This window comes from Nicotiana tabacum, chromosome 6 (assembly GCF_000715075.1).
Source record: "Nicotiana tabacum cultivar K326 chromosome 6, ASM71507v2, whole genome shotgun sequence".
Classification (NCBI taxonomy): Eukaryota; Viridiplantae; Streptophyta; class Magnoliopsida; order Solanales; family Solanaceae; genus Nicotiana; species Nicotiana tabacum.
In genome coordinates, this window is record NC_134085.1 from 10,756,526 (window position 1) to 10,828,614 (window position 72,089).

Sequence of the window (72,089 nt, forward strand, 5' to 3'; positions counted from 1 at the left end):
ATGGGTATTATGAGTTCTTGGTAATGTCATTCGGGTTGACAAATGCCCCAGCAGTTTTTATGGATTCGTTTGTGATAGTCTTCTTTGATGATATTTTGATTTATTCCCGCAGTCGGGAGGAGCATGAGCAGCATCTAAGAGTGGTTCTTCAGACTTTGAGAGATAGTCAGTTGTATGCTAAGTTTTCGAAGTATGAGTTCTGGTTGAGTTCAGTTTCTTTCTTGGGTCATGTTGTTTCAGCAGAGGGTATTCAGGTAGATCCGAAGAAGATAGAGGTAGTCAAGAACTTGCCTAGACCAGCATCAGCTATAGAGATCCGGAGCTTCTTGGGTTTAGTAGGCTATTATCATCGCTTTGTGGAGGGGTTTTCGTCTATTGCAACCCCGATGACCAGGTTGACCCAAAAGGGTGCCCAGTTCAGGTGGTCGGATGAGTGTGAGGCGAGCTTTCAGAAGCTCAAGATAGCTTTGACTACGGTGCTAGTGTTAGTTTTGCCCACAGGTTCAGGGCTATATACAGTTTATTGTAATGCATCTCGTATTGACTTGGTGCGGTGTTGATGCAGGATGGCAAGGTTATTGCATATTATTTGCTCAGTTGAAGATTCATGAGAAGAACTATCCGGTTCACGATTTGGAGTTGGCAGCCATTGTTCACGCATTAAAGATTTGGAGGCATTATCTGTATGGCGTGGCGTGTGAGGTGTTCGCGGATCACAAGAGTCTGTAGTATTTGTTCGAGCGGAAGGAGCTAAATTTGAGGCAGAGAAGGTGGTTGGAGCTAATAAAAGACTATGATATCACCATCTTATATCATCCGGGAAAGGCCAATGTGGTGACTGATGCTTTGATTAGGAAGTTAACCAGTATGGGCAGTCTTGCTTATATTCCGGTCGGTGAGAGACCGCTTGTTTTGGATATTCAGGCTTTGGCCAATCAGTTCGTAAGGTTGGATGTTTCTGAGCCCAGCAGTGTGTTAGCTTGCATAGTCGCTCGTTCTTCTTTATTGGAGCATATCCAAGATCGGCAGTATGATGATCCTCATTTGTATGTCCTTAGATACACGATGCAGTACGAAGGTGCCAAGCAGGTTACCTTAGGAGATGATGGAGTTCTGAGATTGCAGGGTCGAGTTTGTGTGCCTAATGTGGATGTACTCTGAGAGTTAATTCTAGATGAGGCCCATAGTTCCCGGTAATCTATTCATCTGGGCGCCGCTAAGATGTATCAGGATTTACGGCAGCATTATTGGTGGCAGAGGATGAAGAAAGACATTGTTGCTTATGTGGCTCGGTGTTTGAACTATCAGCAGGTTAAGTACGAGCATCAGAGGTCCGGTGGTTTATTCTAGAAGATTGAGATTCTTGAGTGGAAGTGGGAGTGCATCACTATAGACTCCGTTTTTGCACTCCCACGGACTCATAGGAAGTTCGATTTAGTGTGGGTTATTGTTAATAGGCTGAACAAGTCAGCACATTTCATTCATGTGGTAGTCTCCTATTCGTTCGAGAGGTTAGCTGAGATCTATATCCGGGAGATAGTTCGTCTTCATGGTGTGCCCGTGTCTATCATTTCAGACCGAGGTACGTAGTTTAGCTCACATTTCTGGAGAGCAGTTTAGCGAGAGTTGGGCACACGGGTTGAGTTGAGCATAGCGTTTCATCCTCAGATGGACGGGCAGTCTGAGCGGACCATTTAGATTTTGGAGGATATGCTCCGAGCTTGTGTCATTGACTTTGGAGGCTCGTGGGATCAGTTTTTGCCTTTAGCAGAGTTTGCCTACAACAACAGCTACCAGTCGAGTATCCAAATAGCTCCTTATGAGACTTTATATGGTAGGCAGTTCCGGTCGCCAGTTGGATGGTTTGAGCCGAGAGAGGCTCAAATTTTGGGTACGGATCTAGTACAGGATGTCTTGGACAAGGTCATGATTATTTAGGATAGGCTTCATACAGCTTAGTCCAGGAAAAAGAGTTATGCCGACCGTAAGGTTCGTGATTTGGCATTCATGGTTGGTGAGCGGGTGTTGCTTTGGTTTTCACCTATGAAGGGCGTGATGAGATTTGGGAAGACGGGCAAGCTTAGCCCTAGATTCATTGGCCCATTTGAGGTTCTTGATCGAGTGGGAGATGTGGCTTACAGACTTACATTGTCGTCGAGCTTATCAGCTGTGCATCCAGTGTTTCATGTGTCAACGCTTCAGAAGTATCACGGCATCCATCCCACGTGTTAGATTTCAGCACTGTCCAGTTGGACAAAGACTTGTCCTATGAGGAGGAGCCGGTAGCCTTTCTAGACCGGCAGGTTCGTCAGTTGAGATCTAAGAGTTTCCTTTTTGTTCGTGTTCAGTGGAGAGGTCAGACCGCTGAGGCATCGACCTGGGAGTCCGAGTCCGATATGCGGAGCCGTTATCCCCATCTTTTCCCCGACTCAGGTACCTCCTTCTTCTTATGAGGCATAGACTTGTCTTACCTCGATTTGCATGCACAATCCGGGCGTGTAGCCGGAAAGCCAATATGTGAAAGTCTGTTAAAAATGATGAATTTTGACTTTAAAATAAATTTAAGTTGACTTCGGTTAACATTTTGGGTAAACGGACCTGGACCCATGATTTAACGATGCCGGAGGGTCCGTAGGAAAATATGGGACTTGGGCATATACCCGGAATCGAATTCCGAGGTCCAAGCCCGAGAAATGAATTTTTGAAAGAAATTATTTTGCTGAATTAATTATGAAGTAAAGAATTTAAGTTTGAAACCACCGGTATCGTGCCCGTATTTTGGTTTTGGAGCCCGGTGCAGGTTTTATATATGATTTGAGTCGAGCCTATGAAATTTAGTAAGAAACGGACTTGAAATGATGTGAATTGGACCTTATTTGAGAAAAATTGGAAAATTTGATGCTCTTAAGTAATTTCATGATTTTGATGCTAAATTCATAGTTGTTGGTGTTATTTTGGTGATTTGAATGCACTGGCAAGTCCATATGATGTTTTTGGGCAGGTGTGCGTGTTTGGTTTGAAGCCCCGAGGGCTCGGGTGAGTTTTGGATAGACCACGGGGTGGAATTTGGCCTTGGAAAACTTGCAGGTTTTCAGCTGGTATGATCAAGTCTGCAGGCTTCGCAAATGCGAACAAAGGCCTGGGCAGGCCTGATCGCAAATGCGACCATTTGGCTCGCAAATGCATTTGCGGAAGGCCCCAGTCGTAAATATGATGCCTACTTCACAAATGCGGAAGGCCCCAGTCGCAAATTCGATGCCTGCTTCGCAAATGTGAAAGTTGCAGTCCTATGAAGGGTTCGCAATTGCGACATCAGAGACCACTTAATTAACACTTAGACGCATTTTCAGGTATTTTTCACATCTTCTCAAAACATAAACTCTCTTGGGCGCTTTTTCAAGGAAAATTTCTTCTCCAAATCAATTGTAAGTCTTTCCTAACTAGTTTTCTTTAATCTTCAACATCTTTTCACATGATTTCAACTCAAAATCAATGATTTTCATGGGGGAAATTGGGTGTTTTCGGTAGAACCTAGGTTTTTCAAATTTTGGGGATTTGGACGTCCATTTGAGGTCCAATTTCAAAACAAATTATATATTTGGGTTCGTGGGGGAATGGATAATCGGGTTTTGGTTCAAACCTCGGGTTTTGATCATGTGCGCCCGGGCCCATTTTTGACTTTTTGGGTAAAATTTTGGAAAACTTATTTTCATGCATTAGAATTGATTCAATTAGCATTTATTGATGTAATTAAGTAACTTGTGGCTAGATACGAGCGAATTGGTGGTGGAATCAAGAGGTAAAGGGTGATAGTTGAGACTTAAATTGTGTTCGTGGCATCGAGGTAAGTGTTTGGTCTAACCTTAGCTTGAGGGATTAGGACTCGAGTCCTATTTGCTATGTGGTATTTGTTGAGTACGACGTATAGGCATGGTGATGAGTATCTATACGTTGGTGTCAAGCATGCCCGTGAGTCTTATATTATGATTATTATGACTTCGTTGTATTATTCATGCCTTGGTGATGATTTCTATTGTTGGGAAAAGTTTGTGGAAGTAATAGTGATACTTGAACATTGAGGAGCGTTGGCTCAAGTTGTATAATAATATGTAAAAGTATAAGTGGTAATTGAACCTTTTAGAGCATTGGCTCAAGTTGTGAAGTGAGTTGTGAAGTAAAAGTAAAAAATAGAAGAGAATCATTATATTTGTCTCCCTTGCCGGGATATTGTTGCTTTTAATGCTATCTCCCTTGACGGGATGTTGATGTTTTTGATGTTGTTCCCTTGCCGGGACTTGATTGTTGATCTATTGTTCCCTTGCCGGGATCTTTATTGTAATTTCATTTATTTTCTTGCCTTATTGCTTGTGATTGTTGTTTGAGTAAGGAAGAGTGTTAAGGCACAAAGGGTGATGTTGTGTATTATTTTGGTGAGAGAGTGTTAAAGCACGAAGGGTGATGTCGTGCAATTATATTGATTCTTTGGTAAGGACAAGAGTAAAAGCACGAAGGGTGATACCATGCACTTATTGATTCTTGATTCTTGTTGATAACTGAGATATGGCATTCCTCGTATTTACCCGTTGTCTTTCTATTCTTAATTGATGTTTCCCCGCAGCATGTTTCCCCTTCCCATACTTGACTGTACATTACTGTTCTTCTTTTCCGTTGTATATGGTTAAACTGCACAAATATTTGGTATTTGGTCCTAGCCTCGTCACTACTTCGCCGAGGTTAGGTTAGGAACTTACCAGCACATGGGGTCGGATGAATTGTGGAAGTATAATTGGCAATTGAACCTTATAGAGTATTGGATCAAGTTATGAAGTGAGTTGTGAAGTAAATGTGAAAAGGAGAAGAGAATTATTATATTATCTCCCTTGTCGGGATGTTGTTGCTTTTAATGCTATCTCCCTTGCCGGGATGTTAATGTTTTGATATTGTTCCCTTGCCAGGATTTGATTGTTGTACCATTATTCCCTTATCGGGATTTTATTGTGATTTCATTTATTTTCTTGCCCTTATTTCTTTGTTGTTTGGGTGAGGAAGAGTGTTAAAGCACGAAGGGTGATGTCGTGCATTGTTTTTGTGAGAGAGTGTTAAAGCACGAAGGGTGACGCGGTGTATGATTTTGCGAGGAAGAGTATAAAAGCACGAAGGGTGATACTGTGCCACACGATGTACAATTCCGTGCCGATTATATTGATTTTATGGTGAGGACGAGAGTAAAAGCATGAAGGGTAATGCCGTGCAGATTATACTAATTCTTATGGTGAGGACGAGAGTAAAAGCACGAAGGGTGATGCCGTGCACTTGTTTGATTTATGATTCTTGTTGATAATTGAGTTATGGTATTCCTTGTATTTACCTGCTGTCCTTCTATTCTCATTTGATGTTTCCCTGCAGCATGTTTCCCCCTCTCATCCTTAACTGTACACTCCTGCTTTTATTTTCCGTTGTATATGATTTAACTGCAAAGGTTTGTTTGGTAGTCTGGTCCTAGCCTCATCACTACCTCGCCGAGGTTAGGCTAGGCACTTACCAGCACATGGGGTCAGTTGTGCTGATACTATACTCTGCACTGTGTGCAGATCCTGGTACTGGAGCATACGGGCCGTAGCTTTGGGTTGTTGCCTTCAGTCCATTCGGAGATCCAAGGTTATCTTGCAGGCGTCCGCAGGCCCTGGCGTCTCCCTTTATCCTTTCATCCTGTTTCATTTATGTATTTCAGAAAGAGCGTCGTATTTATTTTTCGGACCTTGTTTGTAGTATTCATAGACTGTCTGTGAAGTTGTGACACCAGTTCTGGGTAGTCTTTGTTTAAGAAATTGTATTAGAAATATTTAAATGGTTCTATTTGTTTCTTTCGCTTGTTTAAATTCCGTTGTTTATAAACTATTGGTTCATAATTGTTAAAGGATTAAAAATGGGAAAAAAGGTAAATTGTTCAAATGCCTAGCTTTCACTAGTAGGCGTCATCACGACTCCCGAGGGTGGGGAATCCGGGTTGTGACAGCTAACTCCTCACATTCCTTCATTTTATCACATTTTAAAAGTCCTCCAGTAGTTGGGTTTAGAGTTTCTTGATTTTCAGCTAAAAAGTACCTCATTCTATAGGGTGTTTCTCTTATGTACTAAGTACCCCTAGTCCCCCTTATATTCTCTCAAGTCTTATGTTTGAAATCAACTTTACAAATTTTGCATCTAACTCTATTATAATTCACTATTTCCTCATAAAATGTCTAAACTCTACTTCTCCTTCTCCGATGACTAATAGTCGGGGCACATGTGGTCTAATAGTGCCACAACCACCATCCCTACTAGATTGGGTCTGACCAACTCCAACACTGCTACGTGCAAATGGTGTCTCATATTCAGTTTCTGCTAATTCGTTATCTTCTATACCATAATCTTCTTGTAATTGTTCATAAACTATATTATTATCAGGTGATGCTTCAAAGACGTGTAAAGTCGTTTATATTACTATCAGAAGTTGAACCAGCACCTCTTTTTCTATTTTCCTATTACACCGGCAAACTCGTTTTGCAGTATCAAACATATTGTGGAAATTTAACTACTATAATTTAAAACTAAAAAAAATTAAATATGCAAAAAAATATTAAATAAGAGAAAGAGTTGGAAGGAGTGCATCGAATTCCAAAATAAATTAACACTTGATGAATTTTGAAGTCTTGAAAATGAATTCGCAACTCCGATGTTACCACAAATGAACTTGCTCGTTACTACTCCGACTCTCTTAAACTTCAATTCTTCAAAATTCAAATAACAGCATAAATTTCATGAAAGCCAAATAGTTTATAGCAATTTAGTAGAGAAATGAGAGAATGACAATTGAGACTTGAGAGATGAGTGAAAAAATGAAGAAGATGGAGTCTATTTATGATTTTTCAAAAGGTTAAATTAGTAAATAATAAATGTGCTATTATTTTGAAAAAGCCTCCAAAAGGGCTATTTTGCAATTTCAGTTGTTGGGCAGTGGTCAAAATGAGAGCTGACCGTTGCCAACAGTCAAATGCCTTTAAAAATATTGAAATTATAGTCGTTGAACCAATCCGGGCTGGTCTAGGTAACTGGTTACTCTTTGATGTGACATTACTAATCTATAGTGGTCCGATCCACCGATAATAAAATTCAACCGGCACCGACCGATTCCCTGATCAGCTCGCCCATGTCCGACCCCTTATACGCCAGTCCGATCCGGTCGGAAACCAATCCGGTCCGGTCCGGAACTGGGCCAACTCGGCCCGATAGCCACCTTTAGGACTAGAATAAAAAATGACAAATCAAGAGCTTGATGCCAGTGCCTTATCCTCGATCCCCCGTAGATTTTAGCATCAACACAAACTACTAGTAATACAGCTAATTAATCAGAGAAGCACTTAGAATAAAATTAGAAATAATCTTTTTCAGGAGTAATACATATAGCTAACATAGAGAACATAAATTATTTCCAATCATAAATTTTGGTTATAGAAGAGGGATTAGAATCTGGATCTACATTAGTAAAATAGAAGCCATCTGATTTCACTATCCAAAAGCAATCAGATGTATCAAGTCCTCCATGATCTGCACATGCCCCTGAGTCTCTAAACACCTCAAATGCTTTGTCTTCTGAACCCCACCAAAAATGACAGAAGAAAACTGTCTCTACAAAAAAATGCAGTCCGAATGTGAACATAAAGTCTTGGTTAAACTTGGGGTAATGATATCCAAGATCGTCGTCTCCAGATGCACAATGAAATATTAATTGAGGAGACGTCGCGTTAATACGGTCCATTATATGAACAGAAATAGGAGGAATACCAAACTGTATAAGTCTGGATTTGGTTTTCATATCAGTGACAACTTCCCTACCAGTAGCATTGATTTCTTGTGTAAAATAAAATGTTAAAATGAACAAGCAAAAAATCTGCTTGAACAAAATGCAGCCCATGTTTTTTGTATACAAGTTGATAAAATCTCTTTCTCTGAGTTTTATCTTCCCTTTTAAGGGGAAACACGTTGTGTATAATAATATATATGCAGGCTAATTATTCTTCTCAGTAAATGGTCAAACAAGAAGTTATAAATTATTTTTGCTTTTGTCATAATTTGAGATAAGACAGCGGGTTTTTAGATAGTTACTTAATAATATTCAAATTGCAACAGATTACACTCTATAGATTTCGCAACAGGGTTCAATAAATGTTAAGTTTTTCATTCTTTCTTTTTCTGCCATAATTGTGTGATTATGACGTAACATAGTGAGAATTGGTCTTATTTAGAGAGTTATTTATGCAAAATCCAAATTTAAAATGATTATTGCTGATGACAATGGAGTACATGGTAGTAAGCCAAAATAAACTTAATTAAACCAATTATATGATAATTCGATGTCTTTATCATATTCAGTTTGAGTTTGCATGTTTTTCTAATTTTGAGATTAGTGTTTTATCGACAATTTCAGTTTGTAAGCCTTTTTTCTGGGTTAGGTTCAATTTCCTACTCATGTTATTTTGGTTTTCAGAAACAAATCGCCTAGAACTCTAACCTTTGGATTAAGGTGTTCAGTCAAAAAAACACCTAAACAGCATAAGGTTCATTTTGTACAACAAACTTTTCAAGTAGATTAGTCTTGAAATTGCAAGACTAACTTTCATCTTGTTACAAAGTTGTTTAAGAAATACGTGCTCCAATCATTTTACCTTCGATGTGTATTTCAGTTTAGCGTGACATTTGCCAGGACACTATCAATATCAAGTCCAGAGTTACTGGTAACTTTTCACAGGTAATTTAATAGGTTTTTCATACACACGGAATACCATTTTCAACAATATTCAATTTCGATACCCAACTAATGTTTGAAAAGCATGTGTCCAGATTCAGTGCTCATTGAAATAATATACAGCTGCATCCAGTATGAGGCGAGATCAACAAGCGGGAACTTTGGGACTAATAAAACTTCTAGGAATAAATTTAGGTATTGGCAAGGGCAGAAGATGTTACGTTAGTCAGATGGCACAAAAAGAAAGCAATATACTTTCTTCATTACTATATGGGAAAATTACATATAGTAGCGACCAATACATTTGAAATACAGAAGAAAATGTCCGAGGAAAAGAAATTTTCAATAAAATCATTGTTTGTATTAATTCAAACTCCAGCAACCAGGACAAAAAAAAGGGGAGGATGACATTTAATTGCAACATCTATCTACAAAGATGTGTATACCAATTCTACTAGTATAACATGCTCGAAATCGAAAGGAGCTCACCGTGAAGAACAAGAACAAGCAACCACCCCCAACAAGAATATATATGAATCAATCTTCTCAAAATTACCTAATTTATGATCTATAACCAGATCCAGACTGTGGTGGGCCAGGCGGCAACCTGTTAGGGGTGCGACGGCCAGCAGAACTCGAGCGTGTATTTGCATTACCATTTTCAGCAGCCTCACTGTAGCGGCGACTGCTACCACCTGACCCATACCTAGAGAGACTAGAAGGGCCATTTGCAGCAGCATCAAATGCAGATCTCCAATCATCACCAGATGACGGGCCTGATGCTGTTGGGCTACTTTCTGCAGAAATAAAGCGCACAATATGAATTTGAGAAGTGCAAAATCTAAAATACCTCAACAAGACAAGAATATGGTCTTTCACAAACCAAAACCTGCAGAAATGAAAGAATAAGTCAACACCCGATATGGCATCCACGGGTTTCAGGGAGAGGAGATAAAAAAGAGGTGGTGCTATTAACCACTGGCATCAATTTACCCCAAATTGCAGTTTGAGTGTAACAGAATCCAGACAAGGGAGACACAAAGCTAGCCAGGAACTAACTGGAAATTAGCTGAACATGAAGTATTAGCTACTAAGACCTATCAGCAATCATAGAAATACTTTAAGAAGCATAATGCTTTCAAAAGTACATGGGAAGTTTGTTTCAACTAATTTAACAGATAATAAACATTTTCACTCAAACCCAAATAAAGTAATAAAACAAATAAAACTTGTGGGACTTCAATTGTCCTCAGACAAGGAAAACAAATGAGCAACCTATAAGGGATGATTACCTGCTTCACCATTTGCGTAACTGGCAGCAGCAGCTGCTCTATTGTCATGGATACTGAGCTGTCTAGTAAGCTTAGAAAGAAGAGAAGATTGTTTCTGGATGCGCTCTCTCCTTCGTTTTACATTCTGGTCCTCCTGGAGCAGCTCTTCAATCTTTGCAGTGCTTTGGGCACTAAAATCCAATAAGTCAAAACAATATCAATACACTTACCCAGGCAAATACCGACAAAATGAACTTCTCAATATAATAAACCCAGAAGAAACAAACAAAAACAGTCTCTAAGGATGATGGTTTAATACACAGGTTCTTGCAGCAACTGCAGGTTTCCATGTTACAACTCCTCCTGTTGGCCAAATTGAAAGTTTATATTTCCTTCTACCAATTTATTGAAAAAAGAATAGAAACTTTGCTGTGTGGTGCAACAGATTAAAAGGAAAAATTCGTATTGAAATAGGAAATAAGTTCTATGTGGCTTTTGATAATTTTTTAGAAAGATGGCTGTTCAAATTGCTGAAGAAAAGCACAGTTGCAAGTGGTCCTTTAGATGATGGCCATTATCTTACGACCATTTGCAACAGCATCCTTACTGTCAGACAAGCAAATACAACATGACACAGCAGATGAAAGATGTTGAGAAACAAAATCCGCACGGAAAATTTGGACTGTTTACCTGATAGAACTATACAATTTAGTAAGCATGTCTTCTTTGGCCTTCTCTACTTGGCAGAGAACAACTGCCTGAAACCAAATAAACAATGCACCATGTGAGATGGCTTTACACGAATGAACAAGGAGAAGTGTACAGGACATGCAAGATTAAGACCGACTTTTGGCACATTGGCTGCAAGACTGTTTAGAACAGCTTCAACATAACCACGCACTTCTTGAGCCATCCATCGAAGTTCTTCTTCAGGATCCACCGGTCTTCTAGTCATTGTTTCCTAAAACACAGCAAAATTAATAAACTAAAAACAAGTGGTTGGGGAAATTAGTTCACAGCTTAAGAAAACCACAACAGGAGACTTGAAATACAACTATCAGAAAGAGTACAAAAACAAACATGAAGATCACAAGGAAAAAGTTTTATAAGCAAAGGATAATTATTTGCTGAACAAGGGCCCTTTTCGGGAAGCACAAGTGAAATCAATGTCTAGTTTCTTACAAGAGATCCATCTGAAAGACTATGTCGGATAGGCGGCCCAGATTCACCCTTAACTTGACCGCCTTTAGAGCTGATGACAGTTCTCAATTTACTTAACCACTCCATTTTATCTGCCACACTCTCGGCCTTCAAGATAACAGCGCTGTGTGCTGCAACCAATTATATTTTTTCTTCTGAGTTATTCAAAATAACAAAACAAACAGGGAGATAGCAAAGGCTTCCAGAGATAGCATACCCTTTAAAACTGTTTTATATGGAACCCGGCTCGTAATTTTAAATACAAGATTGGGTGCTTTTGCAACATCAGGCCCATTTGCCTTTTTGTCTTTGGAACTTTTGGCAGGTGCTGGAGCTTCTTCTTCGTCAGGAACTTCTTCAAGATTACATTCCTGTGTATCACACGACCATGTTATTGTAGTAAACTAGTAGGGGTTCGATATACTAGCCTTTTTATACAGAAGCAGCATAAGCATTAGCGGCACAGGACTATGTAACCCAAAACAGAGGTAAAAATGATGATACAGCTGCTAGGGGTTTATGCCAAATTACTAAGGGGTTGTTTGGTAGGGTGCATAAGAATAATGCTTAATAGGATGTATTAGTAATGCTGGTATTAGTTATGCTTGCATTAGTTATGTTGGTATTAGTTATGCAGACATATTTCTTATTCATTGTTTGGTTTGATGTATTAAAGCATTGCACAGTTTCTAAAAGAATTGTTTGTTTACAAAAATGCCCTCAAAACTAGTCCACACTCTAACTTTTTAAAAGAAACATATATTGAGAAATGTTTTTATATGAAAGTTAAAAAAAATTATTTTATTTGTCTACCTATATTGTAAAATAAAATTAAATATTTATTTATAAAAAAGGAAATATGTTAAGTATTTATTTATTTACTAGGGATATAATTTTAATTTTCACTATTTGGATTATTTTGAACTTGCATTAATATACTAACTAGCATATTTTAATCAAGCATAAATTTTGAAGGACAATTTTGTCTTTAACTAAGCTAATGCATGCATTAAAACCCATTGCATTGCTAATACCATTGTTTTCTATGCATTAGTTATGCATAGGATAATACCAAATAGGATGTATAACTAATGCTTGCATAACTAATGCATAGGTTCAAAATGTCTACCAAACAATGTATTATTAATACACAAAGCTAATGTATGCATTAGCTTATCCAATACATCCTACCAAACGACCCCTAAGTGTGATGCCAAATCATAGTGTGTGGTCCATCAAATTACAGTGAACAAAGACTGCAGTAAGCAAACCAACTTCAATCACTGACAATCAGGTCATGAAAATGGAGACAGTCTAGAAAGAGTCAATGGTGCAGACCTTAAAGAGTGCCTATTTGGGACGCTGAATGTGGCACTGTAAGAAAATTTGATGAGCTTAAATAAGGAAGCAAATTATGAGAGGCTTTTTGTTTAATGAATTCAAACAAAAAGGAAAGCAATTAGAAGGAACAGAGAAGAGCTTTAAAAAGAATCTTAAGGCAAAGGGAGTTCGAGAATATGCTGTTTCATTAACCCCACTGGGTGGGATTCTACTGGGTTGTTGTTGTTGTGTATTAACCCCACTGGAAAGAAAATCAACAAACTTTTGAATGTGAACCATAGCCAAGGGAAAGGAGTGAAGAATCATGATATAACTCAAAAATGGTCTTGTTTATCACTACTTTGCTCAAGTATCCATAATGGCCTTGCCTATTCATAATTTTGTGCGTGAATTTCTGGCAGATTCTCTATGGTTATGCCCATTCTGACGTTCAAATTAATATAATTTGCATTTAAGAAAAAGCCGAAGGATATATTTAAGTTTAAGCCATAACCCATATTGCAAATCAAAGACATAACATACCTCCAACGTTATGACACCACGAAAATGACGTTCTTCTTGTTTCTTCGTGTATCCAAGCTGAAAAGAGATTTCACATTAGAGGTATCACCAAAACTTTAAGCATAGTTCGCACAGAAATTAACTCCGGGTTCAAATTTTCTTTAAGAGAATAACCAATATGACTGAAACGCTCTAAAAGGAAACACTATAGCAACAAAGTTAATGCCTCATGTAAATGTTCCTGCTTTTTAGGTTAAGTTCCTTATGGTGAATGAGAAAAATCCAAAATTATTGATGAAGTTTTTTAATATGTTTTTGATAAAAGAGAGAAATCCCAAAATTCACCACACTTGTCTTTGCAGTTAAAGGATGTAGATTTTATCAAGCCTTTAGGTATAACATTATGTTACAATGTCGATAGTTTATATCAAGTTGGTAGTAGAAGGCCAAGTTATCTCTATTCGTGTAAAAAATTGCTGAGCATCACCTACTGACCTTTCCAGTTTTCTCATTCAAAACAAACCATCGCTTACTCCACCCATTTGTTTTGGCACTTCTCTTCAATAAGAAACCTGGCAGTTACAAAAGCTATTGATAAATAACAGTTTTAAACTAAAGGTAATTAGAAGACGAGTAAGGATCAATTACCACCAATTTTTTCAAGATTACTACATATTACTGCTTCTAATGGTATCAAAACCATTTTTAACCTATTAAAGAAACAAATGTTACACGTTCCGAGAAAATCGACCGGGAGAATATAGAATTGATCCACCTTTGACCTTGGCAGCTGGTCAAACAACAATTTCAAAAAGAACAGAATGCACAAACATCCCCATTCATTTGCTGAATATACTTGTGAGCTCCCCACACACAGACATGGTGAACTCACACCAAAAGAAATGTGACACTACGACATGTATTGTATTTAGGCTTTGCCTCCAGTTATGCAAATTCATACTAATGATAACTCTCATCTAAAAGGGAACACAGGAAACAAAATTCCTAAAACAGGAAATATATTTAAAGAAATGGATACCAGCGGTAATTTCTCCCTCAGGCCCTGCTGTTTTCAAAGCCGAGCCTTCTGATGCATCCTTGTCCTGCTGGCTGGGTTTTTCTTTCATAGATTTCAAGCTTCCTCCACCTTGCTGGGCTCCAGTTTGAGGACTAGTTGCCTAAATCAATAATTAAAGACACTTAGAAGACAGTACAGAGAAGACAACTAATAAGCTTAAGTGAAAAATTGCAGAACATAGAAATGCATACGGAGAAAACAAACTAATTTAAAGAATAAAAAGGTAAAGTTCCTAAGGCAATGATTTGCAAGACATCATAATGAGTTGAATGAGATAATAGTCTTAAGCATTTGGGAAAAAGAATCTTGATTACCCTATTCAATATTGATTGCTCTGATTCATGTGCCTTCTTCGAACCCCGATTCTTTAGCTCATCTTCTCGTCTCTGTCTGTCCATTCTGGAAAAGAGCCGCGTAGACGTTATGAGAATGCTTTAATTTTGCTAAACATGAGTATGTTTTTACCTGCTATACTAATCACTAGCCATACCAACAAATACAGCAATTTCAAGAAAAGAAGACGATATTTTTAGGAAAGAACATTGGAAGCAACCATCTTTATTTCCCCAATGTTATAACACTCTACACTGAATAAAAGAACCCAAGAAAAACAAAGCAAATGATCCCTGGGAAGAAAAGCAATGCCATGAAAAGATTGACCTCAAATAATCCGTAAAGATGCAAAAAAAAAAAAAAAAGATTAATTGTATGTCCTTCAATTTTTCCGCTCACATTTAGACATGCGATATAATTTGTGCATCAGGATTTGGCCATATAAAAACTGTTAGTAGCTACAAAGAACTAACACCAACATGTTTTGCACATCTTCAGATTGGCCCATGTGCCTCATTGAGCTAGCATATACAGAAAGCAAAAGGGAGTAGAAGCAGAGAGAAAGATTTTTTTTCCCAGAAGAAAAGGATACATTGCTGCTAGTGATTGAAGGAGGTTCACAGATGGCTATTATAAATGGAGGATAAGCATTCTTATGTCTCCGCTTAGCATTTGTCATTGTGAGATTTAAAGCTTTGCTTTGCATGAAACAAGAACCTCTAAGCAAGTGAAGTGCAGTATCAACCACATCCAATAATTGAGCACCAAAAAGATGATGAAAGCGAACAAAAAAAGAACACAAACATGTGTCCAACCATTGAAGCCAAAACATTCAAAGTTATTTCAGAATTCCAACTCTATTAGCTACACCAAAAGTGCATTATATTTCCTGCTTATTGCAATCAATTTTCCCGATATTACAATATCTATGTCAACAGTACAATCTCATAGATCATCATGAACTCTGGTATCACAAAACAATAAGCTTAAGATACAGGGACCAACATGATGAAATATTGAAACAAATTACATGTAGACATGATATAAAAGTATTTGATAGGGATACTTTAAGAAATGAAAACAAGTATTAAATTCTTAGACAATCATCAAACATACCTCCTCTGCACCAAGCGGATAAAGTGTTGAGGGGGGACAAAAGCTCGCTCCATGTCGACAAGGGCAACTACCATTTTCTTGGCATCAGTTTTAAACCCATCCAATGCAGCGGAAGCAATTGCTACAACCTAGTATAACCAAGTAAATATTTTCACTGAAAGTCGTCATAGCTGCCACAAAAATTTGTATGTGTTCATAATAACTAGAAAAGAGAATCTGGAGTTGCTAGACATCACTACCTCTCTCTTGAAAGGAGGATATCGTCCAAGTCCAGGAGTGGCATTTGCAGCAGAGGAGACAAGATCAACAAGTACACGGTGCACCTATGTAAAGGTTCACATAGAGAGCTCGAATTAGAACAAAACTGCATAGCTTGAAAAACTAGAAACACATCCTGATAGCCAAGGAAAATATCCAACAATATAAGAACCTAGCAGTTAGACTTGCTGCTTCATTTTTTTCATTTTTCTTTCTCCTTTTTGGATAGCAAAATAGAGAAATATATTAGAGATGGAACTCAAGAGTGCAACCATTTAGAAGAGCCCAAATATTTTTTTGACAGTAATAATTTTATAGATTTGGGAAATGTTCCCATATACTAGCAGTGTGCCGAAAAATAGAGAAACCACAAAGATTGTAGTTATCTACGAAAGACATCCAATCAACTATACAAACAGGGTCCTTGTGGGTGTACCAAAATCATGAGGCTATTCCTCAAATGTACAGAGTGCTTTTTAACACCTTCAAGGCTCTCCTATACGTTTCCTTCCAAAGAACACAACGCCATGCGTCTTCATAGAGCTACAAGCCCAAATACAAAGAGAACCACTTTCTTTTTTTGGATAGTCACAAAGAAGTCACACTCGTAAAAGAACATCTTCTTTCATCGGCCCCTTGGCATCCTATTCCCACCATGTACCAAAAGGCAGATAAAAACTTTTGAGAATTCCGAGTTTTCGACGACTTGGCTCTCACTAGTCATCATCCCTTAAAAGAAGGGATGGGTTGCACAACCACCTCTCATTGACTATTCACAATACAGAAAGGTGCCCAATGCTTTGGAAAATTCAGTTACTATCTTCCTTTAACACTTCCAAGTTCGCCCATCAACTACATGAACCACTATGTTCATTGTCGATACGAAGCCTAAAGCTATCCTTCCATATTTGTCTTCTCTTTCCCCTCTATGATCAAAGCCACTACCACACAAGGAAAAAGCAAAAAAAAAACAATCAAAAAGTACCACTTTTAATCCCATCCACGTCAAATTACGCCAGAAACCCAAACTATGCACAATAAAGATCAACTAGGCACCATTTCTCCCATCTCATAGCCCCGTCGAACAAGAATCCAACAAATTGCTTAATTAAACTTCCATGCTCAACTTTCCTGGAGAAAAAACTCTCAACTTCTTCCATAACTCTTGAAACCACAACACATTCTAGATTTCCATACTCCACACAATCAACTCTCATAGAAGCCAAGGATGAAACCTACAAGGCCAACCGCAAAACACCATATGCAAGCCTCCATTTCAATCATCCCGCTCCAATACGATGTGTGACATCATCATCAATCTCCTCATTACCTTGGATTACATACCCAAGGTACTTGAAAATCCTTCTTATCAAACCTCACTTATTGTTATTTTCATTTAATTTAATAATAATAAATTACAATTTACAATGTTAATATCCCAAGCTCACAGGCACCCAATGGTGCGGCCTAATGGCTAATGAAGTGGGTTGAAAACTATACGGTTTCAGGTTAAAATTCTAGTGTAGGCAAAAACACTATGCGATCGCATCCGTCTGTCCAAGCCTTGGTGGACAGAATTACCTCATATCTATTACTGGTGGGAGATAGAATGTATCTCGTGTAATTATTCGTAAGGTGCCAGCAAACTGGTCTTGAAACCACGGGTATAAAAAAACCAAGCTCACAAAGTAAAAGCATAAAACATCAGGACAACTCCAAAAGGCAAAGAAAAAAAAGACGTTGCCATTTCTTCTAGGCGAATATACGCTTTGAGACTTTGTCATACTGCATAATGATAAAAGTTAAGAGACTCTTTAATGTTGTGCGTGGTACTTTTGTAATTTTTGGTGATTAAGTATTTAAATTAATGAGTTAATTTATTAATAGAATTTACCTCATCAACACAAAGACGTGAAGGTTCTTTTGCAAGCTCCAAGACACCTTTTATCAAAGACCTCAACCCTTTCTCGGGAGAAATCAGGTAAGGCTGATAACCATCGGCTTCTAACACAATCTGGTGGCAAGCAAAAACAATTACCAAATAAACAAAGAGCAAACTTGCAGTCGGCGGTATAGGAGAAAATGCACATTATTGAAAACTAGTGGTGGAAAATAAATACCCGCTTGACATTGTTTATGTCAAAGTGTCTATCTAAGGGGAGCTGCTTTATCCTATTAGGGAAGTTCCCCTCGAAACTTGCAACCACTTTCCATCCATCACCCTGAAAGAAACGAAAGAGCTCTAAAATCTGAATGCATGGTGAAGAATTTAAGAACCCTAACTATATAACAGATGTATTGTAACATATATATCAAAGGGACAACTCTTTTCTTTCCTTCTTCTTTATTTGGAGGAGGGAAGGGGTAGGGGTATTAGTCAAAAAAGACACCCTACAGCGCAAATCATGCGGTGTATGGGTAACGTAGGACAACATAGTAGATTAAACAAAGTCCATATATGATAGATAATGCAGCACATAGAAAACATAGGATGAGCAACAGATTGATTTAGGTATTTAAGAGATTAAGAAAATAATTACACAAAGAGACAAACAGAAAAAAAGAGAACTCAAAAATTACATGTAAAAAATTATAATTGAAGCATGAACATCGCTATCATATCTACCAAAGAGGATTTTCTTAATCCAAACAGTAAATCTATATGGATAATCCGACATTCCTCGGCGTGTTCATATATTTTTGAACTGCACACATTAGGTACACAATTTTCAACAGTCTTTATAAGCACAATATATTGAATAATACAAGCACTGTACTTTTCACAGTAAGGGTATCACCAAATTTCTTTGCAGGTAAACCTTAATAAATAAAAGCTAGTTGCCAAACAACGATAATATACTGCCAAAAAGTAGTATCAAAATATTGGGTATTTGCAATTGCAAAGACTGAATAAGAAAATTAAGAGTTCTCTTATATTTTACCCACCTCGCCGCCAGTGATATGCAGCAGAAACTTATCCTCAAATTCACGGCAAAGCTCAAGTGCCAAGGCTTTGGTACCTTCAGCACTATTAACCATTTGCTCCCCAAGCCTCACCAACTCATCCTGTACAACTTGAGACTTCCCCTGAAGCCTGCAGGAGCGAACTCGCAAGTATGAATAAATTGATGGCACACAAATTTTTTTCTTTTTGAGACGGCAACATATTTTACAAATAAGTTAAAGTAGCACTTATCACAAAGATTGTGGTAAAAGAAAATAAAGTTACAAGAGCCCCAAAAAAAGAACAAAAATGTGTGGTTGTTACAAGGCCCCAATGATGTCAGCTATAGACTTTGCATCTTCTACAAGGGCTTCTATACACCGAAAGTGAAAAAAAATATACAGTTCACCTTGATCTTCTGTCCAGAACTAAATCGATCTTTAAAGCATCTAGAGTCATTAGTTGACAACTTGACATCAATTAAGGAAAAAGAAAGGGTCAATAGATGACATAAGTAAGCATAACGATCAGAACACACCAATATTCATCCATATTCGAGAGAGAAAGTTTGATTAATAATGGCATTATACGGATGGAGGAATTGGGACAAATCCAATCACTTTGATAGTTTTCCTAAAAAATTATAAAAATAAAAATCTTGTAAAGGGCATCGCGTCACCAATCATATCAAATATTAGTAGGAAGGTAAGTAAAAAAAACCTAGATTCTCTATTTTATTTGACAATGTAAATAATCCGGATCTTTCTTAAAAGAGCTATCTTATTCTTCTCTGAAAATCAAAATTTCACACTACCATCAGATACTCGCTATCACCTTATTTCCTGATTGCTCAAAAATTAAGTGGCTCGCCTTACTTTTCAAGCACTTCTCTATTAGCATAACAGTTTTTTCCAGCTTTAGAAATAACAATAAAAGTATGATTTGCTGTACCTCGAAAATGATAAAGGTAATTTTACTTCCAAATTAGACAAAATTCTAATTGAAAATAGAATTGGTTTGATTCGAAACTATGGTGTAGCTAAAACAAAGAGATTAACACCATTTTTTCACAATCAATAGCTTCTGCTGATAAAGAAAAAGTTAAATGGATAGTTAGATCTTTGTATGAAAAAACAATAGAGGCATTCAAGCAGGTGAGATTACCCGGAAAGCAGATTTGGAAGTCTGACTTTCATTCTATTGCGTATCTGGTGAGCAAGGGTCTCGACCAATGCTAACCTACCAAGCTTACTTTGAGGAGCTCCTGTCAAAATAGATTTTAAACTTTCACTCTCAGCTCGCCATGCAGTCTCCAATGAGTTATCAGATCCAACACTTCCAGACTGGGCAGAAGCTATGGAAACAGATTGACCAATCAAGGCAACCCAGGGGATATCAGCTGTACTTCGTGGTCCTTGACCCGACAAAAGAGCTTGAACAGCCGCAAGCACTTTTGGCTCTGAAGCTGCTTGATCTATCTTGCTAATAACACCGACTGTTCTGGTACCTAATGGAACAGAAATAAAGCAAACATGTGTAGAGTTTCATATATATAACAGACAGTGTGATTATGGATGAGCAGCTAGAAATAGAAAATGCCCATTTCACTCTTTCTTATCTCTGGAAGACACAAAACATTCTGGGAAATATAGACCTACATTCACTATCATACTCCTTCGCAATTCTGATAGCTTTACATGAAGCAACTTCAGGTGCCTGAGCAGCAGATATTACGACCAGCAATATGGCATCATTGTGCTCAACATATTCAGTCTGTTTCAAAAGATATCTCGGTAAGTATGAAGTCTAAGCTATCTGACAAATTTGACCATCATATTTGTATAAATACTCACCAATGAATCATCAAGGTTTCCCTTGTCAACCCCAGGCAAATCAATCAGCTTCAATGGTGGGGCTGTATGCAGTAAAAAGAAAAGGTAAATCAAAGGAAAGCCAGGAACCAGTATAGGTAGGTTTACAAGTGTCTCCAATTAAGTCTCTTACCCGTGCTTGTTCGTAGCTTCAAATATATTTCATCACGACTTTTGCTTGAAATTTTGCTAAGTCTATCCTGTAAAGAATGTCGAAGAGCACCTGCACAGATGAAACAAGAAATGTTAATCTATTTATTAGACACAAGAACTGGTTGATTATCCATTCTCTTGCTTCAGAGATCAGCTTCTCATTCATGTAAAAGACTAGCATTCCTCATAAACCCACAAGATCTCTAAGAAACTTACTTGCAGACACTGGCTGTGATTTACTGTCGATCTGCAAAACGATTGACTTACTGCTCAACGAACTATCTCGTTTTAGATCGATGCATATGGGGGCACGAGTAGCACCACCTTCACCTGTTGGCTGTGAATATAAGGATCGTATTAGGCATCAAAAGCACTACGATTTTGAAACTTGGGATTAAGAGTTCACCAGGCAAAATAAGATATGAAAAATAGCATTCCAATTGCACAGCAAGAAAACCATACCAAAGCAGGATGTCCAACTAGACTGTTAAGTACAGCTGATTTACCTGCACCCTGTAAAAAGTTTGCACAACTTAATGCATCAATATCTTCACAACAATTGACAGAGCAATTTGTGTATTAACACCTCATGCACAAAAGTTCATGGTGGAATAAACAAGACCATGCAGCTAAACAGACAGTCATATCCCTGTCACAAAAAAGACTTTCTTTTAATGGACAGACATTCAATAGTATCGTCCACATCGTCAATCTCACAACTCAATCAAATTACTAATGCTCTAGACAAGCAGTTCAAAAGAGTATGCATTGCCAAGTCAAGAATAATTTATACCAATCAACATTCTCTAGAAATTATCCAAAATATCTTCTAAATTGATTGAATGAAATAAGCCATGAAACAATGTAAAGTTCCATTCTGCACTAATTAAATTTTTTCTTCTGCTTTTATATTTGAGGTATAAGTGAACATATATTATGATGAAAGACACTGAAACAATAGTACTCCAAGAGGTTCTACCAAATTTTATGAAGTCTCACCATTTTTTCCATCTCTTAGAAATGGGATCAATGATGTTCATATAAATGGGATCAAATGATGTTCATATAAATCTTCATGGCTCATAATTACCTATGCTATGACATTTTTACATTGTTTTAATCCCATATTAAAAATTCCCGGCTCTGCAACTACTGAACTTGCATCACATCATCGCTTTATGTGATAGAATAATTGCTTTTAGTAGCAACTCTATATAAAACACTAGAAAGGTAGACATTACTCTAAATGTATGCTCAAGCTAATTGTACACCCTTTCACAGGCTGAACCTAAGTTGCTCGGACTCGGGTGAGGGTGTCCGATACAGGTGTGTGAATCTAGAGGTCGGATCCTTCGTGATATAAACTTTAAGATTCGGGGTATGGATACGGGGGCAAGGATTCGCCTAAACATAATTCAAATATCTAAAAATAAAGTTTGAAACTATGTCTAAACTATGCGACATTATGCGGAAAATTTACAAGGTATTCCGAGAAAGAGAAAATATTGATCAAGAGGAAAATCCAAGAACGAGATAAAAAGAAAATGCCTGACATAGAAATTTCTATATAAAAGGTATTACATTTTCTTCAATTTAACCCTAGCTTTTACTTTGATTTCAAAAATCATTGTATATGTCCCAAATTTCTCCGCACCAAAATCACTTGACCAGATCCGGTATGAATTCCACGCCCGCGTCGTGTCGGGTGCAGCACCCAAAATGAAGAATCCGAGCAACTTAGGGCTGAACCAATTCTCCATTTTTGCTTCACACACAGGATAGTAAGAAACTATCTGGACACATGCGTACATCTTTGATGATACAATAACTATGGAAGGATTTTTTTAAGAGAAATAGTCAGTCACCTTAATATTGAATAATTTCAGCTTATTCAATGCAACATTCGCTGACAATAAACTGAAGCAAGCATCTACAAAACCAAATTGAAACAAAACACGAAAAAGGCCAACAAAATACAGAGAATATCAACTTCATACATTAGATCCTCCACTAGTCAACTAATAGTAAAATTCCCCTCGAAAAGATTGCAATCTCAACTACCACTAGTACTTCTTTTCGAGTTTATTATCAACTACTCTTAGCTGAAATCCAATGGTTTTAATTCAACCCTAGATCGTCGGAGAATAATACGAATCACAAAACAGCAAGTTTCACAGATCGAATCAGCACGCACCAACTAGCAAACCTAATCACTTAAATAACTTACAGTGCCACCGATAGCAACGACATTGAGAAAAGTGGACGACCGTTTGGAAGAAGTTTCATCCACGTCTTCGTCGGCAAGCAAAGCCGCAGCTTGCTTCATCGAATCTGATAGTTGTGCCAATTCCTCGATCGCCTCCATTTTTACTGTCTTCAAAAATCAAAACAGAAAACACGCAACGCGATCGTCACAGATCGGAGTTGAAAAGTGAAAAAACCTAGATTCGCGCAAAGAATGAGTGAGGATCTGAGTCAAAGGGAAGTAAAAACGGTGAGAATATGTGTAGAAATTGCTAGGGTTTTTACTCCGATGTACGCGTGACGACCGGATAGAGAGAGAGAGATTTGAAAAGTTTTGAAGTTTTTGAAAGAAATAATAATGATAATATTATGGAGAGAAGTTTTCAAAAATAGCGGAGGAAGGTTTCCTGAAATAGCTGTGTTGTGTAATACTAGTAGTAGATGGATAACTATTTACGATTTACCCGCACCCAATATTTACCCCAAGTAAAATAATTCAAATTAAAGTATAAATTCATATTGCTTAATCGTGATTGAGTGATAAATAACTTATATATAAAATAAATATATCATAAATATAAAAGAAAAGTTATAAAGTACCAAAAAATACAAAAAGTTTAGAAGAACTCAGTTTTGGATATACCAAGGTTAATTCTTTTTTACTGTTGGATTCGGTTAAAACCCCAACTAGAACCAGAAGTCGAAGCAGTTGGCTGCTGGCCGTCGCTCTCGACTCTAGTTGCCTACCAAGGGACACTTTAGAAAAGGAAAAAGATCAAATTAGTCCAAGAATTTTGCAAAAATAGTCTAAATATGCCCTTTATTAATAGTCGGGGTTCATTATGCTTTCGTCCTTACAAAAATGGCATATATTTGCCCTTATTAATTAACAAACATATTTTTAAAGATTAATTAGTCTATGATTAGCTTACTTTTGAACTATTCATCCATCTCAAATTATCTGTAGTGTTTTTTAAAATAGTTGGCCGGTCAAGAACTCTCATATTCAGAAGCTAAAAGTAACTGAAATGAGGATGTTGAGGTAGATGTGTGGGCATACCTGGTTGGATAATATTAGGGCTGAAGTTATTCAGAAAAAAGTAGGAGTGAGCCATGTGGAGGATAAGATGCGGGAGGCGAGGTTGAGATGGTTCGGACATGTTAAGAGGAGAAGTATAGAAGCCCCAGTTAGAAGGTGTGAGTGGTTAGTCTCGGTGGGTAGCAAGAGGGGTAGATGTACGCCTAAGAAGTCTTGGGAGTGGTTATTAGGCGGGACATGGCACAGGTAGAGCTGACTGAGGACATGGCCATAGATAGGAGGGTGTGGAGGTCAAATATTAGGGTAGAAGGTTAGTAGGTAGTCGAGCGTTTCTCTTTGTCTTACTCAGTTCGCTAGCATTAGTGTTAGTATGTTATCTTTTATTCATAAATGGCTTATTACTACCTAGAGTTTGACTGCATTCTTGGATTCAATCTTATTTTATTTTGTTGTTATTCCTACTTGTTGCAATTACCTTTTCTTTTTCAGTCGTTCTCTAGCCGAGGGTCTATCGGAAACAAACTCTCTGCCCTTCCAGGGATAGGGATAAGGTTGCGTACATCTTACCCTCCCCAGACCCCACTTATGAAAAAATACTGGGTTTGTTGTTGTTATTTTCTAAAAATAACTATCTCAAATTATTTACCATTTTAGAAGTTCAAAAAAATTCTTTTCTTTTACCTTTAATAGTAGTAATTATTCTTGAAGAATACTTCTCAATTATGGAGTAAATATTTAATGAACAAAGATTATATCCTAAGATATAAATAAGAATAAAATAATCAAAAAACTCTGCTAAATAATATTTTTTTAAGGGACGTATAAAAGAAAAATATGAAAGATTATTTGAGATGAGGGAGGGGGAGTGTTGAACTAGAAGTGTGTCAATTATTAGGTAACGGAAGTACTGCTTTAGACAGCAAATAAAATTATAGTCATACATCCCTATAACAACATTCTTATATAATAGCAATTTACTATAAAAGTCAAGCCGTCAACGGAATCAAATTTTTAAGTTATATTTTACCTCTCTATAATAGTTTTTTACATATAATAGTAACAACTATATTAGTAGTAGATCGCTCTTTGTAAAATTACTTCTATATAATAGCCCATATAAAATTTCTAAGATTACTAATAATAATTCAAAAAAATTATGCACAATCTTTTTCCTTAAACAAAGTTTCCATCTTCATAATACATAAGAAGTGAAGATCTGCATGTGATATCCTTTTTCATTTGACAAATACCAAAAAATATTTAAATAAAAGATTCAACTATCAAGCTCTTAGATTGTCTTCAAGGGGAAGTTATCGAATATCCTTTGCAGACATATCAAATTTATTGGGTCTAATTCATACAAAATTTGAATTAAATTCAATTGGATTAAATAATTAATTTGAACTTTACAAATTAAATTAGCTCGTTTTATCAATTTCAAGCCCAAGGTCCATTCCATCTTAAGGCTCAGGCTCATGCCATGTGTCAAGTGGCATGGCATGGCATGGCATGTCAACTCAAAGCCAACAAGATGACGCCACATATGAAATGATGTGGCAATCCCAGTCTAAAACAGTGACCAATCAAGAGTTGTCAAGTGTCTAAAATGACATGTCTTGGCCAATCACAAGCAAGCTTATCACATAGCTTATATGATAAGTTTGATGACTCACATGAACCAATTAGAATCAAGCAAGAGAGTTCATATGTAGCTGGACTGTCCATCATCTACCATTATAAATAGAGGGGTTACATAACTCTCTAGAGGACATTTAGAGTTGGAGGAGAGCATTCCGCAATTGGTGAAGGCATCCGCAAACAGAGATCAATCATCAAGTGCAAAGTTCTTCTACAAAGGAGTGGTCAACGGAGTTCTTCCCGGAGATCAAACCGAAACAACAAAGTACCGCTCGACGTTCTTGGCGATTAAATACATCACAAGGAGGTCTGTATCGTCCTACATTCGAGAAAGACGCTTCTCAAGACCTCAAATCACGGAGAATTTCATAGAGGAGAATCAAGGGAATAAATAGAATTGTACCCGCATTATTTTATCAATAAAATCTCTTTTTCTTCATATTATTTTTGTTGTAGTTTATTTTCCATACTACGAAAATTTGTTACAAACAAATCTTGGCACGCCGAGGGGGACCAATTTTGCTCTTTATCTCTCCTTCTTGCAAGTTGAAAACTACAAACTTCAGATCTACTGCTACAATGGCCGTCCACAAGTGTGATGTTTCATGCAAAGATGCTACTGCTGTCGCGTCTGCTGAGCTCAGTCATATTGGCCCAATCACTCGAAGCAAGTTCAAGGCTAGTAACTTGGATGGAACCGAATACTTCGCCTTTTTGGAGATGGCAAAGAATAGCAGATCTCACACGACGTCTGCAACCATAATCTTTAGGGGCAACACCTTATTCTCCCTATTTGACGAATTTTCTCAAACAGCCTCTAACCTTGGGGAATTTGAGGATTTGGTGGATTCTTCAGTTCCAACAAAAGTCAACGCCTTAATGACTGACGCAATTAACGTGGATGAGAAGTTTGCCATGATGGAATAGAGTATAGAAGTCTTGAAGAAATCTGTTGAAGACAAAGACCTTCAAATCGCTCAACTCATGAACAAATTGGAGGCCTATGCACTTGGAGAGTCGAACCACGTCCCTCCTCGTTCACCTGGCTCCACCTCGCAAAAAATGGCTATTGAGGAATCACTTTCCAAGTTCAACATTCAAAAGGAAAAGCAATCCACTTCTGTTGCGGCTTTATCTGTCCAACAATTGCAAGACATGATAACAAATACCATCAGAGCTCAATATGGCGGACCATCACAAAGTTCGTTGTACTACTCTAAGCCTTATACTAAGAGGATTGATTGTCTAATCATGCCAACCAATTATCAACCACCAAAGCTGCATCAATTTGATGGCAAAGGGAACCCAAGGCAACATATTGCCCACTTTGTCGAAACTTGTAGCAATGTTGGAACGCGTGATGATCTTTTGGTAAAACAATTTGTTCGTTCTCTAAAAGGGAACACATTTGACTGGTATATTGACTTGGAGCTCGAGTCCATTAATAGTTGGGAACAACTTGAGAAGGAATTCCTCAATCATTTTTACAGTACCCGAAGAACTGTAAGCATGATAGAGTTGACAGGCACTAAGCAAAGGAAGGACGAGCCCATGGTGGATTACATTAATCGTTGGAAGGCGTTAAGTTTGGACGGCAAGGATCGTCTTTCAGAAATATCTACTATGGATATGTGCATTCAAGGAATGCACTGGGGCCTTTTGTACATCCTACAAGGAATCAAACCATTTTTAATGAACTTGCAACGCGGGCGCACAACATGGAGTCGCAAGTCATGGAAAGGCATCTCCATTTGCTGATCGAAAGGAGTTCAAGAAAAATGTTGCATCAAAGCACCAAACCAAAGAATCTATGGCAGTGAAAGTAACTTCCGTGAAAGTCACAACCAAGCAAAAGGTGAAGGAGGATAAGACCCCAAGTCAATATCCCAAAGAGGAGAAACGTCGTCCCACTTTGAAGGAATTATAGGCGAAGGTTTCTCCATTTCCAGATTCAGATGTACCCACAATCATTGATGAATTGCTCACCAAGAAAGTCATCGATCTCCATGAATCAAAAAGGCTAGAGGAAATTGGTAAAGTTGGCGATCGGAAATACTGTAGTTTCATCACGTTATTAGCCACTCTACAGAGATATGCTTCGTCTTAAAGGAGAAAATCATAACTCTTGTAAGTGAAGGAAAAATCATCATAGACATGGATGAGACTGCAGAAGCAAATCATGCAAGTATCGCGCTCAAGGAAAATAAGTGTTCAAAGTTGCATAACGTATCAGGCACTGCCTTCTTACAATTTGGAAGTTTTGAGCCCGTTGAAGTTGATCTTCCAAGGAAAACTCTTGAAAGTTCACTAGAGTTGGACACTCAGTCCAAAGACAAAGACGATGAGGGTTAGACTCTAGTCATTCACAAGAAACGAAGACATCAAGAAGTTCTAAGGCTACCACTTCCTAAGCCAAGAGTAAAAATAAACGACATGGATAGGATACAACCACCAAGAATTATCAAATCTTCCATTAGCAAGCAGATTAATGGTGCCTTATCGCCGAAGTTCTGAAAGCCCATCACATTACATGAATTCTTTCCTGGAAAATTCCTTTATGGAGGTCACGTTAGTGAAACTCATGTAGTTTCTAGTACTGACGAAACAAAGGAAAGCAACGATGAGCATGCTCCAATGAAAATACAAGAACATCATGATAATAGAGAAGTTATTACATGTTGTGCAATAATTTCCTTCATGGATGATGACTTGCTGTTGGGGTCTAAGCCACATAACAGACCTTTGTTCGTTGTAGGGGCCATTCGGGAACAACATCTCAATCGCATACTTGTTGATGATGGTTCGGCTGTCAACATCATGCCAAATATAGTGCTAAAAAAGCTTGGGATCTCTATCGATGAGCTATCCAAAAGTAACCTAACAATCCAAGGTTTCAACCAAGGAGGACAACAAGCCATAGGTATGATCCGCGTGGGATTATCCATTGGTGAGATGAAGTCGAACACCCTGATTCACATCATAGATGCTAAAACATCATACAACTTGTTGCTTGGACGTCCTTGGATTCATGAGAATGGGGTGGTATCATCTACTTTGCATCAATGTCTGAAGTACAGAAGGGATGAAGAGATAGTCAAAATTGATGCAGATATCAAGCCTTTCGCTGAGATGGAGTCATACTTTGCAGACCCAAAATTCTACTTAGATTCTTGTGAACCGAAAGTGGAGAGACCATCATCAGTCGACGAAGCTGATGTCAATTTAGAAGAAAAAAACGAGGCTCAATAGACTGCCGCCAAGCTGTCTAAGAAAAGAACTGAAGAAGTCTCCATTAAGCTATCATTATTTGAAGGTGACATACAAATAAAGATTGATAAGGAGCATCTAGTTTTTCGCTATGTTCCACGTGAGCGTCAAAAGAAAGGACAACCCATGTTAGAAGAATGTATTGCAAAGAAGAAAATGAGTCACATAGCGATACAATATTTGAAGGAGCATATGACTGTCCTAATTGCACAAATCCCATCTGTGAATTGTGAGTCTGCTAAAGGCAATCTCCAAGCTGATAAGATAAAAGGGCACTTTGATCCTAAGGCCTTCATACTGCTTGAAAAGTCTGGTTACGACTTCTCCAATCCATTAAGACTAGGAGAACTCAAAGGCGAAGTCATTGGTGAAAAGATACATGGGCTCAATGAGTCTCAAATAAAGTTGAGAAAGCAAGGGCACTACGTCACCACTCCAAAGTATGGGTTGGGATTCAGTTTGGCAGAGCCTCTTCGAATTTCATCTAAGAGAAGCAAAGATATAGCTTCATAATAATACACCTCGGTAGAGAATATGAAGGAAGTTAAGGGCAAGAAAATAAAACAACGGACTTTAGTGTTCGATCGCATTGGAGGCTCAACCCCTCAGGTTTCGGTGTTTGAAAGGCTAACTCACAAAGGTGAACGTGTATCTTCCAAAAATCTAAAGGAAGTTTTCACTACCTCAAATACCTCTGTCTTTTGTTGCTTGGGAACCATAAAGAAATCATCATCTAGAAAGATACTAGCAAAACATAAGGATTAAGTCCATGAGGAGCGGGATCATTTTGAAGTTGTTGCTGACAAAGAAATTTGTAGTGCTTTCCCATCACGTATGAAGAGGAAGCCTATTTTATCAATATCCACAGATGGTCCACTAAAGGTGCAAAGGAGGACCATTGTTTACACTTTCCAGGCTCGTAAAGAAGTAGGAAAGAGAAAGAAGCCATGCCGACTATCCAAGGAAGTCAAACAGAAAAGTCAGACTTTGTGGAAACCTATCACATAACTGTGGAAGATAGCCCATGCCTTGACGTAGATGATAAAGTACACGAGGCTCCCCCTCAACTAGAAGATGGCGGACAATCAACGGTGGATGAGCTCAAGGAACTCAATTTAGGCACTCCGGAAGATCCACACCCCACCTTCATTAGTGCACTTCTTACGCCTCAAGAAGAGGAGGAATACTCCAAGTTATTGACTGAGTACAAATATGTCTTCGCTTGGTCGTATAAAGAAATGTCTGGTCTTAGTCCTAAGGTAGCCGTTCATAATTTGGGGATCAAAAGTGGAACACGCCCTGTGAAGCAGTCACAATGCATGTTCCGACCTGAGCTAGTACCACAAATTGAAGTCGAAGTCAACAAGCTTATCAAGGCGGGATTTATTCGAGAGGTGAAGTACCCATCATGGATATCGAATATTGTACCTGTCAAGAAAAAGAATGGTCAAATACGTGTTTGTGTTGACTTTCGAGACCTAAATAAGGCATGTCCGAAAAATGACTTTCTGCTACCAGTTATTGAGCTCATGGTCGATGCTACAACAGGGCATGAAGCTATGTCATTCATAGATGGGTCCTCCGGATACAATCAAATCAGAATGTCCCCAAAAGATGAAAAGTGTACTATTTTTCGAACTCCAAAAGTGATATATTGCTACAAGGTGATGCCTTTCGGTCTAAAGAATGCTGGTGCTACCTACCAACGTGCGATGCAAAACATCTTTGATGACATGCTTCATAAGAGGGTTGAATGTTACTTCGATGACTTGGTGGTAAAGACGAAGAGTAGGCGTTACCACCTTGAAGACCTTAGAATTGTTTTCGAAAGGTTAAGAAAATTCGACCTGAAGATGAATCCACGCAAGTGTGCATTTAGAGTTACCTCAGGAAAGTTTCTTGGCTTCATTGTGCGTCATCGTGGAATTGAAATTGATCCTGCAAAGATTGACGCCATCCAGAAAATGCCCAAGCCAAAGAACTTGAGCGAGCTTCGAAGTCTCCAAGGAAACTTAACATTCATCCAGAGGTTCATCTCTAATCTGGTTGGACTGTGTCAACCCTTCAATCACCTATTAAGGAAGGTATCCCTTTTCATTGGGATCAGTCATGTCAAAATGCTTTTGAAAGCATAAAAAAGTACTTGCTGAATCCACCTGTGTTAGGGGCGCCAATGCTTGGGAAGCCATTGATACTCTAAATGGCGGCACAAGAAAGTTCACTTGGAGCACTACTTGCTCAAGAGAATGAGGAAGGAAAGGAATAATCTTTGTACTACCTTAGTCAAACTATGATAGGGGCTGAGTTGAACTATACGCCTGTTGAAAAAATATGCTTAGCATTACTTTATGCGATAAAGAAGCTAAGGCATTATTTTGAAGCATACACCATCAAATTCATCTCTCGAGCAGATCCCGTGAAGTTCGTGATGACTCGACCTGTTCTTTCTGGACGCCTAGCAAGATGGTCCATATTGTTTAACCAATACGAGATCACATACACACCTCAAAAGGCTGTGAAAGGACAAACACTAGCTAATTTTTTGGCTGATCACCTTCTTCCGGCGGAATGGGAACTTTCGGATGAGTTTCCAGATGAAGACGTTTTGTTCATTGAAGAACTACCACCATGGACAATGTTCTTTGATGGATTCGCATGTCGTAACGGTGTAGGGGCAGGTATTGTGTTGATCTCTCCAGAAAGACAAGTCTTGCCATTCTCCATTGTTTTAGGTGAAACATGCTCCAACAATGCCTCTGAGTACCAAGCTTTGATCGTCGGTCTCGAAATGGCGTTAGACATGAAGATTCTACCGTTGGAGATCTACGGCGACTCTAAGCTAATCATCAACCAACTTTTGGGGAGTTACGAGGTAAAGAAGGAATATCTCTTGCCATACCATCAATATGCTTCTGGTTTACTTGAAAGATTCGACAAGTGTTCTTAAACCATATCCTAAAAGAAGCGAATCGCAGGGCCGATGCTTTGGCTAACTTAGCCACGACCATGGCACTTGGAGAGAATGAGTCAACAAAGGTATATGTGTGTCATCGATGGGTTATTCTTAGACTTCTTAATCTTCAAATCAATTAAAGCCATCATACGTCTGTTCGAGTGATTGAAGAGAAAGATTAGAGGAAACCACTGATAGAGTACCTTGAACATGGAAAGTTACATGAGGATCTGTGACAAAGAACAGACATCAAACGAAGAGCACCACGACTTATCTTCTATAAGGGGACATTGTTCCGCCGCTCTTTTGAAGGACTATTCTTGCGATGCCTTGACAAAGAAGAAGCCCACCAAGTGATGGAGGAAGCACATTCTGGTTCATGTGGAGCACATCAATCTGGTCCCAAGCTCCATTTTCGCATCAAGATGATGGGCTACTACTGGACGACGATGGTGAAGGATTGCATGGAGCATGCCAAAAGATGTCAGCGTGTCAATTTCATGCCAACTACATCCATCAACCTCTAGAGCCTCTTCATCCAACTATAACTTCATGGCCTTTTGATGCATGGGGCCTTGACATTGCTGGACCGCTTCCAAAGTCATCAAAGGGACAAATGCACATATGGGCCGCTACAGACTACTTCTCTAGATAGGCTGAAGCTGTTCCACTCAAGGAGGTGAAAAAGGAAACTATTGTCGATTTTATCAAGTCATATATAATTTTTAGGTATGGCATACCAAGATACATAATCACTGATAATGGAATGCCATTTGACAACAAGCTTGTGAAGACTCTATGCGAGAACTTCGATTTCAAGCAACATAAGTCTTCAATGCATAATGCACCTGCCAACGACCTTGTTAAAGATTTTAACAAGACGCTTGGTAACCTTTTGAAGAAAGTTGTTGCAAAGAACAAGAGAGACTGGCATGAGAAAATTGGTGAAGCTTTGTGGGCATACCGGACAACCTTCAGAACTACTACACAAGCAACTCCTTACTCTTTAGTATATGGCGTAGAAGCAGTCCTGCCGTTGGAGCAACAAATTCCATCATTGCGGATATCAATACAAGAAGGTTTCACGTCCGAAGAGAATGCTCAATTTCGCCTAGCAGAGTTAGAGGCACCAGATGAGAAAAGATTGGAAGCACAACAAAAATTGGAGTGCTATCAAGCTCGACTAGCTAGAGCCTTCAACAAGAAAGTGCGGTCACAATCATTCCAAGTGGGAGACTTAGTCCTAGCTGTTCGACAACCCATAATCCTCAACAAACGCATATGCAACAAGTTTACCTCAAAATGGGATGGGCCATATGTTGTGAAAGAAGCCTATTCAAGTGGCGCATACAAAATTGTCGATAAGGATGGTTTCAGAGTTGGTCTAATCAATGGAAAATTTCTAAAGCAGTACTTCCCATGAAAGTCATGATGCTCCTTGATGTATGAGCCTAAACTGTACGTTGCTACACTCCTGGCCCACATGAGTCTAAATTGTGTACGGCCAAAAAAAAAGAAAAAAAAAAGAAAAATAAGTTCGCTAGGTTGAAAACCTCGCGAGAGGCGGCCTAGGCAAAAATTAGGACATAAAAAAAAACTCATCCCTTTGAACTACGTTATGACTTGATCCTCTTCACCGAGGTACATAGGCAACTTAAACTTTCATTCTAAGTTCAGTCGCATGAGTTTTAAAAAAATAAAAGTTTGGCGTCATCGGATCATTACATTAATTCTTCCAAGTGTAGAGGCACATATCTATGAGGAAAAGAAGACGATTTGCGTTGAAATATAAAAGATGTTTTATTGCTTCAATAGTACAAAGGTTGATACATTAAAAAATATAGAGACAAAAGGAACTAGACATTTTTTCTATACAAAAGCCTAAATCATGAAGATGATTATAAACTAGGCTTTGTTGCTGACGCATCTTAAATGCTTTTCTGTATGACGTCTCCACATTTGATGCCATTCCCGATGTATGTCTCTCGCGTTCAGTAATTGTGATGATCTCTAGACCACATATCTTGTTGTTAGGCCTCGAGCATGATAGTTTGCTTCTCTTGTGCAAGTGTTGGTTGAAGGTCCCATATATGAGAAGTCGTCTCTCTTGAAAAAACCTTTGATCAACGTGGGAGCCGCCATTGATGAACTTCAGAACTACTACACAAGCAACTCCTTACTCTTTGGTATATGGCGTAGAAGCAGTCCTGCCGTTGGAGCAACAAATTCCATCATTGCGGATATCAATACAAGAAGGTTTCACGTCCGAAGAGAATGCTCAATTTTGCCTAGCAGAGTTAGAGGCACCAGATGAGAAAAGATTGGAAGCACAACAAAAATTGGAGTGCTATCAAGCTCGACTAGCTAGAGCCTTCAACAAGAAAGTGCGGTCACAATCATTCCAAGTGGGAGACTTAGTCCTAGCTGTTCGACAACCCATAATCCTCAACAAACGCATATGCAACAAGTTTACCTCAAAATGGGATGGGCCATATGTTGTGAAGGAAGCCTATTCAAGTGGCGCATACAAAATTGTCGATAAGGATGGTTTCAGAGTTGGTCTAATCAATGGAAAATTTCTAAAGCAGTACTTCCCATGAAAGTCATGATGCTCCTTGATGTATGAGCCTAAACTGTACGTTGCTACACTCCTGGCCCACATGAGTCTAAATTGTGTACGGCCAAAAAAAAAGAAAAAAAAAAGAAAAATAAGTTCGCTAGGTTGAAAACCTCGCGAGAGGCGGCCTAGGCAAAAATTAGGACATAAAAAAAAACTCATCCCTTTGAACTACGTTATGACTTGATCCTCTTCACCGAGGTACATAGGCAACTTAAACTTTCATTCTAAGTTCAGTCGCATGAGTTTTAAAAAAATAAAAGTTTGGCGTCATCGGATCATTACATTAATTCTTCCAAGTGTAGAGGCACATATCTATGAGGAAAAGAAGACGATTTGCGTTGAAATATAAAAGATGTTTTATTGCTTCAATAGTACAAAGGTTGATACATTAAAAAATATAGAGACAAAAGGAACTAGACATTTTTTCTATACAAAAGCCTAAATCATGAAGATGATTATAAACTAGGCTTTGTTGCTGACGCATCTTAAATGCTTTTCTATATGACGTCTCCACATTTGATGTCATTCCCGATGTATGTCTCTCGCGTTCAGTAATTGTGATGATCTCTAGACCACATATCTTGTTGTTAGGCCTCGAGCATGATAGTTTGCTTCTCTTGTGCAAGTGTTGGTTGAAGGTCCCATATATGAGAAGTCGTCTCTCTTGAAAAAACCTTTGATCAACGTGGGAGCCGCCATTGATGAACTTCAAGACTATCAACAAATCAAGTGCAACAGTTGTTGAAGGGTTTGACTCCGCATCTTGTATTATACCTCAGCCTGACATCTGGACCCTTTAAGCTTCTTCGCGACTCTGCAAAAGGAATAAACAAGAGATAAGATTTGTGAAGCATGGTACTTGAAGTTACTATATGCAAGAATGTAGAGTCAATCTCAAAATAGGACAACTCAGAGAGAATGGAGCCTTGATCTTCGGCATGGTTATATTTATTCACATCTAAATGTCATAGAATCAAGCCATTTATAGTCCAGACACTCGTAGCCCAAGCTAGGAATTTTTCCGCAGGAGTGCGCAAAGTTTGAAAGTGAGCTCAACGGACATCTCGATCAAATTCGAAAAGCCACTGCAGTTCATCTAAAGTCTGTTCTACCTCTAACTTTTTACATGTTGTAGTTGTGCATATACCTAGTGTCAAACAACACAAAACGTTTGTGATTTGGAGGCTCCTAGCTCAAAATATGATTTTATTTCCGGCGGAACTATACGAATCTGAAAGTTTAACTGCTGCTAGGTGGACTTTGAGAATTTTCTGTTTCCAGATCAAAACGAGTTATTCCATGAAATTAATATGTGTTACAGGTCTCTGAGTTTACTTTCTAACGGTACAAACGAATCGCAATTTGGAGATTCGTAGCTCGAGATATGAATTGTTTGACGAAAGTGCACAAAGCTGAAAAGCAGTAAGGCAGACATCAGGAGCGACTTCAAAGTAATATCGCGACCAATCTAAAAGGAGTTCTACCACGATATTTCCAGGTGTTGTAGCTATCGAAGTTATCTTTCCTATGGTGTAGACTTTTCGGGATTCCGACACCCGTAGCTTGAGATATGAAGTTTTCTACAAAAGTGCGCAAAGCTGGATCGCAAGTGCGGCTGACGTTAGGAGCAATTTCAAACTACTATTGCGGGAATCCGAAAGGATTTCGTCCATGATATCTTCAAGTGTAATAGAAATTGTAGTGCTCTTTCCAACGTCACAGATGGCTTGCGATTTCGACACTTGTAGATCGAGATATGAATTTTTTCCACGAGTGCGCACAAAGGTGAATAGCGAGTTTGACAGACAGTGGGTCAATTTCAAAATATTGTTGCGGCTAATCTGCTAGGAATCCTTCCATGATATTTTGGTGATTTGCTTATTTCCGAGTCTTCTTTCCAGTGGCACAAATGGCTAGCAATTTGGACATTCCTAGCTTGAGATATGTGCGTTCCAATGATAGCATGCAGTGCTGTGAAGCCGAAATCACAGACTTGTGCATCTTCTTCAAAAGTTCATTCCGACTTGTCCTAATGTAATTTGGCCCTAAATTTTGGATATGTCACTGTGGTTCGAGTTGTGATTCTGCAGAACCAAGCGGATTGCAGTTTGGATGATTTTTTCAATGCGAGCATGAAATGCTATGAAGTCAAAGCAGCGGAGATGCGCCAAGTGCTTGCTCGAAGTTGGAAAGGCCTACTGCAGTTGTCTTCCTCGCCAGCCTGCAACAATGTGATGTGGTACATGTCGCACTCGCCACTGATGAAGTATGGTCTCTCCGAGCCTCCAAGAGTAGGGATTTCATTGCCGAGGTTGAAAGAACACTTCATGTGTCTCTCTCGCCAAGCCGCAACGAAGAGACGAGTGATTCGCTCGCAATGCATCTTCCTAGGGACATCAAAATCGCTGGAAACTCTCCCAAAATCCTGCAAAAGAAAATATTTTGGGAGTCCTTGGCGCCATCACATCCTTGTAAACCTGCAAAATAAAAAAGGAGGAGAAGGATGCGGTAGTACTAACCACCCTTCGTCGGAAAATTACACTGTGTATATAGTTAAAATATTAGGTTTTAGAGGTATATAATATATATTGAACATTCTTTGTCGAAAATTTTTTCCACTTATTTCAAGTTTGAACACCCTTGAAGAAATTTCTGGCTTCGCCACTGGCTCTGGTTGATCTCTATTGAGTTTGAGGGCTGCTCTAGCGTCGTACATCCCTGCTACGGTGTTGTCTCTCAATGCTTCGTCGTTATTGAAAAAATCAGTTACTAGTGATATCAAGCTTATCGTGATTGAGCATGTGTCCGTAAGACCCGCTAATCTAAAGCTCAGGACTCCTTTGTGATCAATGCAATTGCAACATTTCTCTGTAATCAATGTAGTTGCGGGCTCGTCCATGGCTCTGAGTAATATGCTGTTGTTTAGTAGGAAAATCTACAAGGAAATAAATAACAGAATAGTACGTTAGGGGCAGTAAGGCGCAGGAAGCATAAGGAAGCAACGAAAGATGTCAAATAATTTGACAGATACTTAGCCAGATATTTCGAGAAATGCGGGTTTCTTGCGTGTTTACACCAAACTATATTAACTCACCATAGTTAATTAATTTAATTAGATGAGAATGCATATAATTTACCATGATTAAATGATTGAAGTCATATGCAAGACACATATCATGTATCTATTGGTTTGGTGTAAACACCCGGTGAGAATAAGTTTTTACCGCTCGGAAGTCATGATGATCCTTTTCTGTTCATGTGTTTTAAGGGTCAACTCCTGTCTATTTATAGAGTTAAAAGGACGATTGAAGCAATTGAATTTTAGATGGACTCAAATTACCATCTTGCTAAGTTTACTACTCTCACAATTCTAAGTGCAAGAGGAAGCGGTAATCAATTTCTACATGGACTTTGTATCTAAAGATTATATTCTTCTTATTCAAAGGGTTGTTTTATTTAAGCAAAATTTTGTTCAAGTTAACTGTGTATTTTTTCTTTTACGTGGATTTGGAATTCTTAGCTTAGGTCATGTAACGTCTTTTCACACAAAAAAAGGTTACTGCTTATCTAAGTGCTCAAATACTTCAGATGAAAAGATGTGGTGTAATTACTGTCACAAGTACTTCAAGCCTCGTCTAAGGTTCAACGAGTCAACGCTTTGACAATCTTGAAGTATGAGACATTTGTAGACATATCAAATTTATTGGGTCTCATTCATACAAAATTTAAATTAAATTCAATTGGATTAAATAATTAATTTGGACTTTACAAATTAAATTAGTCTGTTTTATCAATTTCAAGCCCAAGATCCATTTCATTTTAAGCCCAGGCTCATGCCATGTGTCAAGTGACATGACATGTCCAGTCAACTCAAAGCCAACAAGATGACACAACGTGTGAAATGATGTGGCTATCCTAGTCTAAAACAGTGACCAATCAAGAGTTGTCAAGTGTCAAAAATGACATGTCTTGGCCAATCACAAGCAAGCTTATCACATAGCTTATATGATAAGTTTGATGACTCACATGAACCAATTAGAATCAAGCAAGAGAGTTCATATGTAGCTGGACTGTCCATCCTTTACCATTATAAATAGAGGGGTTACATAACTCTCTAGTGGACATTCAGAGTTGGAGGAGAGCATTCCGCAATTGGTGAAGGCATCCACAAATAGAGATCAATCATCAAGTGCAAAGTTCTTCTACAAAGGAGTGGTCAACGGAGTTCTTCCCGGAGATCAAACCGAAACAACAAAGTACTGCTCGGCGTTCTTGGCGATTAAATACGTCACAAGGAGGTTTGCATCGTCTTACATTCGAGAAAGACGCTTCTCAAGCCCTCGAATCACGGAAAATTTCATAGAGGAGAATCAAGGGAACAAATAGAATTGTACCCGCATTATTTTATCAATAAAATCTCTTTTTCTTAATATTATTTTGGCAGAATGGCCTAAATGGCACCTATACCTGTCCCACTTTGTCATGTCGGTCCCCAAACTTAACAATTTGTCATCCAAACACTTTAACTTGATCAAAGCCTATTATTTAAACCCCTCTGACCATTGACCAAGCACATGTGACAAAATAATGATTGAGTTGGACAAAGTGAGTGTAATTCACGCGGATAATGAGGATGAATATGAACATTTTGAACCAGAAATAATTAAAATAAGAATTAATAATAATTGTAGCAAAAATCTGAGGCTGTGGTGATAATTTTTTCTTCAGCAACCGATGTTTGCAGTCGTGGCAGTATCTCTAATCTCTTGCCTTGACTTCAATGTTATAGATCCAAGCCGCCCCCACCTTTTTTAAATAGCTCACCAACCTATTTTCTAACCAGTATTTTCTCTACTTTATTCTACAACAACAACAACAACAACAACCCAGTATAATTCCACAAGTGGGGTCTGGGGAGGGTAATATGTACGCAGACCTTATCCCTACCCCGAAAGGTAGAGAGGCTGTTTCCAGGAGACCCTCGGCTCAAATTTTGGCTGTTTCTCTACTTTATTCTATTTTTCCAATATGCAAATTTTGGCTTACACATAGTGTGTGGATGCTGACCAATTTCCAAATGTGCCTCTCTGGCCACTTACAGGCTCTTTTCCTCCATTTTCAAAAGAACAAGGAGTCGTAAATCTGCAGTTGTGTTCTTTCCTTACTATTTTATTTTGTATTTAGTGAAAAAAGGATTATACTGGGGCACATAAATCTACCAACATGACAAAAAGATAAATTAAATTATATAATTACTGCCCTTCTCTATTTTGCCATTGATTTCTTAGATTTGAGCTCCTCTCCATTCCGCCATTGATTTTCCTCGAGCTGAGCCCCTCTCTGTTCCGTCATTGATTTTCCTCCATTTTCAAAAAAAAAAAAACTAGTAGCCCGGTAAAAGCAGAAGCAGACAGGTTTTAAGTGGGCTTTGGACATAAAAATTCCGGCAAAGATGACGAAGAAGAGAGGAGAGACATAAGTGGTTCATACTTTCCAAGCCCTAACTAAGCAGATAAGTGTAAAATGAGGGGAAATTTTGGGTTTGGGGGGATAATAATTATTTCTTGTTTTATTTTCCTATGTGGCCATAATAAATTACTTGGAGCCTACGTGGTTTAATTTTCTTGACGTGGCGTCCTACGTGTAAGAGATTGTATTATGCGCACAGACGGCCTTGTGTCATATTGTAGGAGTGTAAGTGTTCAATTGGCAAATTGTTAAGTTAGGGGACCGGCATGACAAAGTGGGACAAGTATAGGTGCCATTTAGGCCATTATCCCTATTATTTTTGTTGCAGTTTATTTTCCATACTACGAAATTTGTTGCGAACACCCTTTTGCTGAAAGTTTGGACATAAATCTTTGCCAATTTAAGCGTTATATCGCTAGTAAAATAATAGAATCTACGAAACAAGCAATAATTATAAAATTCTTCCATCAATCTTGAAATAATTTATTTTTTCTAATAGCTTTAAAATATGTGCATTAGAGTTTAAATTTTTTTATATTAAGTTATGAATTTATTAATAATATATTAGCTTTCTTTAATATTTATTTAGTAAAATATGCATATATTTTAAGATTAAATTTGAATAATTTTTTGTATCTTTTACACGTAACATTAAAAAGGAGAAAAAAAAATTTCAGCTGAAAAATATTTAGATGTCAAATATTGTTATAAGTGTATAACAACTATTTACTATAAAAGCTAAACAATATCGAAATAAATAGTATTATGATATAGCGGCTTGACTGTACTATACTTTAATTTCAAATATATAGCGCGAGGCATTTATTTTTCTTTTAGCACCATTAAAGAAAAGTGTCAAATATGATTTTCACTTGTCCATCATGTGACATTAGTTCTCTCTTGCCGTGATCTTAATTTTCATTATAACAAGGTAAGCATCCAGCTCTTGATCCAGAGCTACTATTTCAAGAATCAACTAAGCTCAGGAAGTTAGGTTAAATTTAAAAAAAAAAATTCTCTTTCCTCCTTCTCTCTCCCACCACATCCACCCATTTTTTCTTCACTGGAATCCCCATTATAGCTTCACTAACGGCTTGTTTGTATGATTGTTACATGCGGTATTGTATCCTATTGTTACTTTAAATACTTGTAGGCATATAAATTTTATTAAAATTAAATTCATAAAATTATTTGGACTATATTTTAAATTCAAGATATATTGGTCCAAATAAATATTATGGGTTAATATATAAATAAATTAATTATATAAGTCCAATATATATGAATTAAATAAATGAGTCTTAATCCATTGGGCTAACCCATTTAATTGGGCTAAAGTGATGATCACACTTTATCAAACCCAAGATGTCATCTTCCTAGAGACCCAGTTTGGTGCCACATGTCAAATGACGTGGCGCGCCAAGTCAAACGAAAGAGCCAATAGGATCATGTCACGTGTCAAAATGACTCAAGTTCAAGAACGAAGAACAATTCAAGTATTCAAGATCAAGAACAAAGTCAAATCAAATACAAGGCGTTCAAGATCAAGACTACTTCTTCATGATAGAATTCGTGACAACAATAAAAGTGTTCGCGACGGATAAATCAAATTAAAATTCAAGATCAAGCTCAAAGGCCCTTGAATTTATTTATTATTGAAAAGAAGAATTAGAGGATTCATAGAGATTGTACACTCAAATATTTGAAATAAAATACTACGATTGTTGCGATATTTTTCGGTCTTGATTTTATTTTCTCGACATAATTTATTGTCTACAAATTCTGGCACGCCCAGTGGGACCATCTCTGCCCTTCATCTCTTCCCCCTGCAAATCAAAAACTTTAGGTTTCAAGATTATCTGTTGTGATGGGTCGGGTACTTCAAGTCTCGTCTTCAAGTTTCAGCAAGCCTGCATCTCGACAAACCTTGAAGTATGGGGCATTTGTTGACACTAAAATTTTAACAGATCAAGATAAATCCTAAATTCAAAACAACTCTTGAAATATTAGGAGTCTATTAGGGTTACTTGGTGGCTACTCCACCCAAACCCTAATTCATGCATATAAATAAGGTTACATATGTCCTTCAAAGACCATCTCAATAATTCCATAAACTCTCGGAATATGCACAAAGAGATCAAATATGAGATCTCCGAAATTCCATGAAACTCTAGGAATATTCATTAAGAGATCAAAAACATGTCAAATATGTCTTGCTCAAATTTCTAGCAACATTCAAGATCCAAATGGAGTGCCGCTACATGCTTCTTGATCATCAAATACATCAAGGAGATACATATCACTCTACGTTCGAGAAATACACCACTAAGGCCCTCGAATCACGTAGAATAAATCAGAGGGAAGAATCAAGGGATAAACAGAGTGTAACCTGCAATGTTTATCAATAAAATCCTTTTTTCTTTATAGTTGTTTGTGATTGCAGTTTTATTTTTCTGCCCAAAGTTATTGCAAACAATACTATATTTATTTTGATTGTTACTTAAATTTTATTATATCAAATCGTTAAATTTGTCATTATGTAACGACGAAAAGTGCCACTTTATGGAATGACTGAATTGGTATGGTTGCATCGTTACCTTATTTTTCCTCTCATCTTACCCTTCCATATTATTAAATAATATTATTTTATCCTTTACCCTACATTTTATATAATAATTCTACCTCATACCTTACTTTTTTTTTTAATAATATTGTAAGTTTATTCTTCATATTGTTGGTACATGACATCATGAAACGACGAAAAATACAATTATCTAAATATTGTATACATCAAAATGATACAGTAATACAATACAATAATATACGATATATTATGAAACAATACCTAACAACCATCTAAACAAGCTGTAAGCTAACAATTATTTATTACTCTTTATTGCAATCTCTAATATTTTAAGCTCCTGAATTAATTTTTTTCTGGTCAATTAAAAAATTATTTAACCAAATATAACAACATGCACAACTAAACTCTTTTGAACTTAAGAGTTAGTTCTAAAAAAAATAAAACGATGAACTCGACAAAATTGGTATTTGCTTAGGTATCAGTAGTTTACCTATATACCTGAATGAAAATCTATTTCATCCTCTGCTTACTTTGTTGTTGTTCTTTTAGCTTGAAACCTGCGTGCATTCCTTTTAGCCCAAATGTGATAAAGTTGTGGCTGCAAAAAGAAATATTAGGATACTTGCTCTTGGTCTATGGTTAGAAGTACGGGTGTACGTCGAGTTGGTTCGGATTTTACAATTACCAAACCAAACCAATTGTGTTGAGTTATTAAATCTAAAGACCAAACTAAACCAATAAAACTCGGGTTTTTCACTCTCGGTTTTTCTCGGGTTTTCTCGGATTTTCGGGTTATTCGGATTTTTTCGAGTTTTTTTTCTGGTAAAATCTTCGTAGAACAAAACATATAAATTGTGCTCAAAATATTTCTTTAGTCCTAGTAAGATACAACTATATAAAGTATTTTCCAAGAAAATAATACAAAATATGAAATATGTCACGGCATTATCCTAAAATATTCAACAATAAAATTATGTAATATAAATATTGCTAATTAAAAAGTCATAATAAAAATAAATATAATCTAAAAGTACTAAGTCATGCTAAAATAAGTAGACTAATAAGGGAGTATTAATTACATGACTAAACGCTAAAGAAAAAATAAAAATAGGTTATGCATTTTATCTAAATTAATACAAAACAAAAAATAGATATTCAATACATTCTCGTTAATAGTATTGAATTGAATGTCTTTTATTAGCATTAGTATTGATTTGATTTTGGTTTGGGCTTTGTTAGCACTATTTAATTTACTAATGTTAATGGCTATAAAACTTATTGGAACATTCAAAAGTTCTAGGTCCAATCTTGAAATAATACCTCAAAAGATAAAATTATGAATTCTTTTAAGAAATATTTATAAATTACATCACAATAAGTATATTTATATATTAAATATATCTAAAATTTCTATATATATAATGTCGGGTTGGTTTGGTTTCGGTTTGACTTTCTTTAGTTAAAACCAAACCAAACCAATTATGGTCGGGTTTTTTTTCAACACCAAACCAAACTATAGTCGGATTTTTTTTCTCGGTTTGACTCGGATTATCGGATTGGTGCGATTTATCGGTTTCCTTTGTACACCCCTAGTTAGAAGTTCTTGTGATCGTTACTGAGTTGAAACAAAAATAAGAAAAAATGTTAGAAGAATAAAGAAATATATAAAATAGTAAAGAATCAGAAATATTCCGAGTCCACAATTTTCTTGTGCTTCCCTTAAGGAATTTTAACCCCCTCACACGTTGCCAAGGTAATGGATTAAATCCTCCCAGGATAAAACGGAATAAACCTTCCTGCAACAGTGGCAATACAAACTGCAGGATACCAACGAACTCAAAGAACGGAGCAAAAATACACTTACGAATTTGAGGGAGAGAGACTGCGAATTACGATGCAGTATATTCAGAAAGAAAGAACTTCTAGAGTGTTTTTTGTATGTGGAAGATGCAACCTTGCCTCAGAATTTATAGGCAAATATCAGAAGAGGTGTCTGGAAAGGTGCCTTTTCAGAAAATACGCGGCCTTCCGCGGTTCTACCGCGATCGCGGCCAAAGAGCCTCTCTGAATCTGACTGCCGCGGTTCTACCGCGGTCGCGGCAGAACCGCGGCCAGCGAGGCCCTCTGAACGTTCAGCAGTGATTTGGCATTTAATTAATTATTAAATAATTAAATAAATTTTGTCCAAAAATAATCTTATCGATCATTTGACAAATCCAAATCCAAAGCCGAAGCCGAAGCCGAAGCCGAAGTAGAAGCCGAAGCCGAAGCTGAAGCCGAGCGAGCGACGACGACGGCGCGAGGGTTCATTCTCTTCAACTCTTTTTAAGAGCTTTAAGAAGTGAATCTATATATAAGTACATAAATGTGATTGTCCCTCACCAATGAGGGACAAAGTGCAAGATAAAAGTTCACTTCTTCAAATTTTCATTTTCCCTCCATTTTATTTCCCTCCATTTCCAATTCACACTTCTTCTCTTTTAAAGCCCAATGGCTTAAAGTCCAACAATCCCCCACATGAATGGAAATGGTTGTATCAAGAAAGATCATAGATGAAAGCTATGTGATTTTGCAAGTAAGGATTAATTGCATCTGGATAAGTAGGTTTCCCTTTGAACTTTCCGTAGTGAACATATGTCGGATATACTCGGTCAATCGATAGATTTGATATCTTTGAATCATCGAACTTTAGTGTATACCTAGACAGTCATATGTCACACAACCAACCCTTAACCGTCTTTTGGTTCTCATTGTTGTGTTCGTTTTAGCCATGAACACCGCCTGGTTTCATAAGTGCATAGAGAATTGGCCTTACAGAATTCTCATTGAAGCGACTTCTACTTCACACTTACATAGGTGATTCCTAAACGTGTAATCCTTTAGATTGACACTATTTGATAAATACCTCATCAAACTTAGGTAATCATTAAAGAACGTATAAAGTTCTATCCTTGTTACTGAACATTGTCTTTATCACGAGAATGGACCAAAGTTTTTATTTTGACAATGTTGAACCGGTCAATCATAACTTTGTTTGAGCTCCTTGAACCTAGATCTCGGAACAACCAAAATTCTAGGTAGAGTTACCGCCATGTTGACTTGTCCTCGGCCATAGTCCCATTCCCTTAGATGATTTCTCAACTCCCTCTCTAGTTAAGCCTTTTGTAAGTGGATCCGCAACATTATCCTTTGATCTTACATAATCAATAGTGATAATTCCACTAGAAAGTAGTTGTCTAACGGTATTATGTCTTCGTCGTATATGACGAGACTTTCCGTTATACATAACGCTCCCTGCCCGTCCTATTGCAGCCTCACTATCGCAATGTATGCAAATAGGAGCCAAAGGTTTTGGCCAGAACGGAATGTCTTCTAAAAAATTCCGAAGCCATTCAGCTTCTTCACCGGCTTTATCCAATGCTATAAACTCTGATTCCATTGTAGAGCGAGCGATACATGTCTGTTTGGAAGACTTCCAAGATACTGCTCCTCCACCAACAGTAAACACATATCCACTTGTGGACTTTGTTTCTGATGAGCCGGTTATCCAATTAGCATCACTATATCCTTCAATAACCGCAGGATATTTATTGTAGTATAAAGCGTAGTCTTGGGTATACTCCAAATATCCCAGAACTCGTTTCATAGCCACCCAGTGATGCTTGTTGGGATTACTTGTGAATCGACTAAGTTTACTTATTGCACAAGCTATATCGGGTCGTGTACAGTTCATGATGTACATTAGACTTCCCAACACACGAGCATACTCCAATTGAGACGTACTTTCACCTTTATTCTTCATAAGATGATGGTTTAAGTCAATTGGAGTCTTTGCACTTCTAAATTCCAAGTGTTTGAATTTTTCAAGTACCATTTTCACGTAATGTGATTGAGACAAAGCTAGACCTTGAGGAGTCCTCTGGATTTTAATTCCTAGAATTACATCGGCAACTCCTAAGTCTTTCATATCAAACTTACTAGCAAGCATACGCTTAGTAGCTTGAATGTCGGCAATGTCTTTGCTCATTATTAGCATATCATCAACATATAAGCAAACAATGACTATATGATTTGGAACGTTCTTAATGTAAACACATTTATCACATTCATTAATCTTAAAACCATTTGACAACATTGTTTGGTCAAATTTCGCATGCCATTGCTTGGGTGCTTGTTTTAGTCCATAAAGAGACTTAACAAGTCTACACACCTTCTTTTCTTTTCCCGGAACCACAAACCCCTCAGGTTGGTTCATGTAAATTTCTTCCTCAAGATCACCATTTAAGAAGGCTGTTTTTACATCCATTTGATGGATTTGAAGATCATACAAGGCGGCTAACGCTATTAGCATCCGAATAGATGTAATTCTTGTTACCGGCGAGTATGTGTCAAAATAGTCAAGACCTTCTCGTTGTCTAAATCCTTTGACAACAAGTCTTGCCTTGTATTTGTCAATAGTACCATCGTCCTTTATTTTCTTCTTGAAAATCCATTTAGAACCCAATGTTTGTTACCTGGAGGAAGATCAACCAATTCCCAGGTATGGTTGCTCAATATGGATTCTATTTCACTATTGACAGCTTCTTTCCAATATTGTGCTTCTGAGGAAGACATTGCTTCCTTGAAGGTACGAGGCTCATTTTCTAACAGAAAAGTCAGAAAATCTGGACCGAATGAAGTAGATATCCTTTGACGTTTACTTCTTCTTGGATTTTCTTCATTAGGCATACCATCTGTTATTTCCTCCTGAGGTCGTTTTGACTTTTGGCATGTCACTTCACTTTCCTTTTTATACGGATAAATAGTTTCAAAGAATTCAACATTATCTGATTCTATTATTGTATTAATGTGAATCTCAGGATTTTCTGATTTATGAACCAGAAAACGATATGCCTTGCTATTGGTTACATATACAATAAACACACAATCAACCGTTTTTGGACCTATCTTAACCCTTTTAGGTTTAGGAACTTGTACCTTAGCTAAACACCCCCACACTTTGAAGTATTTCAAGCTAGGCTTCCTTCCTTTCCACTTTTCATAAGGAATGGACAGTGTTTTACTATGAGGTACATGGTTGATTATCCGGTTAGCTGTAAGTATAGCTTCCCCCCACAAGTTTTGTGGTAAGCCAGAACTTATTAGCAATGCATTCATCATCTCCTTCAATGTTCGATTCTTCCTCTCTGCAATTCCATTAGATTGTGGAGAGTAAGGGGCAGTTGTTTGGTGAATAATGCCATTTTCCAAACAAATTTCTTCAAAAGGAGATTCATATTTGCCACCCCTATCACTTCTTATCATTTTGATCTTTTTGTTTAGTTATGTTTCAACTTCACTCTTGTATTGCTTGAAAGCATTAATTGCCTCATCTTTACTATTAAGTAAATAAACATAGCAGTATCTCGTGCTATCGTCAATAAATTAATAAAATACTTTTTCCCACCGCGAGATGGTGTTGACTTCATGTCGCAAATATCTGTGTGAATTAAGTCTAAAGGACTTGAATTCCTTTCAACGGACTTATAAGGATGCTTAGCATACTTTGATTCCACACATATTTGACATTTGGAATTAATGCAATCAAATTTTGGCAATACTTCTAGATTTATTATCTTCCGCAATGTTTTGAAGTTTACGTGACCTAAACGCGAATGCCATAAAGTGTTTGACTCAAGTAAGTAAGAAGAAACATTCACTTTATTGATAGGAACTGCTATTACATTTAGCTTAAAAAGGCCCTCATTTAGGTAACATTTTCATACATATACATCGTTCTTACTAAGTACAACACTATTAGAAACAAAAATACATTTGAATCCATTCTTGACAAGAAGTGAGGTAGACACAAGATTCTTGCGAATTTCTGGAACATGGAGGACTTGATTTAGAGTCACTATTTTTCCCAACGTCATCTTCAACGCAATCTTGTCAACTCCTTCAATTTTGGCCGTAGATGAATTTCCCATGAAGATTGTCTCGTCGGGTCCTGCGGGGGCATAAGAAGAAAATAACTCCTTGTTAGCACAAACATGGCGAGTGGCTCCAGAATCTATCCACCATTCTTTTGGATTTCCTACCAAATTGCATTCAGACAACATGACACATAAGTCCTCCATTTCATCTTCAACCATGTTAGCTTGATTCTTTTTCTTCTTATCATTCTTGGGCGCACGACAATCCACGGCCTTATGCCCAGATCTTCCACAGTTGTGGCAATTACCCTTGAACTTTTTCCTGCTTGGGTAATTCTTTGGTCCGGAAGCCTTCTTCCTCTTCTTATTTTGTGGCGCCTCCTCAACAACGTTTGCCTCCATTATTGTCGAGTTTCCACGTGACTTCTTTTTAGCATTTTTGTTGTCTTCTTCTATCCCCAGACGAACAATCAAGTCTTCTAGTGTCATCTCCTTCCGCTTGTGTTTAAGATAGTTCTTAAAATCCTTCCACAACGGAGGTAACTTTTCAATGAAAGCAGCGACTTGAAAGGCCTCATTTATGACCATACCTTCAATAACAAATTCATAATTAATAATAAGATAAATCTTATTAATAAAATTATTGATTCGGGTCATACCTTCAGCAAGGAGGTCATGCACAATGACTTGTAATTCTTGGACTTGAGTTATGACGGACCTAGTGTCAATCATCTTGAAATCCAAAAACCTTGCAGCCACGAATTCTTAAGTCCGGCATCCTCAGTCTTGTACTTCTTCTCAAGTGCATTCCATAATGCTTTTGAAGTTTCCATGACACTATAGACATTGTACAAGCCATCTTCCAAACAACTCAATATGTAGTTTTTGCACAAGAAATCAGAATGTTTCCATGCTTCAGTTACAACAAGTCGTTCATCATCCGGAGTATTTTTAGCCATGACCGGAGGATCCTCCTTGATGAAACGTTGCAAACTCAACGTAGTAAGATAGAAGAGCATCTTCATTTGCCAACGTTTGAAGTCAATACCGGAAAACTTTCCGGGTTTTTCTGCCGGTGCCATAGCATGAGCAGAAGTAGAACGGCTTGTAACAGCAGCAACCGTTCCCGCAACACTTCCATTAGTTTGGTTTTCATTCGTCATATTTCTGTAAAGTTGAAAACAATACAGAACTTGTTAATCAGTGAAATTTTTGATATCTTCAAACTGAATACCAAACCAACCATACAACACGTAACAATGGTGAAGTTTTTATATACTTCAAACCCGTACGTTTATTATTCCGGCAAAATTTTTATGTACTTTAAACCGGACAGAAACAATTATAGGAGTAGAAAGCAACAAGGCTTTAGTCTCCAACAAAGTATAAAGAAAACAGTTTAATAATCAACACAGAAATGTTAGTAAATTAAAATTCCTTAAGCTTGTGATCGTTACTGAGTTGAAACAAAAATCAGAAAAAATGTTAGAAGAATAAAGAAATATATAAAATAGTAAAGAATCAGAAATATTCCGAGTCCACAATTTTCTTGTGCGTCCTTAAGGAATTTTAACCCCCTCACACGTTGCCAAGGTAATGGATTAAATCCTCCCAGGATAAAACGGAATAAACCTTCCTGCAACAGTGGCAATACAAACTGCAGGATACCAACGAACTCAAAGAACGGAGCAAAAACACACTTACGAATTTGAGGGAGAGAGACTGCGAATTAGAATACAGTATATTCAGAAAGAAAGAACTTCTAGAGTGTTTTTCGTATGTGGAAGATGCAGCCTTGCCTCAGAATTTATGCCGAAGCCGAAGCCGAAGCCGAAGCCGAGCCGAGCGAGCGACGACGATGGCGCGAGGGTTCATTCTCTTCAACTCCTTTTAAGAGCTTTAAGAAGTGAATCTATATATAAGCACATAAATGTGATTGTCCCTCACCAATGAGGGACAAAGTGCAAGACAAAAGTTCACTTCTTCAAATTTTCATTTTCCCTCCATTTCCAATTCACACTTCTTCTCTTTTAAAGCCCAATGGCTTAAAGTCCAACAGTTCTCTTGGGATACCCAATGCACCTTCTTTTCCTAGCAACCAATGTTCCTTATTTCTCCTAGCTAATTCAACACAGAACTCCATATGTGTCTTGAGAAGGAACAAGTGAAAAATAGATGTGTCATTATTTTCTCAGTGTCCCAGGTTGCACAGGACATATCTCTTCGGTACTTGTAGGCCATCTATTGCCAATGACTAGGAGTGGCAAACGGATGGTCGGATCAGATATGATTCGGTCAAAACGGGTAATGAAAACGGATAAATTGGACGACCCGATCCATATTTAATACGGATGAAAACAGGTTAACCAACGTAACCATATTATCTATGACTTCTTGAATATGATCACTTTTGGGAGAATTCCTAGTCTCCCAAATTTGAGGAACCTCAATTTGAGGTTTTACAAATATGAAAGTTAAACACATTAGTTATCCATTGGTTCTTATCCATATTTGACCCATTGTTAAAAAGTTCATTATCCAACACATTCTTTAATGGATAATATGAGTGAATAACTGTTTTTTTAAATTCATTTTGCCACCGCTAAACCCGAACTAGAGGACATATATGCTATGTAGTTGTTGTAACTTTAGCTTTTAAAGATGAATGTCTCGACGGAGAAAATATGTTTATAATTTTGTATTTCTTGTCGTGTCCAATCGTTTATTTTAATTTTTTGTTGGTTTGATCATATTGATGTTCGGCAAAAAATGTATATATTTACTCATTGTTATCTCATATTCTAGTACTTTTAATCGTCATTTGAGTATTAATTATATTATTTTATGCTTAATATTATATTTTAACTGTATAAAAATAAAGCGGTGTGAAAATCAAGAGATTTAGAGCAAAATTAAATAAAATGCGAAAGAAAAAAATAATATAAGGAGGGGGACACCATTTGGTGTTTGTCCCCCGAGTGGAGGACAAGAAAAAGGAAACATGACAGCATATAATTGCTGAAGAAACGCAGCAAAGGAATTCAAAAGGCAAAACGTTACTGCCTTCAGCGCCGGGACCAGCACTTGGCGCTGGCCTGGACGCTGTGTTGCGCGGTTTTTTTTAATTTGTCTGGGATAAGGTTATTTTGGTCCTATATGGTCCCAATTCGTATAAAAGGGGTCTTAAACTTAATTTGGAGTATATCTAACATAATTTGAAGGAGAATTCGCGTGGGGAACACACACCACGCTTGAAGGAGGCTTCTAACTAGTTTTTCTTCTCTTCTCTTCCTTTAATTTCATAGTTTCTTAGTTCTAGAGTTTTAGGTGCTACATGAACGTTGTGGTTTGAAGCTAGAATTATTTTTATTATTTTATCATATTGATTTATTTATTCAATCTTGCGCTTAATTATTTGATTGCTTGATCACCAATTGAATACTATCTACGAATCTAGGATTGAACTCGGGAGAGGAAATTCTAGATTGCATATAAGATTGAGTAGAGCAAGATCTTAACTCTTAGGGAGGGCGGATTTGCGGTTAGGATAGGAATATACCTAATCGCCTTGATTGGTTACTATACAGGAATTATCAATGCGTTCTTGTTAATTCTAATTCCATAGGAATATAGGCGTTAGATTAGCTTGAATAAGCGAGTTATACTTCGGGAGAAGGCTACGAGCACTATTAACCCTGTCAACCAATAAGTCAGATAAATTAATTACATTATTTAAGTGAAAAACTCAACGAGATTGTTAGCTAACCCACAGCTCTAGAATATTCACTCACATTGAATTCATCTCTAAAATTTTCCCAACTTGTTTCGTTAATTTCTTAATTTATTGCTCTAGATTAATTTTAGTTAAATATTCATACGTTAGGATTCACTTGAATAGATTAATTGTTTGGTTTAATTTAGTTGATAGTTAATCACAAGTCCCTGTGGGTACGATATCTGGACTTACAATCCTATATTATTTATCAACCACGTATACTTGCGTGTGCATTTGGGAGCAATAAGTTTTTGGTGCCGTTGCCGGGGACTTAGAAATTAACTAATCTACTAGATTAGATTTTTACTTTTTGTCTACTCAAGTTTTTTTCTTCTTCTTATTTTTATCTTAGTTTAATATTTACTATCTTTGTTGATATGACATCTTGGAATGAGAATTGGTCGAATATTGATTATTTTTATTATGATGATTCTTGCACACTGGTGGAAAAATTGTCAGAATGTTCCCGGGAGTGTGTTGTGCGCACAATCTCAATCCTTTAAGTGAAATATTTGTAATATATGTGGTGGTCAAGATGGTCATTGGGATGGTTGTCCTAATTCTTATTATCCCTCTCAGAGCTCTTATTATGATGTTTCTAATACTCCCTATGTTCCAATTTATGTGAACCTGTTTGACTGAGCACAGAGTTTAAGAAAAAATGAAGACTTTTAAAATTTGTGGTCCTAAACAAGTTAAAAAGGGGCCCGGAGAATTTGTGTGGTTATAAAAGCTTCCCATTAAGGGTAGAATTGTAAGTTTAAGCTAAATTGTTTCCAAATTTAGAAATGGTTCATTCTTTTTGGAATGGACCAAAAAGGAAATAGGTTCACATAAACTGGAACGAAGGGAGTATTATTTATGAGTTTGATAGAGGTAATGAAGTGCAGAATATGAAAACCTGATGCATATATTAGGGATATTTTGAGGCAAATAGCAGAGCAACAAGATGAACTCAAAAAAGACATGAAAAGAATGAGGGCAGCAATCATAAGAATGAAGGCCAATATGGAAGAACTAAATGAAGAGAGCGAGTACTAGCAAGATGAAAATTTTGAAGAAGCAGATGTAGTGAGCCAATCTTAGCTAGAGGAACAAGCTAAATTGATAAAATCTCAAGAGTTTATCCGTGATGGTCTCTCAAATATGACAGAACAGCTGATAGACGAACGAACTGAGCTCAGGCAAGAGATATACCAATTTGGCTTAAATATCCATGACCTGCATGATCAATTGAATAAAAATGTTGAGGTGTCTGATGCCCTACAACCAATTTTTGTGGATACTGGCCAGCTTGTGGAGCGGAAAGAGGAACTTCAACTATTCGACCAAAATATTGTTCATGATACCAAGGTTGACGAAGAGTGCAAAATTGAGGATGTCAAAAATAATGCAATTTTGGAGTTGGAGCATATTTGACCTTCATTCTAAACACTTTTCAACATTGTGTTTGGTTAGTGACATGGGAATTGATCCAGCCGAGCATATGGAGGAGTCAATGGATGAGGAACAAAGTGTTTATATTCTGAAATTTGCCACACCAAGGAGACAAAATGACATCCCTCACTTAAACGCCAAGAAGTGCAAGATGCGATATTTATTGCTTGGTTCCTTTATTTTCACACCACCACCTCATGAACGTGACATAAAAATTGATGCAAAATTGGGGGCGCAATTTATATCTTCAAAGTGGAAGGAAAAGTGGTGAAAGTGATGATGTCGTGCCGCGGCGTAAAATAAAGCGCTTGTTGGGAGGCAACCCAATTCTATTTTTTTTCTTTTTGTTTATTTTCATTAGTGTTATTTTAGTGTTTTGTAGGAATAGGAGCATGGAATCAAAGCCTATATGCATGTGAAAAATCGAGCAGGTGGTTGAAACTGAGTGTGAGGTACCCACACAAAAGAATCATACCTGGGAGAAGTCTGAGTATCCCGTGAGCTGCTAATTCTTCGGCCTTTGGCCTACCATGGAGTCTCTTTTACCCTCTTGTTATTTTCAGTATGCATTGAGGACATTGCACAATTTTAAGTGTGGGGTGAGGAGATTGTTTGGGCGATTTCCGTGCGATCCTAGTTTAATTGTAGTACTCTTTCTTAGTATACTAGCTTTTATGTAACAAAAAAAAATCAGAAAATTGGGACTTTTTCTGATGATGGATTTTGTGGACAGCTTTCTTGAGGGATTAAGGTCCAATAAAATAAAAAAATCTAAAATATTTTCTTTTTGTTCTAGTTAGTTTTAGTTAGGTAATAATATCCCTTGGTTTTTCTTTGTGCATCGGTTCTTTTCCAGGGGATATAACTTGAACTGGGTATTTTTTTTTATTTTTAGGATTAGATTTTTTTTAGGAGTAGAAAAAGAGGGAGAGGAAAAAGCTTTATGACTTGTTTGATACTAGCATATTTAGGCCTGAATTTGAGTAGTACTTTCCTCTGAGTGCTTGAGTAATGAATAAAATAGCAAACTTTCGACGCCTAAGCTCAGGGTTGTGACTCTGTATATAGCTTATTTTTATTTTGTCATTCGCTATGACCCTGTCTATCGTAGAGTAGAATTGATCCATCTTGAGTGATACTTGTGCCATGTGTGGTGAGGATTTCTTGCATATTCCATGTTATGCATCTTAGTCTAGAACTTGCCATGCATGTTATTGAAGCGAAATAAAAGTGTTGCTCTGTTTAAAAGATGATAATAGGCTTTCTTTGATAAATCTTGTGAATTTTAGCCTTTTCAGATATTATACCACTAGTTAGCCCTTTGAGCCTGTAGCCTTTTGTTTGGAAGTCGTATTTTTGCCTTGATCCCTTTGTTGAATCCCTAGTTATTGCACCCTGCTTCCTTGAGCACTGTTGCTTAGACCGTAATATTAATTGATAAATTTGAAGAATGGGATGGTTAAGTAAAAAATGGTGACTAATGATGGCTGAAATGTGATGAAAAGGCCTTCTTGAAAAGAATGTTACATGAAAAAAATAATTTTGTAAAAAAAAATGAAACGTTCTTGATATGAGGGAAATACTTGTGAACAAATAGATGAAGAGAGGGCTGGAAAATAACGTGAAGAGTAGAAAATAATGGGTGATGAAGTCTAAAAGTGCAAAGTGCTTTGGAAAGAAGTCACTATTATATAATTCTCCTACCCGTCCCTTAGCCAACATTACAATCCGTTAAAGTCCTATTTGATTCTATTCGAGCATACTTAATTAGTAGAGATGTACATAATGGGCAAGCCTATGGTTCTTTGTGCATACATGTGAATTCGTTTGTGAGTGCGAGAGTTGTTCTTTGATGCTAAGTCCTTAAATTATATTCATTCTTCGATTTGAGTGTATGGACTATTTATTCTCTTGAGGGCACTTGTTTCATGATAGATAGGTGATGCTATTAGCTTCTTTGATAGAGTAGGTGAGGGAGCTTAAATTTGGTGAGTTAGAGTCCGTCTCTGAGGTTAAGAGTTTAGCAGTTTGTTGTTTGTTTGTGACTTATATATCTTGCACGATGATAAGGAAGTATATATCTTATGGTTTGAGTTACCATAATTGTTAGTATCTACCGAAGTGGTGGTATTTCTAGACTTGATTTATCGAGAGTGATTTTAATGCTTACTCGAGAACGATCAAGAGTCTAAGTGTGGGGTGTTCATGTTCAGCCAAAAATGCATATATTTACCCATTGTTATCTCATATTCTAGTACTTTTAATCGTCATTTGAGTATTAATTATATTATTTTGTGCTTAATATTATATTTTAACTGTGTAAGATAAAGCGGTGTAAAAATCAAAAAATTTAGAGTAAAATTAAATAAAACGCGAAAAAAAATAATATAAGGAGGGGGGACCATTTGGTGTTTGTCCCCCCCAAGTAGAGGACAAGAAAAAGGAAACATGATAGCATACAATTGCTGAAGAAACGCAGCAAAGGAATTCAAAAGGCAAAACGTTACTGCCTTCGGCGCCAGGGCCAGCGCTTGGCCTTGACGCTGTGTCGCGCGGGTTTTTCTAATTCGTATGGGACAAGGTTATTTTGGTCCTATACGGTCCCAATTCATATAAAAGGGGTCCTAAATCTAATTTGAAGCATATTTAGCATACTTTGAAGGAGAATTCACGTGGGAGAACACACACCACGCTTGAAGGAGGTTTTCTAACTAGTTTTTTTTCTCTTCTTTTCCTTTAATTTCATAGTTTCTTAGTTCTAGAGTTTTGGGTGCTACATGAACGTTGTGGTTTGAAACTTAAATTTTTATTTTATTTTATCATGTTGGTTTATTTATTCAATCTTGTGCTTAATTATTTGATTGTTTGATCACCAATTGAATACTATCTACGAATCTATGATTGAACTCGGGAGAGGGAATTCTAGATTGCATATAAGATTGAGTAGAGCAAGATCTTAACTCTTAGGGAGGGCGGATTTGCGATTAGGATAGGAATATACCTAATCGCCTTGCTGGGTTACTATACAAGAATTATCAATGCGTTCTTATTAATTCTAATTCCATAGGAATATATGCATTAGATTAGCTTGAATAGGCTAGTTGTACTTCGGGAGAAGGTTACGAGCAATATTAACTCAGTCAACCAAAAAATCTGATAAATTAATTAGACTATTTAAGTGAAAAACTCAACGGGATTCTTAGCTAACCCGTAGCTCTAGAATATTCACTCACATTGAATTCGTCTCTAAAATTTTGCCAACTTGTTTCGTTAATTTCTTAATTTGTTACTCTAGATTAATTTTAGTTAAATATTCATACGTTAGGATTCGTTTGAATAGATTAATTGTTTGGTTTAATTTAGTTGATAGTTAATCACAACTCTCTGTGAGTACAATATCTGGACTTACAATCCTATATTATTTGTCGATCACGTATACTTGCATGTGCGTTTGGGAGCAACACATATAATATTCGATATTCATTAGGTCGAACAGAAATTCACATCTGGTAGACAGACTAAGGGTAACGCGCTCCCTATAAATAAAATTTTCATTTTATGGATTCAAACATGGAACCTCTAATTAAGAATGATAGAACCACTTAATTATTGGATTTTGTGTTTCCGTTGATATAAGTCACGTCTCCGTTAGCCACCAATCAATGAAGCTTGTTCACGTGGATAAATCTAAGAAGCAGAAAGGTATTAGTACTAATTAGTTTGGTGAATATCAATTTTCATATGCACATTCTTGACTAAAAATTCAAAAAATAAAACACTTATTATTTGGAGAGGTTAGCGTTTGACTCAAAAGTTATCGGAACCTTTTTGAATAAATCAATCAAAGAAAGTGAAGGGGTAAATCTTAGCTAAGCATAATAATCTCTAGAACAGAAGATCGACCATGAGAATGTAGAGGATAAGAACTTTTTATCTCCTTCGAGAGAAAAAAACAATAATCCAGTCAGTTGTTTATGTAAGTGAGTTTACAGCAAGTATTATGAGTTATGAAAATGTCCAGCCTCCTTTACATGGTAGTTTTACGCTCTATATACATAAGGGACCAAACCCTTCTAAGCGCTAAAAGACTAGTTGTAGGGAATATTCGAAAGAATATCCCCATGGTCCCCTAATGGGCCTATCCTACTGCAAAGGTCGTACAACTTTTTGTTCGCCTTAAGGTCGCCCTCTGCAGGATGTCGAACTTCGAGGATCTCGTCGTTCTTCGTACTCATCAACAGTCGTGGTTGTTCAAATTTTGACTCATATAGTTAGTCCCTCCGCTTGTCGAGGTTGCAACTTGGTGCATCCTCGATGAGCTGACACCATGCGTTCTTACGGAGAAATTTGACCCTACGAGGAGTTACGGCCCGGCCAATGGTGGGCGGTCAGCATGCTTAGCAAGGCACCAGGTAATGCATTTTACCGAGAAATGATATCATCTTCACGTGCGTCATCATTACGCGTGTTTTCGAGACAGGGGTTGATGGCTTGTTGCTTCGATTTTGGTGCCACTCTGTGACCTTCCGCTTCGATTCTGGTGCCAGCCAATCCTATAAATAGGTGGAGGGTTTGTTTTTTCAAAAATTCTTGGCCATTTCATTTCTGATTACCCCTCCTCATTTTTCTGAGCTTGCCCTGACAACCTTCTGCTTCTTCTTCTCACACTCTTCGTTCACAACTTCTTCTTCTTCTCTTCTTTCTTCTTTTGGCTGTGTCACTACCTCTTTATTCGAAAGCATGCCAAGATCACATCGATCTCGTGAAGGGATTTCTGAGGCCGCCCCATTGTCCATGGCGCCCCCTTCAGGCGATAAAGATATGGTAGTAGAAGAAGGTGATAGTCTTCCTACGGTGGAGGAGTTACTACCGAGACACCCCACGTCTCGAATTGACTTCCTCAAAGATCCCCCTTCTACTCCTACCTCCGTACTCTCTGAGACCGAACAAGTTCACATTGACGCTCTTCGTGCTAAGTATGACATTCCCGCTCATGTTGACATGGCTCCAGTGGGGAGGGATTTCGTAGAGGTCTACAGACCTAGGTACCGCGCTTTCTACGAGTACCCTTTCGTGAATGGCTATTATTTTCCCCTCCTCCTATTAGCGGAAGAGTTCTATAGGTTCTACCAAGTTTGCCCGGCACAACTTTCACCATATACACTCAAGATACTTCTGTTGTTGACCAAGTATGCGGAGTTGGCAGAATGCGATGTCTCTATCCACCACCTTTTACACCTATTCTCGCCCAACTTCCATAGGGGTACTATGGTGCATTTGAGGCACCGTGGCACAAAAGGACTGGTGGTTAGGATTGACGACCAAGCAAGTCACAAGTTTTGGCATAAGTATTTCTTTGTCAAAACTGAACACATTGTTTCTGACTCCGCCAGGTTCCCGGAGCGGTGGAACGAGACTCATAAGTGTCTCCACTCATTTTACTCTTCCTTCATCTATATTCATTATAGGGTTTGTTTGCTTATCGTTTGAAGCTATGGGATGTCCGCCCCGCCCTATTGCTGGCATAAGGGATTGGGCAGCCCGTCTGTTGCCCCATGCAGCGGAAACCCGAGATTGGCTCGCCTTCATAAAGCGTTATGGACCGAGTGTTCCATCCGGTAAATGTTTTCTCCTTACCACTTTATTGGTTATATGTCATCGTCTATTGATACAACTCTTCGTGATGACAGGTCGAGGAGCTTCCAGGCGGAGGGCGCCAGTCCCGACATTCTGACAGGCCATCGATGCCGCGGGAATGCAATTTACTTTGAATGAGTCTGTTTGAGGGGGTCATTCTCAACCGATTCAAGTATAAGGTCCCTCTCGAGTCATGTTTGTGAGGGATGAGACTTCTTCTATTTTGACCCCGCACCTCTTGCACGAATCCTCTAACGGGGATGAGTCGTTGTCGAGAAAAAGGAGGAGAATAGAGCTGGGGAAGGATGTGGCCGTGGACGCTGGTAGAATTAGGGTGTCGCAGATGGCACTTGTACCCACATTTATGGTTGACGCCATTTTAGCGGGAGATCTCCCCAAATGGAAGGGATTTACCTAAGTACCGGCTCCGTGCGCTCTGCTGAGGGTGGCACATCGTCCAACGTTGGAGGCCGTCGTGTCGAGAGTGAAGGCTCAAGTTCAGATGTCGACCCGGAGGACATTCACTAGTTCGTAGGTCTCCATACTCACTAGAGGTCAGAGCGGAAGGATCTGATCGTCACATAGTCATCCTGGGGGACTACAACTTGTTGTTGAACTGCGATCAAGTGGCGTCTGTTTTAGCCCCTCTATGTGCTGCCCCTGAAAATGAGGTGCTTAAGGCAATGAGTGACATGGAGTTGTCCCAGAACATCGCCGGTATGGCCTTGCGGGTAGGTGCCTCTGTTTTCATTTTCGTCGTTGGGCTTGCATTGTTATTGTCGACCTGTATTTTTGGTTTTTAAGTTCTTTTTTTTGTGCCAGACCCTTATCATAGAGACCGAGCACAAGCATCGGGAAAGGAAGAGGACGGCCATATACGGGAAGATGTCTTCCAAGTATCAACAGTATTGCGTTAAGCATCGTGCAATGGCCGATATTTATAATCCAGACCCTGACTTTCAGTTGTTCTGTGAAGGACTCAAACAGAGGGAGGACCAACTGGCTCGCAAGGTCGAGAAGCTGAGGGAGCGAGATAAGGAGCTTATGAAGGCTGTCACCCGTAATAGTGAACTTGAGGCCTCCCTTAAGGTGAAAGAGGAAGAGCTTGAGTTAAGCAGGGGGTGCTGGCCGAGAATGCCGACTTACAAGCAAAGGTGGTCAGTTTGACCATTGAATTGGGTATAAAGGCAGTGGAGATTGAGGGGCTTAAGGGTGAACTGAGCATTGGTGCTGATAAGTTGGCGACGACTATTTTTGGATCGGCGGCCTTGGAGAATACCCTCTGTGTTTGTAGATCGGAGTTGACCGAGGAAAAGAAGGCCTCTAATCTTAAGGTTACAGGGCTTGATGGGTGTGTTAAGGAGTTGGAGGCGGAGCTGTCTGTGTTGAATCGACAAGTGGCCTCGCTGAGAGCGAATGATGCAAGTCGACGCTCACAACCTTCTACGTCTCGTGCTTCGGCCGATTCGGTTGTGCCTTGTCACTTATATGAGTTGTGGGTCTATGCTGAGACCCGACTTGACATGTACAAGGCTTTTCATGCCGAGGGGAGGGCAACTGAAGCAGAACTTTAGGTCGTGCATACCGAAGCTCGTGCAACTCATGAGGCATACATGTACGACCCTCTTACACCTGACGTGGATGACATCAACTCTGATGATGTGAACCGTCTTGCTTCGGACTCTTGGTACGAATATACGTACCCAACCGGGGATGATGTGTAATCTTTTGTTTGTACTTACTTTTTGTTTTGGGACTTTTGTAGGGGGCATGCTTGAGCCCGTTGTAAAGATAGGTATAAGTAACATTTTGTTGCAATGTAGAATTTTTTTTGTCGATTCGAGTGGTGCTCTTTGCAATATCTATGGTATCCGGGATACTTATCGAACTGTTAAGTCGATTTAGCTTTTGGATGAGGTTGATTCCTTTTTTTCTTTTGGCAGTGGCTTTAGACTTTGGGGTGCTACTTTCGAATGATCGTCGAAGTGGGATCCCCTCATAGTTTGAGTGAGGTCGAACTCACATTTTTGTCGATGGACTTGTCCATTGGGATGTTGCTTCAAACTATTATCGAAGTAAGATCCCGCCGTAGTTCGGACGAGGTTGAACTTCACATTTTTGTCGACGGCCTTGGCCATTGGGATGTTGCTTCGAACTATCATCGAAGTAGGATCCCGTCATAGTTCGAACGAGGTCGAACTTCATATTTTCATCTATGGCCTTGGCCATTGGGATGTTGCTTCGAACTATTGTCGAAGTAGGATCCCGTCGTAGTTCGAACAAGGTCGAACTTCATTTTCGTCGATGGCCTTGGCCATTGGGATATTTCTTCGAATTGTCATCGAAGTAGGATCCCATCGTAGTTTGAACGATGTCGAACTTCATATTTTTGTTGATGGCCTTGGCCATTGGGATATTGCTTCGAACTGTCATCGAAGTCCCGTCGCAGTTCGAATGAGGTTGAACTCATATTTTCGTCGATGGCCTTGGCCATTGGGATGTTGCTTCAAACTGTAGTCGAAGTAGGATCTCGTCGTAGTTCGAACGAGGTCGAACTTCATTTTCGTTGATGACCTTGGCCATTGGGATTCTCGCTCACATTGGAGGTTTGATCATATTTCCTACATGTCTATTTTATACATACAATGGAGATTTGATTATATTCTTGTAGGAAACACATGTCGACTTTGTACATACAATAGATATTTGACTATATACTTGTAGGAAACACATGTCGACTTTGTACATACAATGGAGATTTGATTATCTATATCCAGTCCCTTCATTATTCGGCCCGGAGAACATGTCGACGGGCGGGGTAATGAATAATACTTCGAACCTCGAGACGTCCCCCTTGTCGCCTCATTAAAAGCCTCACCGAGAAAACCCGATTGGGACAAAACCCGGATGAGGGAAAAAGAGTACGACTTAGGTGGCGCCTCCTTTCAGAAGTGGAAGTATTTGAGATGGGCGACATTCCAATTATTTTGGAGTAGTTTTCCTTCCATTGTCTCTAATTGGAATGCTCCTTTGTTTGCTGCCGCCGTGATTTTGTATGGTCCGTCCTAGTTTGTTCCTAGTTTTCCCTCATTAGGATCTTTCACTGCTTGTGTTTTAGCTTTGAGGACGTAATCTCCGACCTTAAGCGGTCGTACTTTGGCCTTCTTGTTGTAGTACCTTTCTACTTGTTGCTTTTGGGCTACCATTCTTATGTGGGCCATATCTCTTCGTTCTTCAACTTCATCCAGATCTTGTAGCCTACTTTCGTCGTTGTTTGGTTTGCTTTCATTGGAGTATCTCAAGCTAGGCTCTCCGACCTCGATGGGTATAACTGCGTCAGTCCCATAGACTAGTGAATATGGCGTCTCGCCTGTGCTAGTTTTTAGCGTGGTGCGGTATGCCCATAGTACTTCTGGTAGTAGTTCAGGCCATAGCCCTTTGGCATCCTCGACCTTCTTTTTCAATATATTCAGTATTACTTTACTAGAGGATTCGGCTTGGCCATTGCCGGCGGGATGGTATGGTGTGGAGAGTATTCGCTTGATGTGACATTTTTCGAAAAACTTGGTCGTTTTCTTTTCGACGAACTGAGGTCCGTTGTCACATCTGATTTCTTTGAGGATGCCGAAGCGGCATATTATATTTTTCCATATGAACGCGATGACCTCTTGCTTATGTATTTGAGTGTATGCACCTGCTTCCACCCATTTAGAAAAATAGTCAGTTAAAACTAAAAGGAAGCATACCTTACCTCGTCATGCCGGGAGGGGTCCGACAATATCCATCCCCCACTTTATGAATGGCCATGGCAAAGTGACAGAATGTAGGAGTTCCCCTACTTGGTGTATCATATGGGCATACTTTTGACACTGTTCACACTTCCTAACGTAGTCCGTGGCTTCTTTTTTCATGGTGGGCCAGTAGTATCCGGCGCGGATGAGGCATCAGATGAGGGTGTGATTTCCCGTGTGGGCACCGCAATGCCCCTCATGCACTTCTTCTAGTATCGCCTTGTTTGATTTAGCCTTAGACACTTGGACAGGGGGCCGCTGAACGTTCTCTTATAGAGATCACAATTTACGAGGCTGTATCTGGCTACCTGTATTCGAAGCTTTTTGGCTTCTTTCTTATCTTGTGGGAGCGTTCCATCCTGCAAATATGTTACGATACGGTTGCGCCAGTCCCAAGTTAGGTTTATAGAATGTACTTCGACTTGGTCTATTGCGGAATGGAGAAGAGTGACCACGTTTTCCTTGTTGATATTATTGGTGGCTGCCGCTAGTTTGGCAAGACGATCTTCTTCGATATTCTGCGCCCTGGGTATTTGGCCGAGGCGGCATTCATCGAATTCTGGCAACAGTTTGTGAATTTCCGACTGGTACTTTTGTAGTCTCTGTTCTTTGATTTGGAAAGTCCCAGTGACTTGGTTTACCACGAGTTGAGAGTCGCAATGGAGGACGAGTCGTCAAGCGCCATATTTGAGGGCTAATTTCAATCCTGCAATCACAGCTTCTTACTCGGCCTCGTTGTTAGTCATCTCGGGGCATCGTATGGACTGGCGAATTATTTCGCCCGTAGGAACTTTGAGGACGAGTCCCAGTCCCAATCCCAATGCATTAGATGCACCGTCGGTGTAGAGGACCCAAAAGTCAGAATGTGTGGAAGCGCGGAGTGCCTCCTGCTCTACTTCAAGCAATATTTCTGCACTGAAATTGGCGATGAAATTGGCGAGCACCTGTCACTTAGTAGCAGTTCGCGGTTGGTATGTTATGTCGTGCTCGCTTAATTCTATGGCCCATTTGGCCAATCTACCCAATAGTTCGGGTTTGTGTAGGATGCCCTTGAGGGGGAAGGTTGTTACCACTTTTATAGGGAAATATGGTCTAAGCTTTCGTGAAGCTACGACTAATGCCAAAGCTAGTTTGTCAAGGTGAGGGTACCTTGTTTCGGTATCAATTAAGGTTTTACTGATATAATAAATGGGAGATTGCATACCTTTGTTTTCGCGGATCAAGACTGCACTTGTCGCGACTTCGGAGACCGCTAGGTACACTAATAGGCATTCACCCGAGTCTGCCTTGAGGAGTAATGATGGCGAGGATAGATACGTTTTCAGCTTCCTCAAGGCCTCGACGCATTTTGAATTCCACTGTAGTCCGTGGTCTTTCCTCAGTACATTGAAGAATTTATGACATCTGTCCGACGATCGTGAAATAAACCTTGACAGGGCAGTTATTCGTCCTGTTAATTTCTGCACCTACTTCTTGCGGTTAATGTCTCAGGTATTCCTTCGATGGCCCTGATCTGATCCGGGTTGACTTCGATACCCCTTGGTGACACCAAAAAACCAAGGAACTTTCCTGAAGTTACGTCGAAGGCGCACTTTTCGGGGATTTAGTTTCATTCTGTATTGCCTCAATATCTCGAAAACTTCCTTCAGATGGCCAATGTGACCCTCTTTCTTTTTCGACTTTACTAGCATGTCGTCGATGTAAACCTCCATGGTCTTATCGAGTTGTTCTTTGAACATGTTGGTGACTAACCTTTGATACGTTACCCCTGCATTCTTGAGTTCGAACGACATTACCTTGTAGCAGTACATTCCTCGGTGAGTGATGAAAGTTGTCTTTTCTTGGTCTTCTTCAGCCATTAGAATTTTGTTGTAACCGGAGTAGGCATCTAAGAAGCTCAGTAGTTCGTGTCCCGCCGTTGCGTCGATGAGCTAGTCGATATATGGTAACGGAAAGGAATCTTTCGGGCATGCTTTGTTCAGATCGGTGAAGTCGACACACATCCTCCATTTTCCGTTCTTCTTTTTGACCATGACCACATTGGCGACCCATTGGGGATATTTCAATTCTCGGATGGAACCATTAGTGAGTAATTTATCAACTTCTTCGCTGACCACCTCATTGATGGCGGCATTGAACTTTCTCCTCATTTACCGTACTGGCGGGTAAAGAGGATCAACATTCAGCCTGTGTGTGGCGATGCCCCTTAGGATTCCTGGCATATCTGAATGGGAAAAGGCAAACAAATCGACATTGTTAGTTAAGAACTCATGATACTTACCTGGTTCCGAGAGGTTGTGTCCGATATAGGCCTTTTTTGCGCTATCGATGTTGTCTAGTTGGACGGGGTCGAGATCTTCTACGGTTTCCTTGCAAGCTTCTACGACATTCGGGTCTTTAATGGCCTCTATTTGTATGTCAGGTTTGGTTCCCGATATGGCTGATTGCTATGCTTCCGCGCTTGCCCCTTTTAGCTGTTTGGCGTGTGTGCAATCTTGGGCGGTACAATAACATTCTTGGGTGGTGTGTTGCTCGCCTCGAATGCTGAATATCCCCCATGGAGTAGGAAATTTGATTATTTGATAGAAACTTGACGAGATGGCTCGCATGTCGTGTATCCATGGATGCCCTATGATGGCATTGTAGGCTGTCTCCTGGTTCATGACGTGGAACGTCGTCTCCAGGGTGACTCCTCCTGCTAGAACGGGTAGCACTATCTCTCCAGAGGTTCGCTCCACTGCATTATTAAAACCCGTTAGCGTTATGCAACGTGGTACTATTTTATCCTCGAGCCTCATCTACATGAGGACTCATGGGTGAATAATACACGTGCCGCTTATGTCATCCACCATTATTCTCTTTATGTCGGTATTTGCGATGCATAAAGTTATAACCAAAGCATCATAGTGAGGGAAAGACAAACGTTGGTATCCGACTTATCGAAGATGATACTATTTTCAAGGTCGTCATACCGTTCGTGGGCGACCGTCCGTTTGAGTTTGTGTGCGATGGTGAACTTCACATGGTTGATTATCGTATCGTCGCCGCTGCCTATGATCATTTGTATGGTACGAGCTGACGATGGTGGTTTTGGAGGTCCCTGAGGTTGATCGCGCCCACGAGCGAAGTTAACTCATCCTCGATTGCTTAGTACCTCTTTCAGGTGTCCCTGATTTAGCATTCTTACCACTTCCTGTCGTAGACCTATGCAGTCCTCGGTCTTGTGCCCTCTTTCCTGATGAAATTCACACAGAACGTTCGATCTCCGGGTGCTCGGATCCGACTTCATCTTTTGCGGCCACTACACCTTTGTGCCGAGCTTTTCCAGTGCATACACTATTTGTGAAGGATAAACACAAAAGTTATGAGAAGATAACAATGGAGGCATACCTCTTTCATTTTGGGGTGGTGCGATATGTCGAGGCGCGGCATATGCATGTCACGGAGGAGGTGGGTTGGATGTTCGGATATAGGGCTGGTGCCTTTCTCAATTGAAATAGAGTAGTTGGTCCCTTCGGCCGTCGTTGCGGCGATCTCTCCTTGCTTCGGTTTGGACCGATGTTAGTCGCTCGATCGGGCCATTTAGGTCATCCCCGTCTGCCCTCACTTTGGTGCAATAGGCATTATGGATCTCTTCCCACGTGGTGGGGGGTATTTCATGAGTCTACTTAGCAGCTTTTTGGTTGCTTTTGACCCGTTTCTGTTTAACCCATTTTGGAAGGCTACTAGCGCCATCCCTTCTAACACGTTTGGTAGGATCATCCTTACCCTGTTGAATCGGGCTAGGAAATCCCGAAGTCTCTCGCCCGTCGTCTACCTGACGGCAAATATATCATTTACCCTAGCTTCTACCTTTTACGCTCTCGCGTGAGCGGTGACGAACTTATCTGCCATTTCTTTGAACGTTGATATCGATCGTGCTGGTAGTTCGGAATACCATGTCAACGCTCCTCTTGTCAGAGTTTCGCCAAACTTTTTCAGCAACACTGATGGCACATGTTCTTTCGATAGATGGTTACCTTTTACTGCGGTAACATAATAGATTAAGTGATCCTCCGGGTCCGTGGTGCCATCATATATTTTCAAATATGGCGGCATTTTGAAGGTTTTCTGAATAGAGTGAGGTGCTGCCCCTTTGCTGTAGGGTGTTCGACGAAACGACCTACATCACATTTTGGTAGCAACTTCGGAGCGCCCGGTATTTTATCAACCCTGTCCTGATGCTCCTTCATCTGGTCGCAGAGTGTTTTGTTCTCATTTTCCATCTCTTCCATTTTCTTTAAGATGGCCGCAAGTGCATTGTTGCCTGCATCAATGACATTATGAGTGTTACCTGTTCGTGGAGTTTCTGGCTCAGCGGCAACAACTGCAGTTTCTGCGGGTATTGTGCCTTCGATATCCCTTTGAACGGGTTTCTCGAGTATATTGCTCAAGGTGTTTGTCAACCATTCTTCTAATAGCCTTTTCACGGCCAGTGGTTCTTCTCCTGCGGGGGGTAAGATCTCTTCCTTAGGTGTAGCACTTGGTGTTGCGTTTTCGTTGTCTTCCCCACTAGCTTCATTGAGGGAATTCAGGAGGTTGTTTGTGACGCCTACTATCGCCTTTAGCCTTGTTTCTCCCTTTCCCGCCATTGTTGGCCTTTCTGAAGCTAAGAAGAGGTTATTGTTTCTTTCAAGAATCTAGATGAAACTAAGATCTCAGCTATAGATATCCCCATAGACGGCGCCAAATTGTTTGACTCAAAAGATATCAGAACCTTTTTAAATAAATCAATCAAAGAAAGTGAAGAGGTAAATCTTAACTAAGCATAATAATCTCTAGAATAGAAGATCGACCATGAGAATGTAGAGGATAAGAACTTTTTATCTCCTTCGAGAGAAAAAACAATAATCCAGTCAGTTGTTTATGTAAGCGAGTTTACAACAAGTATTATGAGTTATGAAAAATGTCCAGCCTCCTTTACATGGTAGTTTTACGCTCTATATATATAAGGGACCAAACCCTTCTAAGCGTTAAAAGACTAGTTGTAGGGAATATTCAAAAGAATATCTCCATGGTCCCTTAATGGGCCTATCTTACTGCAAAGGTCGTACATCATCTTGTTCGCCTTAAGGTCGTCCTCTACAGGATGTTGAACTTCGAGGATCTCGTCGTTCGTCGTACTCATCAACAGTCGTGGTTGTTCAAATTTGGACCCATACAGTTAGCTTTTTTAACTTCTGCTTAAAATCTAAAAAATAATTATTGCTACTACTCAAAAGCACTTATTCCTTCCCAAGAGTTTAGCCAAACACCTTCATTTTATTAAAACAAGAGCCTTTTTAAATAAATAATAAATAATGCAGTTTTAATCACTCAAAAGCTTAGCCAAACATGCCACAAGCTTATAATTTTATTTCATGTGATTCGATTATTTAAGATATCACAGGAAACATATCTGTGCTCATACTTTATAGAGAGAAAATATGACATTTGAGTAGTGATTTTGATAAGCTAGGTGCCTTTTTGTATTTTGATGATCTAACAAACTTCATGTGAGAACCAGATAGGGAACCTGTTACACATCCTCAAAGTGCTCAAGAACAACAAGTCACATGTCTAGCACAAGTTCTAATATGTTCAGTCAAAGAAACGGCAGAGGGAACATATGGCTATCAGTTCCTCTAGCAACACTACAAGTCAACTCCTTACAGCTGTTAAAGTCACTTTGTGGAGCATGCCTTGTACCGGATAATTGCATACATCATCCCAACGACCTCACTTATATATTACCAACATGAGGCAAGGGAAAAACATACACTTGCAAACTCTAAATCATCAAGTCTCTCTCAAGTGTATTGCTGCCTCTCATTAACTCCAAGGCTTGAAGAACAAAGTAGCGACAGAACAAAGGACCAGATCTCAACACTGAGTTTATCGTATGTCCTTAGTATTATTGTATCTTTATTAGTGTTATCTACTTGTAACTCCTACTCAACTTAGTTAGAAGCATTCTGTAGGACATCGTTTGTAAAACCATAAACCATGTATTTGTGTTTTGGCTAGAGTTAGTCAAAATGTTATCTTTGTAATAGAGTTATTACAAAGAGTCTTTTAATAGAGTTATTACAAGTAAGTGAGGGATTAAGAGATTAATTCCTAGATTAAAATAGGTTTGTAACGACCTGGTTAGTCGTTTCGAGAGTTGTAGCCCCATTCCCCCATTTTTTGCTCCTTTTGTGTTCCATAGTTGTATTTTGACTTATCAGGTTAGTTGGTTCAGGTCCGGAGTAGTTTTGGAGTGAATTGAGACACTTAGTCACTTATGAGAAGGTTTAAGTTGGAAAAGTTGACCAGATATTGACTTATGTGTAAACAACCTCAGATTTGAATTTTGATGGTTCTATTAGCTCCGTTAGGTGATTTTGGACTTAGGACCGCGTTCGGAATGTGATTTGGAGGTCCGTAGTAGGTTTAGGCTTGGATTGGCAAAAGTTGGAATTTTGGCAATTTTGGCCGATAGTGAAAATTTTGATATCGGGGTTTGATTGGTTTTACGGAAGTTGGAGCAGGTTTGTGGTGTCATTTCTGACTTGTGTGCAAAATTTGAGATCATTTGGACATGGTTTGGTAGGTTTCGGCATCGTTTGTGGAATTCGGAAGTTTAGAGGTTCTTAGGCTTGAATCCGGGTGTAATTTGGCATTTCGATGTTATTTTGAGTGATTCGGAAGTTCGACTAAGTTCATATAATTTTATAGTATCTGTTGGTATGTTTGGTTGTGGTCCCGATATCTCAAGATGATTTCGGGTTGTTATCGGAGTGTATGGAGTTGCAAAAATGCATCTGAAGCTGCTGTTGCTGGTGTTTCCGCAACTGCGGAGTGGGAACCGCAGGTGTGATGTCGCAAAAGCAGACGGTGAGGCGTAGATGCGCAGTTGGATTGTAGGTGCTACTTGGTCCCCCCATCTGCGATGACCGCAGATGCGGTCAGGAGATCGCAGGAGCGGAGCCAACCTTTTTAATGAATCTCCGCAGATGCGGAGCCCTGCTCACAGATGCGGTTCTATAGGTGCGGAACTAGGACCGCAGGTGTGGTTTAGCTGGGAAGAAAAACCCAGCTCGAGGTTTTGTTCTATATTTTCAATTTTGCACTTGAGGAACTCGTAGAGAGGCAATTTTTCGGAGGATTTCAAGGAGCAACAATGGGGTAAATGATTCTAATCCATAATGGTATAAATTTCGGGAATCCATGACTTTATTCATCATCTAATTAGGGATTTGAGATAGAAATTTGGGGATTTAGGACTTGAGAATTGGAGAGTGGATTTTGGGGATATGAGTGAACATATGAGGTCGGATTCTAATAAATTTGGTATGGTTAGACTCGTGAGTGAATGTGCTTTTGAGTTTTGTGACTTTTGTCGGATTCCGAGGCATGGGCCCGGGGGCCGAGTTTGAGCCAATTTTAGATTTTGGTTTATAATTTGGCATTTTTCTTGTGGAATTGGTTACTTTAGCCTATATTGATCGTATTGTGTTGCTTGTGGCTAGATTCGGGACGCTTGGAGGTAGATTTGAGAGGCAAAGGAATTGCGGAGTAGGATTTTGCTTGGATTGAGGTAAGTAACAATTGTAAAACTGGTCCTGAGGGTATAAAACCCTGAATTGGATATTATGTGATTATTTTGGAGGTGACGCACATGCTAGGTGACGGGCGTGTAGGCATGCACCGAGAGGATTGTGACTTGGTCCGTCCCGTAAAAACTGTAAAGTTGAACAACATGCAGTTAGCTATATGCTCCCTATGTGTTATGGAAAATTGACTGTAAATCATGTTAGAAAATATGTTTAGGCTATATGTTGGCACTGTTGGGTCCCGTAGGGGCCGCGTTACATATTGAATTGCATGTTAAATGCTATTGGTACTCAGTCACAGTTTCTACTCATGTATCATATCTCAGTCTATGTTATTCTATTCGATGCATCATGTTATTGCTATTTGGGCGGATTTTCTTGATATCTGAGTGCCTGAGAGACTGGAGAGATTGATGACTAAGTGAGTCCGAGGGCCTGATTGTGAGGATATTTATGGGATCGAGCTGCACGCCGCATCATGTTTTATTGATTTATACCATGATTGGCTTGTTATAGCGCTTGGGCTGAAGGAGCCCCTCCGGAGTTTGCACACCCATTGTGAGCGCAGGTACCTACTGAGTGCGAGTGCCGAGTGCCGAGTGTTGAGCAATTGTGAGGAATGAGTGATTGTGAGATTGGAGTGAATGGGAGGACTGAGTGATGGATGCCCGAGGGGCTGTATTTAATTCCATTATTCTTGCGTGCAGATGCTTCATATCATTATTTGAAAAACTTTAGAAAGATATTTTATCCGGTTATTTTACTTGAACTTGACTTAAACAAGCTTATTTGACTTGAATTTCCGGATTTGAAAGCATGCCTGCCTTTTGTTAAAATTTCTGAATTGAATTGATTTTGTATAGCTCGTCACTACTTCTCAGTACTTTATTTATTTCTGTCACTTACTGAGTTGGCGTACTCACGTTACTCCCTATGCCTCGTATGTAGATCTGGGAGTTATTGGATGCGGAGGTTGTTGATAGTACTCGTAGCTGATCATTAGAGATAGCGAGGTAGCTGCTGGCATTTGCAGCCCTGCTTTCTTCTTCCCTATCTTTCCTTATTGTTGTTGTATTTTGGATTCCAGACTATTTTAGTCTTGTTACTTTCGGATCAGTTATGTTAGATTCTCATGACAAGTGATACCACGATGTCGGGCTTTATTTCTGCACTTATGTTTTGGGGTTTACCCCATTTTATGGCAAAGATTTTAGTTATTTTAAAAGTCTTGATCTATTTCTGGTTATTGTTGA

The 72,089-nt window shown here is 38.8% G+C and overlaps 5 protein-coding genes across 5 annotated transcripts; 3 read left to right on the plus strand and 2 right to left on the minus strand.

Annotated features, from left to right (window-relative positions):
• Nucleotides 1-7,465: 7,465 nt before the first annotated feature.
• On the minus strand, nt 7,466-7,954 carry LOC142181691 (S-protein homolog 2-like). Its single transcript, XM_075255110.1, has one exon. It carries the CDS (start codon nt 7,952-7,954, stop codon nt 7,466-7,468), a length of 489 nt encoding a protein of 162 aa, XP_075111211.1.
• Nucleotides 7,955-9,124: 1,170 nt separating this feature from the next.
• On the minus strand, nt 9,125-23,518 carry LOC107772803 (dynamin-2A-like). The gene is made up of 22 exons (XM_016592274.2): nt 23,079-23,518; nt 21,314-21,364; nt 21,068-21,188; nt 20,832-20,921; nt 20,681-20,742; nt 20,486-20,600; nt 19,992-20,334; nt 18,830-18,977; nt 18,004-18,105; nt 17,778-17,897; nt 15,865-15,948; nt 15,626-15,753; nt 14,491-14,575; nt 14,138-14,276; nt 13,594-13,670; nt 13,120-13,176; nt 11,474-11,627; nt 11,239-11,387; nt 10,904-11,017; nt 10,747-10,814; nt 10,078-10,247; nt 9,125-9,582 (listed from the first exon to the last, which is right to left on the minus strand). The coding sequence occupies exons 1-22, from the start codon at nt 23,214-23,216 to the stop codon at nt 9,347-9,349; spliced, it is 2,751 nt and encodes a 916-aa protein (XP_016447760.2). The 5' UTR covers nt 23,217-23,518; the 3' UTR covers nt 9,125-9,346.
• A 7,811-nt stretch (nt 23,519-31,329) lies between these two features.
• Nucleotides 31,330-31,986, plus strand: LOC142181692 (uncharacterized). Its single transcript, XM_075255113.1, has one exon. It carries the CDS (start codon nt 31,330-31,332, stop codon nt 31,984-31,986), a length of 657 nt encoding a protein of 218 aa, XP_075111214.1.
• Nucleotides 31,987-32,758: 772 nt separating this feature from the next.
• Nucleotides 32,759-33,415, plus strand: LOC142181693 (uncharacterized). Its single transcript, XM_075255114.1, has one exon. It carries the CDS (start codon nt 32,759-32,761, stop codon nt 33,413-33,415), a length of 657 nt encoding a protein of 218 aa, XP_075111215.1.
• Nucleotides 33,416-34,136: 721 nt separating this feature from the next.
• Nucleotides 34,137-34,592, plus strand: LOC142181694 (uncharacterized). Its single transcript, XM_075255115.1, has one exon. The coding sequence runs from the start codon at nt 34,137-34,139 to the stop codon at nt 34,590-34,592; it is 456 nt and encodes a 151-aa protein (XP_075111216.1).
• Nucleotides 34,593-72,089: the final 37,497 nt, after the last annotated feature.

Coding starts and splice junctions, on each gene's coding strand:
- LOC142181694 (XM_075255115.1), top strand. CDS start 34,137: ATGAACTTCAGAACTACTACACAAGCAACTCCTTACTCTTTGGTATAT.
- LOC142181693 (XM_075255114.1), top strand. CDS start 32,759: ATGCCATTTGACAACAAGCTTGTGAAGACTCTATGCGAGAACTTCGAT.
- LOC142181691 (XM_075255110.1), bottom strand. CDS start 7,954: ATGGGCTGCATTTTGTTCAAGCAGATTTTTTGCTTGTTCATTTTAACA.
- LOC142181692 (XM_075255113.1), top strand. CDS start 31,330: ATGATAGGGGCTGAGTTGAACTATACGCCTGTTGAAAAAATATGCTTA.
- LOC107772803 (XM_016592274.2), bottom strand. CDS start 23,216: ATGGAGGCGATCGAGGAATTGGCACAACTATCAGATTCGATGAAGCAA. Junction 20,335..20,485: donor GAAGGAGTATGATAGTGAAT/GTAGGTCTATAT, acceptor CTGTTCCATTAG/GTACCAGAACAGTCGGTGTT. Junction 15,754..15,864: donor ATCCTCCTTTCAAGAGAGAG/GTAGTGATGTCT, acceptor TGGTTATACTAG/GTTGTAGCAATTGCTTCCGC.